Source organism: Sapajus apella, unplaced genomic scaffold (genome assembly GCF_009761245.1).
Source record: "Sapajus apella isolate SASKATOON/1434 unplaced genomic scaffold, GSC_monkey_1.0 scaffold17, whole genome shotgun sequence".
Classification (NCBI taxonomy): Eukaryota; Metazoa; Chordata; class Mammalia; order Primates; family Cebidae; genus Sapajus; species Sapajus apella.
Window position 1 is genome coordinate 9,077,822 of NW_022436957.1, and position 72,089 is coordinate 9,149,910.

Here is a 72,089-nt window from a genome sequence, read left to right on the forward strand (position 1 = left end):
AACTGTAATCCTCTGTATTTACACATCTCTACAGTTTTTGGGGTGGCAGTTTGCCTTGTGACCTCAATTCTCTGGTAGATCTAAGAAAAGTTGTTAATTGTTAGCTTGGTCAGCATTTTTCTTGTTGTGAGAACAGGATAGTTGACTTCTAAGCTCTTTGAATATTAGAGCTAATCAGTAAGCATGACCTACTACAACTAGAGGAAGGGTGCTAAAATCTAAGTATAATTAGCCTATGGTTCATGGTAATCATGCATATTGATTATGGCCAGATGCCACTGATTCTTTCATCAAACCAACTTTTCTTCTAGAATTGCATTCTACAAATATAATATTTTGTTGCATAGTCAAATTAAATGCAGTTTTCAAAAGATGAATCTTTTAGGGAGAAATGCCCTTATGGTTTGAATCAGATTTCACTTCCACTGTGTCAAATCCCAGTGCCCTTCTCAGTTGCAGAATGGGTTTCTCACAAATTCTCTGTGTTGCAGTTGTTAATTCTTAAGTAAAGTTACTCTGGAATGTGCTTTCTTTGGCTTATAAGCAGACCTTTCCATCTTAGGAGTTTCCAACTCTTTGCCCTTGAATCAGACACATGTTGGTAGATTGTAGCCTAAGGCCTACTACTTACTACTACTTGGCAAAATCTCCCTAGGATGCATGGGCAGTGGACTAAAGACAAGAATTACAACTTTTTATCAAAGTGACTGAATCCATAACTATGTCTTTCTAAATTAAGCCTGTTTTGTTATGAACTGTCTCTAGATTGCCATTTTGGTCAGAGGATTTGGAGAAAATAAAAGAACATCATGATTTTTATTTTTCTTCTTTTTATAATCCAGTAATTTTCAACTAGAGGCAGTTTTATTCCTGCAGGGACATTTGGCAATGTCTGGAGACATGTCTAATTGTCACACCTAGAGAAGGGATTGCTATTGGTGTCTTGTGGGTAGAGGCCAGGGATGCTGCTAAACATCCTACAACAAACAGGACAGTTGCCACAACAAAGAATTATCCACAGAGAGTTACCTGGCCCAAATTGTTAATAGGACTGAGGTAAAGAAGCCCTGCTAGAATCTGAGAAATTAGCCACCATGGCCTCTTTGTCTATACTAGGATCCTAATGATCTCATTATTTTTATCTCTTTATTAATTTTTATATTACAAAGATAATGTTTTTCTCTGGACTATTTTCTCATTTGAGCAAAGAAGTTAGTCTTGAAATCCTGCCCTACAAAGCTTACAGGTCAATAATTCATAGTAAAATCTCCTTACTGAAGTGGAGTCCTATGGGTGCTGGAGTCCTAAGAGTTCAGTAATTCACAGTATAATCTCCTTACTGGAGTGTAGGCCTATGGGTGCTGGAGTCCTAAGAGTTAAACACCCTTGCACAATTATAGTGTGTTTAGTGTGTAGCTTATACAAACAAAACATTATCTGTACCTTTATAGTTTTCTTATGTTATAGTAATAATAGAGAACAAATCTTCTGTTATAGTAATAATACAAGGAAACTACAAGTTAAAGGTACAGATAAAATTTCAAAAATAGCCTTAGTGGACAAATGAGAACCAACCTCTTTTGACCTACTGAGCTTCACGTATGGTTTACAGATGTTCTCCCATTTTGTCCTCATAACAGCCTCACCAGACAACCTTGTTCTTGTCAAATAAAGAGTCAAGAAGAGAATAGAATGATACTTTGAAGATAGTTTTATCCTGGTCCTGTTAATAAGTCAAATATGTGCCTTGTATAAATTTACAACCTATACAGTGTCTACAGAGAAATATAAAAATCATTCGTTATACTCTCAGAGATAACTGTTTAGTGTATTTCTTTGCTACTTATTTTTTTGCATGTAAATACATTTTAAATGTAATTGAATTTCTTCTGTGTATGTCACTTTTATCTTTTTCTCTCCCCACAATATCATTTCATGGTCATTTTAGCAGGTCAGTTGGTATTTTCTTTTTTTTTTTTTTTCCTTTTTCAGGTTTGATAAACCAAGTTTATTTTTTATTTCAATAGATTTTTGGGGAATAGGTAGTGTTTGGTTACATGAGTAAGTTCTTAGTGGTGATTTCTGAGATTTTGGTGCACCTGTTACCCAAGCTGCATACCCTTGAATTGATATTTGATATTTTCTAAAGTATGATTTTTAATGATTTTTATATACTTCATCATATGACTACTTCATATGTTTAATCATTCCCCTTGATAAGTGGCAATATTTTTCTGTATGAAAGAAACAAACCAAAAAAACCAGAGAAGAAAAGTGCCTGCCTGAAGCACACTGGTATTTTGAAACAGCAAAATTCGACAACAAAAACAAAAAATACCACCAGCTATATGAAAAACAAACAACAAATCTTTGATTCTTATCATACCTAACAATACTCGGCTTTGTAAATATCTGTTAAACAACATACAAATTCGTGTATGCAGATACTGATATTTTTCACTGTGCCCAGAAAATTTGATTATTGTAATGTCTGCTTCTAAAAACGGGTACAATATAATAGTGTTTCATATTTAAGATAAATAGTATAGCTTAGAAGTGGCAGCCTGTTTTGGGGGGGGTGGTTGATTTTTTTTAAGTACAAAGATAGTAATTTTAGTATCAATCTCAGGAGTTCTAAGCTTATATAAAATAAAATAATTGTTAATATCTATACTGTTATATATAGGATATATATTATATAATACAGTTGACCCTTGAACAACCTGAGTGTTAGGAACACCAGCCCCCACAGAGCTGAAAATCTGTGTAACTTTTGACTTCCCCCAAATTTACCTACTAATAGCCTGCTGTTGATCAGAAGCCTAACTGGCAACATAAACAGTTGGTTAACACATATTTTGCATGTTATATGTATTACACACTGTATTCTTACAATAAAGTAACCTAGAGAAAAGAAAATGTTATTAACCATAAGGAAGAAAAAATATATTTACCATTCATTAAGTGGAAGTGGCTCATCATAAAGGTCTTTATCCTCACTGTCTTTGTGTTAAGTAGGCAAAGGAGGAGGAGGAAAAGGATAGGTTGATCTTGCTGTCTCAAGGGTGGCAGAGGCAGAAAGAAGTCTGCATAAAAGTGGACCTTCATAGCAGCCCATGTTGTTCAAGGGTCCACTGTATATATCATATATAAAAATAAAAAGTTATATGGTCTGGATATAATTGTATAATAGGTAAGTCATGAGACTTATAGAATTAATTTTGGAAGTCACGTAAATCATGCTCTCAGGGAAGGTACAAGGCTACTAAAGGCAAAGGGCCTTGCTAAGTCAAGGTGTGGCATAGCTGGAACCCCAAATGCCAGACCTTGTCCTCTGCTTAGCCTAAACCAGAGATCAGATGTCTCGTCACCAGATGTTGATAAACACAGAGAGGCAAGCTCTTCAGTTACCCTATCACCATCTTACTAATACATATGACTGCAAAACATTGTCTTCATTTAAGTCAGAATATAAAGGAAAAGCCCCTAATGAATATGACTTCATGAGCTTTGGATGTAAAAATTCACTTGGTAGCACATTATAATTTTAAATCACATTTAATTCCCTGCCAGCTGGGAAATAATTCCATGGAAATTCAATCAATGAAAGTTAATAAGATCATTACTAGCAAAAAAGGTAATATTTTTCATTTTGGAAAAGTAAAGGGTTGGGTTGGATGAGAAGTAGGCATAAGAGACAGAGCAGCATTCTCAGGTGTTGTTCATGCTCCTGCCATTGTTTTCATTGTGGCTGCAATATTGTTTGCCATGGCTGGTGGTTGACTTTGGTGAGTAGAAGTTGGGAGTAGCTAAGATCAATCTTGAAAAACTAGAACATTTGCCTTAAGAAGGAAAAATTGCCTAATGGCATATCAGTTTTATAGTTACAATCACCATAGTCCATTTAGTTTATTGGTATTCTATTATCAGGAAAGGTTGGGAAAAAGTGGAGTTGCAAAGACAAAGTAGTATTAATTGGAAACCACCTCACACATGAAAAAAATAGCCTTTATTTATTTCATTCTGCATCTGCTAGTCTCTGGGCAATCTAAGGAAGCAGTCATCAGAATTATGGCCACATGGTGATTTTTTTTCCCCTCCAGAATTACAATAAAATTGGCTCCCACACTGTGAAACTAAAAAGAGGGGCTATAGGGTGCTGCTTCTCTCTCTTGACATTTACTTGGTTTTCAAAGGAATTCGTGACTAAGAATCTCATGAAATCTAAATACGGTCACTGATGGAAATTTAGGTTTTCAGAAAGAGCACAGAAAGAAATTTACATGGCAAAGAAACAGTATTTTCTCTGGCAAAAAAAGTAAGGATGTGTGTGTATGTGGTGTATATATGTACACATCACATACATATATCAGTGAGTATATATATCTCTATTTTCTTTTGCTAGGTCTAGTAATACATTTAATTTTTTAAATATTAGTTTTTTCCCAGAAATTATATACAAATAATTATTGTCTTTCTTTTTCAGCAAGTTTATGAATTTTGGACATACTGAGATTATGTAAGTCCTTGGTCAGCATTAATATTGTATTATCTAATTTGTAATAAAAGTGTTTACCCATTTTATTCATTAAGTATAAAAATTTGGAAAGATGATAGATTTTTAGGCATGTATGGAGTGAACTGACACATTCATCCACAAAAGTCACATCAAATTAATGAAAAAATCGAAGATTGAGGTGTTACTATTTAGTAGTACTTCTTTTTATTACTTTATTCATCAGCACATCTGGGAGAGCTTCATAACTGGCCCTCCTAAAATAAAAACCCTAGTTGCTACTCCCATTGTGGTCAGTTTTAAGGCCAAGAAACACTAAATTACAAGGAAATGATAATAATCAATTATCTTTAGATGGTAAGGACTGGTGTGAGCACTGTGCTACAGCTAACCAGGAGAAAAAGGAATGTAATGTAAGTTAAACTGCTTAGAATGCAAGTTAAACTGCTTTGAATGTTGATGTAATATAGGAGGAGGAGTCAGAGCAAGCACTGAGGCTGGTGAGCTAGGAAGAAGTCACAGTGGGAGGAGCCTTGAGATCTCTCCAAGAGATTCACAGACCATAGGATTTGGTAGTGATTCAGGTATGAGATGATCATGGCCCTCATCATTGTAATGACCATGGTATTTTGAAGCCATCCAAGAAACAGATGATGGGCCTGTCCCTAACCCATAGGATTTTGTAGCTGTAGAGTGAAAAGATGACAGTGGTCATATCCAGGGTAATGTCCATGGGATTTTGTAAATATCCAGGTAAGAAATGAGTGTTTCTACTTAGGAAGTGAACATGGGATACTGAAGTTATAAAGGTAAAAAATGATGATAAACCTAACAGTGGGGTAAGCATGGTATTTTCTAGATATCCAGATAAGAGAGGATAATGGCCCTAACTCTAGTACCAAAATTTGGTTTCCTCAGGTAAGGACATAGGAGCTGAAGATGTTTCTTACCATGTTAGTGAACATGGCATTTTATGGTATTCCAAACATGATGGCGAAGCTAACCACAAAATGACCATGAGATTTGTCAGGGGTCTAGTAAAGAGATAATGGTGTTTTAACTGTGAAGGTTATGATGAAGTTGTGTTGGTCAGTAATTAAGAGATGATGGTGATCCTAAGCACAGTAATGAACGGGGGACTTTGCAAATAACCAGGTAAGAGATGATGGTGTCTCTAAAAATGTGGTGACCATAGGATTTTGCAGATATCCAATCAAGGAATAATGTGTTACTTGAAATGGTAGTAACAAGGTATATATCAGTTACCCTGGAAAGAAATGATGTGTCCTTAGCAATGGCATTTAATCTGGGTAATTTGTAGGTCACCATGTATGATAGGTTTCTCTAAATCTGATAGATCTCATGGGCTTCTGTAGGTATCCCCATGAGAGATGCTGTGACACAAATTGTAACCAATTGCCACCATTGTAACCAAAGTATCTTATAAGTATCCAGCTAAAAGCTCTAGCTTTATTTATTTATTGTTTGTAAGGCTTTCATGTTTTTCTATTGTTTTCTTTTTTTGAGACAGAGTCTGGCTGGGGTAAGTGCTGATGTAGGCCTAAACCACACCCCGCAGTGTGGGACTGTCAGAAAGATCCAGTTCAGTAATGATGTGTCCCTCCATGCCTTCCTGCCATGATTTCCTCCGCAGGTAGTCAGGTGAGAAATGATATAGGCCTTACCATTCCCAGATAGTCTGGATTTTCACACTTTCTGTTTCAACAAAAGTATATGCTGAACCCCGTGAGTGTTGAGTGATTAAAGGGAGTCAGGTATTTATCACCGTATTCCCCACCCCTGTGCTGCCACTGGGATTTCTACAGGTGTGCAGTCAAGAAATGATGTCTGTCTGCTATCAGGGTCTACCTAGGATTACTGCAAGTATCTGGGTCGAGTGAGTCTGTCCTGTAAAGATGGAAATAATCAAGTTTCTTTGCAGGAGTCCCGGTGGAAAACCCTGTGTCCTTCTATATATACATCTTGGTACCTCTTTCAGATTTCTACCATGACATCACAATTAATCCAACACGGATGCTTAATGGGAAGCATGGCTGCTCTTCAGAGGTCAGCGTTGAGGAGGACCAAAAGCAACACACGGGCCATGTGAGGTTCAGCTTTCTAGGTAAGTGATGATGGTGTCCGGCCTCCCTGTTGTTCCTGTGATTTTGCTTCAGGTGTCCCGGTCGGAAATAAGAGTCCGTGGCATACTAGAAACCATGAGTTTTCCCTTGGCATTTCAGAAAACCACCAACCCCATGACCCAGGTAGGACTGCAAGTACCAGGTAATGGTCTAGCATTCCCAGCTGTAGCAATGACCATTGACATTTTGCAGGTGTCTGTAGAGAGAAATGCTGTCTTTTGGGACCATGGTCTTAAGCTTGTGGGGGCCCCCAGTGTCCAGGTAAGAGTCGTTGAATGATGGATGTAACCCTTGTGATTTGCAAGTGTCCTGGTAGAATAAGCTTGTGCGTTTCTTTTCTTTCTTTCCTTTTTTTTTTTTTTTAGTGTTTGAGATGGAGCTCTGTTATTGTTGCCCAGGCTAGAGTGCAATGGCGTGATCTCAGCTCACTCCAACTTCTGTCTTCTGTGTTCAAGCAATTCTCCTGGCTCAGCCTCCTGAGTTGCTGGGATTACAGGCAAGTGCCACTACCCCCAGCTAATTTTTGTATTACTAGTAGAGACAGAGTTTCATCACGTTGGGCAGACTGGTCTTGAACTTCTGACCTCAGGTGATCTGCCTGCCTTGGCCTCCCAAAATGTTGGGTTACAAGTGTGAGCCACCATGCCTGACCCCTCATGTGTTTGTGTAGCATGTATCTCATGTAGGTTTTCCAGGTTTTCGCAAGGAAATCCTGACAAACAGGAGTCACGATCAGGGAACATGTCTGGTATCTGGGTAAGTGATGATGTGCATGGTAAACTCACCACAGACCAGGTGATCTTCACATATCTAGGTAAGTGAGATTCCTTTGTCTGAACGGTTTACCTTGTGATGGTTTAACAGCTATTTTGGAAAGAAAGGGGAGCGGCTCCCTATTCTCCTTGCCATGTGACCCTGTTCATTTCTGTCCTAGGGAGGAAATATGATGTATATGCTCTGTCAGTGCTGATCGTTTGAAATATACCCAGGGAACTCACGTGGCACTCTGCATCACAGGAGTAACTGTGGTGGATTTGCAGGGAAACTGGCCAGGGAAAATGGCCTAGAACTTGGAGGGCCTGTGAGCATCCAGGTACATTTTTGGCTCCCATAATAATGATAGCAAGCAGGCGGTTTGTAGGGTCCTGGTGGAAAAGCTGTGTCCTTAGTCACATTTGTCACACATGTGGTTTCAGGTTTAAGCAGGCAGAAATCAGAGAATGAGGGCAGCCTTGAGGTCTCTCCAGGAGATTCAGGGTCCATAGGATTTGGTAGGGATTCAGGTATGAGATGATCGTGGCTGTCATCATTGTAGTGACCGTAGTATTTTGAAGGAATTCAAGAAACAGATGATGGACATGTCCGTAACCATGGTAGTGCCCGTGGGATTTTGTAATTATAGAATAAAAATGACAGTGGCCATATACATGGTAATGCCCGTGGGATTTTGTAAATATCCAGGTATGAAATGAGTATTTCTACTTAGGAACTGGATATGGGATGCTGAAGTTATAAAGGTAAGAAATGATGATAAACCTAACCATGGGATGACCATGGTATTTTCTTGATATCCAGGTAAGAGAAGATGGTAGCTCTAACTCGAGTACCAAAATTGGGTTTCGTGAGGTGGGCACATAGGAGCTGATGATGTCTCTTTCCATGTTAGTGAACTTGGCGTTTTGTGGTATTCCAGATATGATGGTGAACCTAACCACAAAAGTGACGGTGAGATTTGTCAGGGGTCTGGTAAAGAGATGATGGTCCCCTTAACCATGAAGGTTATGATGAAATTTTTTCTGTCAATAATGAAGAGATGACGGTGATCCTAACCACTGTAGTAAATAAGGGATTTGTTCAGTACAAAGAAAAGAAATGATGTGTCCCTAGCAATGACATTTAATCTGTGTAATGGCATTTAATCTGTGTGATTTGTAGGTCTCTATGTATGGTATTTCTAAATCTAGTAGCTCTCATGGGCTTCTATAGGCATCTACAGAGATGATGTGTCACAGATTTTAAGCAACTGCCACTCCTGTATCCAAGGTATTGTATAAGTATCCAGCTAAGAGCTCTGGCTTTTTATGTATTGGTTGGATGTAAGACTTTCATGTTATCTCTTTCTTTCTTTTTTTAAGACAGAGTCTGGCTGAGGTAAGTGCTGAAGGGGGCTGAAACCACAGCCTGCAGCGTCAGACTGTCACAGAGACCCAGCTCAGTGACAATGTGTCCCTGCATACCTTCCCACCGTATTCAGGTGGAAAATGGTTGAGTCCTTACCAGTCACAGATAGGTCGGGTTTTCCTATTTTCTGTTTCATTGAAAATGTATGCTGAACCCTGGGAGTGTTGAGGGATTGCAGGGAGTCAGGTGTTTATCACTTTAGTCTCCTGACCTGTGCTGCCCCTTTAATGTCTACAGGTGTCCAGTTGAGAAATGGTGGTTTTCTTCTATCAGGGTCGACCTGGAATTACTGCAAGTATAAAGGTTGGGTGCGTGTGTCCCCTAAAGATGGAAATAAGCAAGGTTCTTTACAGGATTCCTGACCAAAACCCTGTGTCCTTCTATACATGTGTGCAGGTGCCTCTTTCAGATTCCTACCGTGACATCACAATTCAACACGGGACCTTAATGGGAAGCTCATCGTTTCCAACCACAGCAGTGACCATGAACGTTTTGATAGTGTCCTATAGAGAGAAATGCTGTTTTCTGGGACCACAGCCCTGAGTTTGGGGGTCCCTGCCACCATCCAGGTAAGAGTCGTTGAATAATGGATGTGAGCATCCTGATTTGCAGGTGTCCTGGTAGAACACCTTATGTGTTTCTTTGTCTTTTCTCTCTCTCTCTTTTTTTTTTTTTTTTTTTTTTTTTTTTTTTGAGATAGAGTTAAGCTCTTGTTGCCCAGGCTGGAGTGCAGTGGCGCAGCATCACCTCACTCCAACCTTGGTCTCCTGTGTTCAAGCCTGCCTCACCTTCCCAAGTTGCTGGAATTACATGTGTGTGCCACTAACCCTGGCTACTTTTTGTATTACTACTAGAGATGGAATTTCACCATTTTGGGCAGACTGGTCTCAAACTCCAGACTTCAGGTGATCCACCTTTCTCAGCCCCCAAAGTACTGGGATCACAAATATGAGCCACCCTGTGTGTTTCAGAGGCATATGTCTCAGTGTAGGTTTTCTAGGTTTTCATGAGGAAATCCAGATAAACAGGAGCCACAATGCAGGAACGGGTCTGCTATCTGGGTAAGTGATGGTATGCTTGGTAAACTCACCACAGACCAGGTGATCTCCACGTATCTAGGTAAGTGAGGTTCCTCAGCTTGAACAGTTTACCATGTGATGGGTTAACAGCTAATTTGGAAAGAAAGAGGAGCAGCTCCCCATTCTACTTGCCATGCAATCCTATTCATTTGTGTCCTGGAGAGAAAGTATATGCTCTGTCAGTGCTGATTGATTGGAACATATCCAGGGAACTCACTTGGCACTGTGCATCACAGGAGTAACTGCAGTGGATTTGCAGGGAAGCTGGCCAGGGAAAATGGTGTATCTTACAATGGCCTAGGCCCTGGAGGGCCCGCAGGCATCTAGGTACGTTTTTGGCTCCCACAATGATGATAGCAAGCAGGTGGTATGCAGGGCCCTAGTGGAAAAGCTGTGTCCATAGACACGTTTGTCACACATGTGGTTTCAGGTTCAGGAAGGGAGAAGTCAGAGCATGAGAACAGCCTTGAAATCTCTGTAGGAGACACTCAGACCACAGGATTTGGTAGGGATTTAGGTACGAGATGATGATGGCTGTCATCATTGTAGTGAACATGGTATTTTGAAGGAATCCAAGAAACAGATGATGGACATGTCTCTAACCCTGGTAGGACCCATAGGATTTTGTAGCTATAGACTGAAAAGATGATAGTGGCCCTATCTATGGTAATGTCCATGGAATTTTGTAAAAAATGAGGGTTTCTACTTAGGAAGTGAAGATGGGATCCTGAAGTTATAGAGGTAAAAAAATGATGATAATCCTAACCATTGGGGTGACTGTGGGATTTTCTAGATACCCAGACAAGTGAGAATGGTGGCTCTAACTCAAGTATTAACATTGAGTTTCCTCAGGTACGCATGTAGGAGCTGATGATGTCACTTCCCACATTAGTGCACATGGTTTCTTGTGGTATTCCAGATATGATGGCGAACCTAACCACAAAATGACCATGATTTTTGTCAGGGATCTAGTAAAGAGATGATGGTCCCTGTAACCATGAAGGTTGTGATGAAATTTTGTCCATCAGTAATTAAGAGATGATGGTCACCCATAGTATGGCAGTGAGAAGGGATTTTGCAAGTCACAAGTTAAGAGATGACGCTGTCTCCAAAAATGTGGTGACTGTGGGATTATACAGATATACAATCAAGGAATAATGTGTTTCTAGAAATGGTAGTACCAAGGTATTCAACAGTTACCCAGGAAAGAAATGATGTGCCCAAGTAATGGCGTTAAATCTGAGGAATTTGTAGGTCTCTATGTATGGTATTTCTAAATCTGGTAGATTTCATAGACTTCTGTAGGTATCCACATGAGAGATAATGTGTCACAAATTTTAAGCAACTGAGAGTACTGTAGCCAAGGTATTTCATAAGTATCCACTAAGAGCTCTGGCTTTGTATATTTGTTGGATGTTAAACTATCATGTTATCTATTTCTTTTTTCTTTTTTTGAGACAGAGTCTGGCTGAGGTAAGTGCTGATGGGGGCCTAAAACACAGCCTGCAGTGTCTGACTGTCACAGAGACCCAGATCAGTGATGATGTGTTCCTACATGCCTTCCCACGATGATTTCTTTCACAGGTACTCAGGTGACAAAAATTTGCGTACTTTCCAATCACAGATTGGCCAGGTTTGTTCATTTTCTGTTTCAACAAAAGTGTATGCTGAACCCTGTGAGTGTTGAGGGATTGCAGGGAGCCAGGCATTTATCACTGTATTCCCCACCCCTGTGCTTACCCTAGGATTTCTACAATTGCCCTGTAGAAAAACCATGATTTTCTTCTATCAGGGCTGACCTGGGATTACTGCAGGTATGCGGGTCGAGTGGATATGTCTGCTAAAGATGGAAATAATCAAAATTCTCTGTGGGAGTACTGGCGGAACACCCCCCCCCGTACTGTGTCCTCCTACACATATATCTTCTACACATCTGATTTTGCAAGTCGCCAGGGAAGATATGATGGTGTCTCTAAAAATGTGGTGACCATGGAATTTTGCAGATAATCCAATTAAGGAATAAGGTAAATATCCAGGTAAAAAATGAAGGTTTCTACTTAGGAAATGAACATGGGTGCTGAAGTTACAAAGGTAAAAAATGATGATAATCCTAACCATCAGAGTGACCATGGGATGGAATGGTAGTACCATGATATTTAACAGTTACCCCGGAAAGAAATGATATGACCCTAGCAATGGCATTTAATTTGCGTAATTTGTAGGTCTCCATGTATTGTAGGTTTCTCTAACTCTGGCAGATCTCATGGGATCCTGTAGGTATCCACATGAGAGATGATGTGTCATAAATTATAAGTAACTGCTGCTATTGTAACCACAGTATTTTATACGTATCCAGCTGAGAGCTCCTGCTTTATGTATTGGTTGGAGGTAGATATTCATGTTATCTATTCTTTTCCTTTATTGAGACAGAGTCTGGCTCAGATAGGTGCTGCTGCGGACATAAATCACAGCCCATACTGAGGGACTGTCACCGAGATCTAATTCAGTCATGCTGTGTCCCTACACACCTTCCTGCCCTGAATTCTTTCAGAGGTATTCATGTAAGAAATGACTGAGTCCTTACAAATCCCAGATAGGATGGGTATTAACATTTTCTGTTTCACGGAAAGGGTACGCTGAACTCTTTGAATGTTAAGGGATTGCAGGGAGCCAGGTATTTATCACTGTGTTCCCTGTTACCATGCTGCCCCTAGGATGTCTACAGGTCTCCAGAGGAGAAATGGTGGTTTTCAGCTCTCAGGGTTGACCTGGGATGACTGCAGGTATCCAGGTTGTATGGGTGTGTCCCTGGAAAGGTAGAAATGATGACATTTCTTTGCAAGAGTGCTGGCAGACAACGCAGTGTCTTTCTACACATATATCTTTGTGCCTCTTTCAAACAACTACGGTGACATTACAATGAATCCTACACGGGACCTTAATGGATATCTTGGGTACTCTGCAGATGTCACTGCTGATGAGCACCGAAAGCAAGGCACAGGGCCATGTGAGACTCAGCTGTCTAGGTAAGTGATGATGGTATCTGTCTGTCCTTTCTGTTGTTCCAGTGATTTCATTTCAAATATCCTGGTGGAAAATACTAAGTGTACCTGGCATACCAGAAACCATGATATTTCCCTCTGCATGTTTGAGAGACAACGCCTAACCCTGTGAGCACAGTCAGACTGCAAATAACAGGTAATGATTTGGCGTTCCCAGCCACAGCAGTGACCGTGGACATTTTGCCTGTGTTCTCTAGAGAGAGATGGTGTCTTCTGGGACAACAGCCCTGAACTTGGTGAGCCCCGCCAGCATCGAGGAAAGTGTCTTTCAGTGATATATGTGAGCATCGTGATTTGTAGATGTCCTGGTAGAACACCTTGTGTGTTTCTGAGGCATAGGTGTCACTGTGTTTTCAAGGTTCCTGGAAGGAAATCCCGACAAATAGGAGGCATGATCAGGAGACATGTCTGGTGTCTGGATAAGTGATGGTGTAAGGCGATCTCCACATGTCTAGGTTAGTGAGATTCCTTTGCCTGAATGGTTTACTATGTGATGTAAGAAAGGATAGTGGCTCTTTGTTCTCTTCTCCATGTGATCTTATTGATTTCTATCCTGGAGAGAATTCATGATGTATGTGCTCTGTGAGGGCTGATTAATTGGCACATACCCAGGGAACTCACCTGGCATCACAGGAGTAACTGCAGTGGTACAAGGAAGCCAGCGAGAGAGAATGGTGCATCCTCCAATGACCTAGACCGTGGAGGGCCTGCAAGCATCCAGGTACATTTTTGGCTTCCATAATGATGATAGTGAGCAGCCGGTTTGTAGGGTCCTGGTGGAAAAGCTATGTCTCTGGACACATTTGTCACACATGTGCTTTCAGGTTCAGGCGGGGAGAAGTCAGAGCATGAGGACAGCCTTGAGGTCTCTCCAGGAGAGTCACGGACCATAGGATTTATTAGGGATTCAGGTATGAGATGATCATGGCTCTCATCATTGTACTGACCATGGTATTTTGAAGGAATCCAAGACATAGATGATGAGCCTGTCCCTAACCATGGTAGGGCCCTCGGGATTTTGTAGCTATAGAGTGAAAAGATGACAGTGGTCACATCCCTGGTAATTTCAGTGGGATTTCGTAAATATCCAGGTAAGAAATGAGTGTTTTTGCTTAGGAAGGGAACATGGGATGCTGAAGTTATAAAGGTAGGAAATGATGATAAACCTAATTGTGTGGGTGACCATGCTATTTTCTAGATAACCAGATAAGAGAGGATGGTTGCCCTAACTCGAGTATCAAAATTGGATTTCCTCAGGGTAGGCACATAGGAGCTGATGATGTTTCTTCCCATATTAGTGAACATGACATTTTGTGGTATTCCAAATGTGATGGCAAAACCAAACCACAAAATGACCATGAGATTTGTCAGGAGTCTTGTAAACAGATGGTGGTACCCTTAACCGTGAAGGTTATGATGAAATTTTGTAGGTCAGTAATTAAGAGAGGATGGTGATCCTAACCACGGTAGTGAATGAGGGATTTTGTGAGTCCCCAAGTAAGAGATGATGGTGTCTGTAAAAATGTGGTGACCATGTGATTCTGCAGATATCTAATTAAGGAATAATGTGTTACTAGAAATGGTAGTACCTAGGTGTTTTAAAGTTACCCAGGAAAGAAATAATTTGTCCCTAGCAATGCCATTTATTCTGCATAATTTTAGGTCACCACGTATAGTAGGTTTATCTAAATCTGGTAGATCTCACGGGTTTCTGTAGGTATCCACATGAGAGATGATGATTCACGAATGGTAAACAATTGCCACTGTTGTTACCAAGGTATTTTGTAAGTATCCAGCTAAGAGCTCTGGCTTTATATATTTGTTGGATATAAGACTATTTTGTTTTGTATTTTTATAATATCTGATTTTTCTTTTTTTGAGATAGAATCTGGCTGAGGTAAATGCTGATGTGGACATAAACCACAGCCCATACTGTGGGACTGTCAGAGAGACCCATTTCAGTGATGACGTGTCCCTACACACCTTCCCACTGTGACTTCTTTCACAGGTACTCGAGTGAGAAATGATTGAGTCCTCACCATTCCTAGATTGGCTCGGATTTCTCATTTTCTCTTTCAGCGAAAGTGTATGCTGGACCCTGTGAGTGTTGAGGGACTGCAGGGAGCCAGGTATTTATCACCATATTCCCCACCCCCATGCTATCCCTAGGATGTCTATAGGTGTTGAGAAACAGTGTTTCTGTGCTATCAGGGTCAACCTGGGATGACTGCAAGTATCCAGGTCGAGTGGGTGTTGCCCGTAAAGGTGCAAATAAGGTTATTTGCAGGAGTGCTGGCGGCAAACCCTACGTCCCTATACACATATGTCTTCGTGCGTCTTTCAGATTCCTACCGTGACATCACAATTAATCTGACATGGAACCTTAATGGGAAGCTTGGCTGCTTTGCAGGTCAACACTGCTGAGGACCGAAAGCATCACATGGGCCACATGAGGTTCAGCTGTCTAGGTAAGTGATGCTGGTGCCAGGCCCCCTGTTCCCGTGATTTCACCTCAGGTGTCCTGATGGGGATTGATAAGGGTCCCTGGCATACCAGAAACCATGAATTTTTCCTCTGCATATTTCAGAAGCAATGCCTAACCCTGTGAGTGGGGTGGGACTACAAATAGCAGGTAATGATCCGGGGTTCCCAGCCACAGCAGTGACTGTGTACATTATACAGGTGTCCTGTAGAAAGAAATGCTGTCTTCTGGAACCATGGCCTTCAGCTGGACGGGCCCCTCCAGATCCTAGTAAGTGTCTTTAAATGATGGATGTGAGCATCGTGATTGATTTGCAGGTGTCCTGGTAGAAAGGTATATGTCATAATTTCTGTTTTTCAGATTCCCAGGAGGCAATCTTGACAGAAAAGGATCGCCAGGGGACATGTCTGCTGTCTGTCTAAGTGATGGTGTATGCGGCAAACTCACCACAGACCAGATGATCTCCACTTATCTAGGTAAGTGAGGTTTCTTTGCCTGAATGGTTTACCATGTGATGGGTTAACAGCTGTTTTGGAAATAAGGGAAGTGGCTCTCTGTTCTCCCTGCTATGCGATCCTATTGATTTCTGTCCTAAAGAGAATGTATGATGTGTGCGCTCTGAGTGTGGATTCACTTGAATGTACCCAGGGAATTCAGGTGGCACTGTGCATCACCGGAGTAACTGCAATGGATTTCCAGGGAAGCCAGCCAGGGAAAATGGCGTGCTCTACGATGGCCTAGACCGTGGAGGGCCCGTGAGCATCCAGGTACATTTTTGTCTCCCACCATGATGATAGTGTGCAGGCAGTTAACACTGGTATCAAAGCAGTGTCTGTAGACACATTGGTCGCATATTTGGTTTCAGGTTCAGGCAGACAGAAGTCAGAGCGGAAGGTGCCTTGAGGTCTCTGCAGGAGATTCACGGACCATAGGATTTGGTAGGGATTCAGATATGAGATGATCATGGCCCTCATCACGTTAGTGATCATGGTATTTTGAAACAACCCAAGAAACATGATGGCCATGCCCCTATGGTAGTGCCCATGGGATTTTGTAGCTATAGGGTGAAAAGGTGACAGTTGTCATATCCATGGTAATGTCTGTGGGATGTTGTAAATATCCAGGTAAGAAATGGGTGTTTCTACTTAGGTGGTAAACATGGGATACTGAAGTCATAAAGGTAAGGAGTGATGACAAACCTAATCATGCAGGTGACCATGGCATTTTCTAGCTATCCAGATAAGAGTGGATGGTAGCCCTAACTCAAGTATTAACATTGGGTTTCCTCAGGTACGCATGTAGGAGCTGATGATGTCCCTTCTCATGTTAGTGAACATGGCCTTTTGTGGTATTCCAGATATGATGGTGAACCTAACCCCAAGATGACCATGAGGTGTGTCAGGTGCCTAGTAAAGAGAAGCTGCTCCCTTTAACCGTGAAGGTTATGATGAAATTTTGTCAGTCAGGAATTAAGAGATGACGGTGAACCTACAACGGTAGTGAACAAGGGATTTTGCAAGTCACCAGGTAAGAGACAATGGTGTCTCTAAAAATGTGACCATGTGATTTTGCAGGTATGCAATGAAGGAATAATGTGTTACTGGAAATGGTAGTACCAAGGTATTTATTGTTACCCAGGAGAGAAATCATGTGTCCTTATGGCATTTTATTTGGGCAATTTGTGGGTCTCCAGGTCTGGTAGGTATTTCTATATCTGATCGATCTCATGGGCTTCTGTAGGTATCCACATGAGAGATGATGTATCACAAGTTGTAACCAAGTGCCAAGGTATTTCACAGGTATCTCACTTAGACCCCTGGTGAATATGAGTTTTTGAAGATATCCAGCAGGGAATGATGTTGGCCTAAACCATGATAATGCCCACAAGTTGTGCCCATATCTTGGTAAGAGGTGGTGTGTGTGTAATTATAGTCATCACCATGGCTTTTTTGCAGATTCCAACAAATAATGAAGATAAGCTTAACCACTATTATGAATATAAGATCTGGAAGGAATTAAGGAAAGAAATAATGTGGGCTTTAACCAAGTGGACATGATTAGATTTTGGGGATTTCTAAATAAGTGATTATGGTGTCCCTAACTATGGAATTTTGCAGGTTGTAGTCAATAGGTGATGAGGAATTTAATAGTAGGTGCAAACATGGGATTTACTGATAACCAGGTAAGGCATGATGTGGTCCTTAAACATATTACAGACCATATGATTTTATGGATATCTACATAAGCAATAATATGTCGTGAAATCTTGATATAGCCACTTTGTTTTCACATTTAAAAAGTTGCTCAATCTCAAATACTTGGCACAGAGCTGATTTTCAAGTTGAGGAATGCACCAGCAGCCAGGTGCGGTGGCTCATGCCTTAATCCCTAACTTTGGGAGGCCAAGGCGGGCAGATCACTTGAGTTGAGTTCAAGACCAGCCTGACCAACACAGTGAAAACCCGTCTCTACTAAAAATACAAAATGAAGCCGAGCGTCCTGGCACGTGCCTGTAGTACCAAGGTATTTATCAGTTACCCAGATACTTGGGAGGCTGAGAGGTGCAAGAATCACTTCAACCCAGAAGGTGGATATTGCAGTGAGTTGAGGTTGGACCACTGCACTCCAGACTGGGTGACAGAGCGAGACTTTGCCTCAAAAAAAACAACAACAACAAAAGTAATGCACCAGAGTCATGAAATAATGATCTTATCACAGAGGGCTTAGAAAGCAAAACCTTAGAAAATATTACCATTTCTCAAAATACTTGTGGAAAATAATTAAGAACCAGATAACAGAAATTGTGATCAGAGGAAATACCATCAGAATATACTTAAGTGCACAATACATAGTTGGAGGGTGAACTGTTTACCCTTCTAAAACCATCACTATGATCAACACAGACAACAGATACTTTCCTCAAAGATTAAATTGGTTCATGAGAAATAAAAGCAACCAAAATGAGCCACATTATCTGCAGTAGAAGAGACTATATAGAAAAAGTTCTATGGCAAGAGCTAATTAGTTGGTCTACAAACAGATAAATGCCCCAATTTTAGACACGTTAGATATTGCATACTCAAAAAAAAAAAAAAAAAAGAAGAAGGAACATTTTGAAAGCTGTTGTAAATTTAATTAATTGCTGGGTGTCTCTTTGGCTAGTAGTTGAACGATCATTATTTAGTCCTACAGTGCTGTCCCTTTTGTTTGCAAACCACCTAAAAGTCTTATTTCCTCATCTCTTTGACAGATTACCAAGATGGATCCTACAATATAATCACACAGGATAATGTTGGAAAGTATGACTATCTAAATCATTTCTAAAGGTCTTACTTATCTTCACTGATTTTCAAACTATTTCTAACAGCATCTAAAACTATGTCGACAGCGGCCTGGAGCATGTCTTCATTGCTGTCATCACTGAGATCACTGTCAGTTCCTCTCAGACTTGTTGTTGGCATTTCGGATGGACATGAACTGTGACCTGGTGGATCTGACTTTTGTTTCCTCTGCTGTTGTTCTTGCTCATCCTTTTCAAAATAGTCTTTTGTTTTCTTCAGCTCTTCCAAAGCAGGAGTTACACACGATGTCTGCGGAAGATCTTGCGATGTGTTTCTGGAAGTACCTTGCATGCTTAACTCAATAGCTCTGTGGAGATCTGCATCTCCTCTCTTGGTTACTTGATGACTCAGTGCTAGGGCCCTCTGAAAATCCTCCTCATCTTCGTCTGATACGTCAGATTCATCAGTTTCTTCTGACACTTTTTCAAGGACTGTTTTATGGTCTCTTTGTTGTTTTTCTAGTGGTAGTTTTCTTTCAGTAAGTTTTGGTCGATCTCTTTGTTTGACCCTGATGGTCTGCAGGAGTTGGTCAGCTTCACAGTCTGGCAGATCACCCTTAACAACAAATACAGAATAGCCTTCTTTTTGCAGTTTACTGAGAAATAGTGCCAGGTATGTATCTGATATTAATTCTGGACCCTCCAAGAGAGAATCCAAGTTAAACCAGAGTTTTCCAAATTTTCTAATAGTAAACCAGTGTTGTTCATAATTACATATAAAAGATCTTTCATTTATAGGATTAATCCCAAGCTTTTGATAGGCAGGGCTATTTAAAAGGATCACGTCTAAACCCCAGAACTTCAAAGCATTGGTTATAACTTGAATAGAAAAGAAACCTGTGTCATCCATGTTTCCTGAAGGCTGCTGTAAAAATGCGCGATAGTCTTCACTGGTGACTCCTCCTTCTGCCATTCTCATCCTCTCTTCTTCATCAAGCTGATGTGCAATTGAGGCTAATTCCACAGGGCTAAAATATTCTCCTTGAAGTAGATTATTTAGGCAGTGCTGCGCACAGAGGGATCCTTCTTGTTTCTCGTGGAAGATGAACTCCATGTTGATTGGAACCAGGTGTTTTTGTAGGTTTGCGGGGAGATGTTGTATGCCCAGCTTTGGTACCTATCTGGACAGTATGGAGATGTCCATGTAATAGGTGTACAGTTTTCAAAGCTTATGAAAACCATGGGATTCTGTAGGTGTTCAGGTCAGAGATGATGTCACAAAGCACTATGGTGACCAAGGTGGCTTTGCCAGTATCCAGTCAAGAGCTGATGGGAAACCTAAAGTGAATATGGGATTTTGGGGTTATCCTTTAGGTGATAATGATGACTTGAACCATAGTAGTGCCCCTGGGATTTTCAGATGTCCTATAAAAGGAAATACCTCTCTAATGGTAGTTGTCAGCATGGTTTTAGTAAGTAAATAAAGATGAAATTTACCACAGCACTAAACATAAGATTGGGTCGGTAACTGGGAAAGAAATAACATGGGCTTTAACTGAATGGACACCATGGGGTTTTGCAATTGTCTAGGTCAGTTATCGTGATGTCACCACAGTAATAGCCATGGAATTTTGCAGGTTTCAGTAAGATGACAATAAAACTCACAGTGGCAAGGAAGATGGGACTCTGCCGGTATCCTGAGATGATGTGGGCCTTAAAAACATTAGTGACCAAATGATCTCCAAACATCTAGAAAACTGATGATGATGTCTTGAACTCTTTTCGTAGCCATGTGTTTTTACAGGTGTTCAGGTAAGAAACGTGTGTACCTAACACAAGCAGGAACCATTAGATTTTATTGTTTCCTAGTTCTGAGAAAATTTGCCTCAAAACTTAGTAGGGACAAAGATATTAGCAGGTATCCAGGTAGGATGTCACAGAGTCTCACCACAGTAGGAAATGTGGGATTTTTGCAGGCGTCCAGTGAATAGACAGTGTGTAGAACTACTGTGTTGACCTTGGACTTCTCTAAGTGTCCGTGTACAGTTAGTGGTTGCCCTAATGATTGTAGTGAGTGTATGGATGGAATTAGCAGGGGTCCAGATGGAAGGACATGTATGCTGACCACAGTTGCCACCATGTGTTTCTTCAGCTGGTAGTCAAGAGATGATGGAGTCTCTAACTACGACATAGGCCTTAAAACCTTAGGATTCAGGTAGAGTTCATGGTTCCCCTAACAGTACTAGTCACCATGGGATTTTTTGAGGTCCATGTAGATGATGTATCCCTAACCACTATTGCTGCCATATGGTTTTGTAGGCTCCCGTCAAGAGATAATGGTGAAACTCATATTGGTTGTTTTTGTAGGAATTTCATGGAATCCATGTAAGTGATTATGTGGACCTTAAACATAGTAGAGACCATCTGATCTTCAAAAATCTAGGTAAGTGATAATGATGTCCTCAACATCTGTTGGTATCACGTGTTTTGCAGGTATTCAGGTAAGAAAATGATACTGGGTCTACCAGTAAGTATTGGTAGCCATGACATCTAGCTTAACCACTTTTCTCATTTAGTGATAATGTGTGTTTAACCTTAGGAGTGAATGAGGGCTTTTCAGGTATCTAGGCAAGTGATCATAACTTTCTTCACCACCGTAATGACCATGAGATGTTTATAGATGCCCAGACAATAGATGATGGTGCCTGTAACAATGTGTTGACCTTCAGGTTCTGCCAATATGCAGGTAGCATTAATGGGTTTGTAAAGATGGAAGTGACACAAGTTATCTGCAGATGTTCTGCTAGAAAAATTTGCATTCTTAAACACATCTGTCACAATGTGATTTTTCAGGTTTCTGTCTAAAGGTCAAGGTAACCCTAACAATGGGGATTAACATGGAGCTTTGTTGGTATCCAGGCAAGTGATGATGTGGGACTTACCACACAACAGACCTTCTGACCTTCAGAAATTTACATAAGTGATGTTGGTACCTCTGTCTAACATTTGTGTTACCATGTTTTTTGTTGCAGATATTCAGGTAAGAAGTGATAGTGTTCCCATAATTCCTATTTAAGAATGTACCATTACTGCTTACTAGTTCAGAGATAATGTTTTGAAACCTGGTTAAGACTGAGTAATTTGTAAGTTTCCAAGTAAATTTTCATAGTGTTTCTCATCTCAGTATTGACGACGGTATATTTACAGGTACTCAATCAAGAGATTATGACATGTCCATGGTTTTGACCTTGATATTTTCTAAGAATCAGGGTAAAGTTGATGGTTCTCCTAATGCTAGTAGTTCTCATGAGCTGTTGCATGGTTTAGGTAGAAAAAGATGTATCTCTAACCATGGCTGCCTTCATGGGTTTTTTAGGTTCTACTCAGTGGACGATAGTGAAACTAGCAGTGATAGTGAAAGTGGACTTAGCTAGAAGACAGGAAAGAGATGGTGTGAGCCTTTACACATTAGAGAGCTTCAGATTTCAGTTACCTAGGTAAGAGTTGATGGGGCCTATAATACTGTGGTTACAGGACTGTTGTTTTTTTAAACAGGTATTCAGGTAAGGACTGTGCTGATGTAAAGGTGAGAAATGAGGGCATTTACACATTAGAGAGCTGAGTTTCAGATATCTAGGAAATTGATGATGGTGATCATAACTGTCATAGTCACCTGATTTGGTACAGGTTTGCAGGGAAGAGTAGGCATGAGATTGTTTGTATTCTTGTTTAGTGATAATTTGTACTTAACCCTAGTAGCAAGTGAGAAATCTGCAGGTATCCAGGTAAGTTACCACATTGTCTATCACCACACTAGTGAACGTGGGATTTTTGCAGATACCTCTTCAAAAGAGAGAGGTATCTTTATTAGAGAGGTGTCTCATACCTCTGGAGCTATCCAGGTATCGTTGACGAGTCACAAAAAGAAGTGATCGAGGGTATTTGCAGTTGTCCAGGTATTATAAGAGGTGTACTAAACACGTTTTTCACAATATGCTTTTCAGGTTCCTTTCAAGAGATCCTAGTGACCTTAACAATGGCCATTAATGATGGACATTGTGAGTATCTGGTAAGTGATGAGGTGTGCTTAATCCACAGCTAAAAACATTTGACCTTCATGTAAGAAAGTAATTGATGACAGTGCCCCTAACAGTTGTTAACATGTTTGCTTGCTTATTTGTTATGAAGATACTGAGGTAAGAAACCATAGTCCTTACCAGTGTTAGGAACTCCATGAGTTCTTAGCTTTACATATTTTAGAAAATTTATCTTTAACCCTGTGGATGCTGAGTCATTGCCATATCCAGATAATTTTCATGGTGTTCCTCACCACAGTATTAAACATGGGATTTTTGCAGATATCCAGTCAAGAAACAATGGTTTTGTCTGGCAGTGTTGTTGACCTTGAGTACTGCAAATGTCCAGATAGAGTGTATATGTGCCATAATGATGGAGGTCACAAAAGTGATTTTCAGGCATCATGGTAAAAAAAAAGTGTGTTTTAACACATACTTCAAAATATGTTTTTCAAATTCCTGTTAAAAGATTGTGGTGAACCTAACAATGGTTACTAACATGGTAATTATTGATGTGGGTCTTTCACACTACAGAATGTCTAATCTTCACATGTCTAGGTCAGTGATGGTGGTGTCCCTAGTACTCGTATTAGCATATTTTTATTTTCAGCTATTAGGAAAGGTCTTTAATAGTATAGAGGTAAGAATTAATATGACTTTTATACAGCAGAGACCTTTCTATTTTCAGATACCTAGGTAATTAATGATGATGTTGAGAATTCTGATACTAATCTTGGTGTTTGGCTGGTTTGCGTAGAGTAAATTAATTTTGTGTAACAGTACAAATAAGCATGAGCTTTTACTGTATTCTTATTTAGAGGTAATATGTATTAAATAATCATGGTGATAGATGGACATGTAGGTAACCAGCTAATTTATCATATTGTTTACCACATAATGACCATGGGATTTCTGCAGGTATCCATTTAAGAGAGGAAAGCGTCTCTTCCTAGATACTGACATTGGAGTTCTGGAAGTGTTCAGACAATGTTGATGGATCCCAAAATGACAGAAATGGTGAGGGGAATCTGCAGGTGCGCAGGTATGATCAGATATATATCAAATATACCATCATTCATAATGTGCTTTTCAGGATTCTATCAAGAGGTTATGGTGAGCCTAACAATGGTAGTTGATCTGGGACATTGCTGGAATATAGGTAACTGATGTGGAAGCTTATACCACAGCAAAACTACTTGATTTTCCTCTATCTAGGTAAGTAGTAAATGATGTCCGAAATACTCATTACTGTGTTTGTTCCTTTTTTCTTTATGTATTCAGCGATGAAAGAGTTCTTACTAGTAATAGAAACCATGAGTTATTTCTTTTCCCATTTTTTTCTGGAGGCAGGACGGAGTCTCACCCTGTCACCCAGCCTGGAGTGCCATGGCGCGATCTCGGCTCACTGCAACCTCCGCCTTTCGGGTTCAGACGATTCTCCTGCCTCAGCCTCCTGAGTAGCTGGGATTACAGGTTCCAGCTAGCACGCCCAGCTAATTTTTGTATTTTTAGTAGAGATGGCGTTTCACCATGTTGGCCAAGCTGGTCACAAACTCCTGACCTCGTAATCCACCCTCCTCAGCCTCCCAAAGTGCTGGGATTATAAGGGTGAGCCACTGCGCCCAGCCCTTTTTACATTTTAGGGAAAGTTTGTTTGACTTTGTGAATATTGAGGGATTTTCACATCCAGTAATTATTGTGTTTCCCACTGCAGTCATAATCATGGGATCTTTGCAGTTATTTAGTCAAGAAATTATGATCTCATCTGACATGGTGTTTGCCTTGGTGTACTACAAATATTCAAGCAGAGTTGATATGTCCAGTAATATTGCAAGTAACTAAGGTTATTTGGCAGCATCCTCATAGAAAAAGAATGTGCCCTTTAACATGTATTCTCTAACTTGTTTTTCAGGTTCCTGTCAAGAGAGCACGTGATTAACATGGGACTTTGCTGGTATCCAGGTAGCTGATGTGGGCCATGGTGATGTCGTATGGCCTCTACTTATTGTTGTCCATTTTCTGTTATTTGAAAGTATTCAGGTATGAAATTATAATCTCCTTATTTCTATTAATCATGTTGAGTTTGTTTTATATAGTAATGTAAACTTACGTTTAGCCTAGTGAGCGTTGGATCTGCAGATATCCAAGTAATTCTTATGATATTCTGCTTCTCCGATGTAACCACAGGGCTTCTGGAAGTGTGCAGTCAACAGAAAGTATTTTCCCTAACAGTAGGGCAGACCGTAGAATGCTACAAGTAATCAGGTAGAGTTGATGGGTCCTGCAGTGGAGAAAGCCACCAACTTTGTCCGTAGATGTTTAGGAGGAAAGAAGTGTGTGCATAGGAACCTTGTAACAATTTGTTCTTCAGGTTTCAGTCCAGAGACCATGATGAACTTCAAAATGGTCATTCACAGGGATTCACCTGGTGCCCAGGTAAGTGTTGATGTGGGCCTAAACCACAGCACAGGCCATCCGATCTTCATGTGTATAGGTGATGATAGTGTCACATTTTTGTGACTATGTGTTTATTGCAACTATTCAGCTAAGCATGACATAGGCCTTAACAATGTGAGGAACCATGAATTTTCACTTTTTTATTCTGTAGAGAATTTATGTTCAACGCTTTTAGTGTTAATAAGTGCACATATCTAGATAACGATCATGGTGTTCCTCTCCTAGTAGTATTCATGGGAATATTGAGAGTGCAGTCAGGAAATGATGTTCTTATCTGACAACAACAACACTTCCTTGGAGTACTTCAGGTATTCAGGTAGAGTTGATGGGTTCTGCATGATGGCAGTGATCAAGGTTACTTTCAGGTGTCCTGAAAGAAAAGTTGTGTTCTTTAGCACATATCTCAAATTCTGCTTTTCAGATGTCTGTCAAGAGATCACAATGGACCTAAATATGTTTCTTAACAGGAAACATTGCTGGTGTCCGGGTAAGTGATGATATGACATTGACTCATTAGAGACCTTCTTATTTACAGATATCTGAGTAGTTAATGATATCCTCAAAACACATACATTAACATTGTTTTTGGCATGTGTGCAGTTAGAGAATCCGTCCCTAACAATACTAGGAAATGTGAGATTTTACTGTATTCTTATTTAGAGATAATGTGTATTTATCACTCACAGCAACAGATGAATATGCCAGTATCCAGGTAACTTAGAGTCTTACCTATCACCAGGTTATTGGTCATTTTGCAGGCATGACTTCAAGAGAGGAAGGAGTTTCTTACCGTAGTTTGAACTTGGAATCGAGCAGGCATCCAGGTAGCATCGATGGGTCCTGAAAAGATACAAGTGACCGAAGGAGTTTGCAGGTGTTCAGGTATCCGAAGACATTTACCAAACACATTTTCTACAATACCAAATGCACTTTCCACAATGTGTTTTTCAGACCCAAGTTTAAGACATCGTGTGAGTCTAAGAAAGGTAATTAAGTGGGACATGGCTGGTATCAAGGCAAGACATTATGTGGGACAAAAATACGACACAACACATCCCCTCTGATCATCATGTACATAGGTAAGTGATGACAGTGCCCCAGGCACTTGTTTTTTGCCTTTTCCATGATTGTTTTGCAAGGATTCAGGAAATAAATCATAGAACCCATATCAATTCTAGAAACTAAGAGAAAATGTATAGCAAACCTGAGTTTGAGGAATTGTATGCATCCAGGCAGAAATCCATTGTGATCCTCACTACAGTGTGGATCCTCACTACAGCCTCAAACCATCATTCCTTGACCAGATACCTATAAAATCACAGAAACCATGTGATTTTATAGGTATCTGGTCAAGGAGTGATGGTTGGAGGCTGGGAGCAGTGGCTCACACCTGTAATGCCAGCACTTTGGGAGGCCAAGGTGGGCGGATCACGAGGTCAGGAGATCGAGACCATCCTGGCCAATATGGTGAAACATCGTCTCTACTAAAATACTAAAAAAATTAGCCGGGTGTGGTGGCATGCTCCTGTAGTCCCAGCTACTCAGGAAGCTGAGGCAGGAGAATCGCTTGACCCTGAGAGGTGGAGGTTGCAGTGAGCCGAGATCGCGCCCCTGCACTCAAGCCTGGTGACAGGGCAAGACGCTGTCTCAAAACAAACAAACAAAAGAAATGATGGTTTGGTATGACAACAGTGTTGACCTTGGAATACTGAAAATGTCCAGGTACAGTTGATTTGTCTCATAGGGACAGAACTCTCCCAGGTTATGTGCAGGTGTCCTCCTGGAAAACATTGTGTCCTTTAACACATAATTCACATTGCATTTCAGGTTCCTGTGAAGTTATTGTTATGAAACTAAAAGTGGATGCTAATAAAGACATTTCTGGTCTAAGTAAGTGATGATGCACACCCTAACCAATCATAAATCGTTGGATTTTTTATACTAGTAAGTTTTACCATATACTTTTTGGCACGTGTTCAGACAAAACGTGATCGTATCTTACTAATACTAGCAGGCATGTTATTGCATAGTTCATATTTCACAGAAAATTTACATTTAACCATGTGAGTGATCATTGATTTCCATGTATCCATGAAAATATCTTGGGGCTCCCCACCACAGTAGCAACCATGGGATATTATCAGCTGTGCAGTTATCACCACCCATGATGGTGTCTCTAACAAAGATGTGTTTGCAGTTATCACCACCCATGATAGTGTCTCTAACAAAGATGTGTTGACCTTGAATGAAAGCTAGTGTCTTGGTGGAGTTGATGTGTATTCCAAAATAATGGAAGCATGCAAGATTGTAGACAAGCACCCTGGGAGAACAAGTTGTAACCTTAAACACAGTCGCTGTATATGATTTTTCAGGTTCTTGTCAAAACTATGAGGTGAACCACCTAATGCTCAATAATGAAGCATTGCTTGCAAACAGGTAACGATGACTGCTTCCTGTAGTAAGGGGTAATTACACAATGCAGAGCATTGGATTTTCTAGGTATGTAAAATGGGGTCCCTTATATTTAAGCTAGTGTGTATTTTGTAGGTAATCCTTTAAGGCTTTGGGGCCAGTATGCAGATACCAGATAAGATCCTATTAACTTGTATAATACCTTGGTATGTTCAGATATCAGCTTTATTAACGTTTTTACACAATATCAACTTAAACTTGTTTTTCATATGCAGTCAAAAAATACATATGCCTCCAGTAATATGATTAATGCAGAGAATTTATTGCATGTGTTGACAGATGAGTATTGAACACTTTCCGGGCTACGCAAATCCACAGGCATCTAGGTAATTGACTGTATTGTAGAATACCATGAAATTAACAACAGGAATTTTGCGGGGATTTAATCAAGAAAGCACAAGATTCTTAAAAGGTGTTTTCCTCAAATGTCTACAAGTATCGAGGTACATTTGATGAATACAAAATAATAAAAGTGCCCAGAAAAAATTGGAGGTATATAGGTAGAATGATACATCTACCAGTCACACTATTCACAATTTATATTACAGATTTACGTTAGCATATTGCAGCAAGCCTATCAAAGCTGAGTAATATGGGACATTGTGGCGGAGGTACGTGCTGATATGGGCCTAAACTACAGGCCACAGAGTGGGACTGTCACAGAGACTAGTTCAATGATGACGTGTCCCTACACGTCTTCCTGCTGTGATTTTTTTCCCCAGGTATTCAGGTGAGAAAAGATTGAGTCCTGACCAATCTCCTATAGGCCGGGGTTTCCAATTTTCTGTTTCACCAAAAGTATATGCTGAACCCTGTGAGTGTTGAGGGATTGCAGGTAGCCAGGTATTTATCACTGTATTCCCCACCCCTGTACTGTCCCTAGGATTTATAGTGTGTCCAATCGTGAAACAGTGGTTTTGTGCTATCAGGATCAACTAGGATTACTGCAAGTACCTAGGTGGAGTGGTGTGTCCCATGAAGCTGGAAATACTCAAGGTTCTTTGCAGGAGTCCTGGTGGAAACACCATGTCCTTCTACCTATGTGTCTTGGTGCCTATTTCAGACTCCTACCGTGACATCACAGTGAATATGATACAGGTCTGCAGGTCAGCACTGATAAGGACTGAAAGCAATGCACAGGCCACAGGAGGTTCAGCTGTCTAGGAAAGTGATGATAGTGTCCATCCTTCCTGTTGTTCCCATGATTTCGCTTCAGGTGTCCCAGGAAAAAAGATAAGACTCCCTGGCATACTGGAAACCCTGAGTTTTCCCTCTGCATATTTCAGAGACAATGCTTAACCCTGTGAGTGCAGTGGGACTATAAATACCAGGTGATGATCCGGCGTTCCTTCCCCTCCACAGCCACGACTGTGGACATTTTGCAGGTATCCTGTAGAAAGAAATACTGTCTTCTGGGACCATGGCCCTGAGCTTGGGGGCCCTGCCAGCATCCAGGTAAGTCAGTGATAGATTTGAGTATCATGATTTGCAGGTGCCCTGGTAGAAAACCTTGTGTGTTTCTGAGGCATATATCTCAGTGTATGTTTTCCAGGTTCCTGGGAGGAAATCCCAGCTAACCAGAGACATGATTAGGGGATGTGTCTGCTCTCAGGGTAAGTGATGATGTGTGCCATAAACTTACCATAGTTACGTGATCTGCACGTATCTAGGTCAGTGAGGTTCCTTTTCCTGAATGGTTTACTGTGTGATGGGTTTATGGGTATTCCAGTAAGAAAGGGTAGTGGCTCCTTGTTCTCCTTGCCAGGTGGTCCTGTTGTTTTCAGTCTGGGAGAGAGCGTATGAGGTATGTACCCTGTGAGTGTTGATTGATTGGCACGTACCCAGGGAACTCACGTGACACTGTGCATCATAGGAGTAACTGCGGTGGATTTGCAGAGAAGCCGGCCAGAGAAAATGCCATGTCCTACAAGGAGGGCCTGCAAACATCCAGGTACAATTCTGGCTACCACAATGATGATCATGAGCAGGCAGTTTGCAGGGTCCTGGTAGAAATGCTGTGTCCATAGAAACATTGGTCACATATATGGTTTCAAGTTCCCATGGAGAGGTTACAGGAAACCTCTTTGTGCTTGAGCAGAGGACTGTGCCTGAATTTAGGGCGGTGATGGTGTGGGCCTAAGCAGGCCACGGAGTATCTGATCTTCCCATACTCAGGTAAATGCGGATGGCTTTCTGGCTCTTGTCCCTGTCCTGACATGGGTTCCTTATCTCATTTTCTGTTCTTTATTTTATGCAGTTATTCAGTTAAGAAACAATGCTTTGCCAACCAAGGCTAGTAAGCATTAGTCCTTGCTATGTTCAACTTTGGGAAAATGTGCCTTGAACATGAGTCCGTGTTGGCTGAGGAAGATGTGGGTGTCCAGGTAAATTCTCCTACTCCACCAGACGACAGGATGGAATGATAATTCTGACCCATCCTCAGTCCGGAGCCAGTAATGGTGCCAGCAGTGAGGTGAAGTTGGAGTTTTGCCAGGATCTAGGTAAGGTTGATGGTTCCCAGAAGTACAGCAGTGACCAGGCCATGTGGTATGTGTCCTTTTTGTCTTTCAGGTGTGCCAAGTGGCATCCCGGAAAACACCTGTCAAATGCATTTCTTCTGCTGCTGTTAGTCACATGATCAAGGCCAGTCTGAGAATGGCCATTTGGGGGCCCTGGATAGTAACCAGGTAATTGATCACATGAATCCTATACCAATAGAGACCACCTGAGCTTCAGATTTCCTGAAGAAAGAGGGCACTCTCCTTGACACAGTGATTTTTCCATGGTTTCCTGCAGGTGTAGAGGTAGATGTTGTGATAGTATCTCATGAAAGACATTCTGCTTTCCTGCATAGGTAATTAATGATGGTTCTGAGTCTCCTAGAGTAACCTTGTGTTTCACATATGTGTCGTTGGGAAAAAATAGTGATTCCCAAAGCCAGTAAGCGTGAGATTTTACTGTTTGCTTATTCAGAGGTAAGGGGTTTTTTGTTTGTTTTATAAATTTCACACTCCGTGCAATAGATATGCCGGTGCACGGGTAGTTGATCACATTGTCTGTCACCCTGATGTGGACCATGGGGTTTCTGCAGGTATCCCTTATAGGCTGTGGCCTCAGAGTTCTTCAGTTATCCAGGTATCCTCGATGAGTTGTGAAATGATGCCAGTGAAAAAAGAGTATTTGTGATTGTCCTTGTAGCATAGGTTGTGGACGAAGCAGTTTCCCCAATATGTCTTTCAGATGAGTGTCAGCATCACAGCATGCCTTTTAATCCTGGGTAGCGGTCATTGCTGGCTGAAGCAAGTGCTGATGCAGGCCTACACCACAGCCTGCAGTGTGGGAATATCACAGAGGCTTAGTTCGGTGATGGTGTGTCCCTACACATCTTCCCGTCATGATTTCTTTCCCCGGTATTTGGTAGAGAAATGATTGAGTCCTTACCAATTGCAGATAGGCCAAGTTTTCCCATTTTCTGTTTCACCAAAAGTATATGCTAAACCCTGTGAGTGTTGAGGGATTGTCTAAGCTACAGCCTTTTTCAGGCTTCCCAAAAGTTGTTTGGTAGTATACAGGCATCAGATCATGTGACTCTTAACTCATTAGATGCCTTCTTATTTTCAGTTATGTAAGTAATGAATGGTGTTTTCATGACTGTTATATAAACCTTGTTTATGGCATTATGCAGTTTAAAAATTAAATTATCCCTAATAATAGTAAGCATGAGTTTTTAATGTATTATTCTTTTGAGATAATGTATATTTAACACTTGTACTGATAGACATATACACAGGTATCTTGGTATTTTATCATATTGCTCATCACCACATTATTAGCCGTGGATTTTTGGAGGTATCTGTCAAAGACTAGAGGGTGCTTTTCCCTGTAGTTTGACTTTGTAGTTCCGTTCTTATCTAGCATTTATGGGCCCCAAAAGATTCAAGAGACCAAGGGAATTTGTAATTGTACAGGTAGAATTAGACTACTACCAAACCCATTTCCCACAATGTGTTTTCCAGGGCTTGTCAGGAGATCATGGTGAGCCTATCTGTGGTAATTAGTATGTGATATTGCTGGTTTTGAGGTAACTGATGATGGAGAGACCTAAACCACAGCACAGATTATCTGATCTTCATATAGATATAAGTGATGGTTGTGTCCCTAACACTTGGTGTTACCATGATTTCTTTTTAAATATTTGGACAGGAAATGATAGCGTCTTTATAAATTCTCAAAACTATGAATTTTCCCTTTTTACATTTTAAGAAAACGTTTATTTAACCTTTTGAGTGTTAAGGAATTGCACATACCAGATAATTATCATGATACTCCTAGCTACAATAGTAACAATGGGATTTTTACAGGTGCCCTAAAAACAAATGTCTTATCTAACAGTGGTCTTGGCCTTGTATTACTACAAGTATACAGGTAGAGTTGATGTTTTCATAATGATCAAAGTTATTTACAAGCATCCTAGTAAATAGAACACATTGTATCCTTTTATACATATATATATCTCAATCAAAATGTGTTTTTCAGGTTCCTGTCAAGAGATTATAACAAACCTAACAATGATCATTATCAGGGACTATTTCTGGTATCCAGGTAAGTGATGATGTGCATTTTAATGACATCACAGACCATCTGGTCTTTACATATCTAGGTAAGTGATGTTTGTTTGCCTAAACTTGTTTACCATGTGATTTTTTTAAAAAAACAATTCTAGTAACCGTGTTACCCTATTGTTCTGTGTTTTCAAGAAAATATATTTTTTACGCTGTGAGTGACTCACATCCAGGTAATTTTCAATATGTTCTGCATCACAGTATTATCCATAGTATTTTTACAGGTGTGCCATCAGAAAACAATGGTGTCTTTAACCATGGTATAGACCTTGTGTTGATGCAGGTTTCCAGGTAGAGATGTTTCCTGCATTAATGGAAGTGAATAAGGTTATTTGCAATTGTCCAAGTTGAAAAGGTGTCTGTATTCACATTTGTCATAATATGTTTTCAAGTTCCAGCAAAAAGATCATGTTGAACTTCATAATGATGATTAATGGGGATTTTGCATGTAGACAAGTGATTATGTGGGCCTTAAGCATCCTACAGATCACGTGATCTTCAGATATCTAGGTAAGTATACATGAGGTCCCTAACATTTGTGTTATCAGAGGTTTTTTGTGAGTATTCATGTAAGAAATGATAGTCTCCTAATAAATACTTGGAAGCAATAACCCTTTCTGTTTGAGTTTAGGTATATGTTTAACCTTAGTAGCATCTAAAATATATTTAGGTATCCAAGTAAGTTATAATTTTGCCCAATACCTATATATTGACCATGACATTTTTTTTCTTTTTTGCAGTTATCTTGTCAAGACAACAACGTGTCTCTAACTAGGTTGTCGACTTTGAACATCTGAATGTCTCCAGGTAGATTTGAAGGGCCCCGTAATTTTCAAGTAACCATGGAATTTTGCGGGTGTTCATATAATACATGCATTCCTAACACAATTTTGACATGATTTTTTTTAAGATCCAGTTAAGAGATTATGGCGCCTTCTCTACTATTGTTAAGGCCCATATCATCTCCTAACTGATACCAGCAAAATCCCAAATTAAATACTATTGTTAGGTGAACCATCATCATCTCTTGATTGCTCTTTTTGCAGATGTCCACTCAACAGTTGATGGTGTCTTGGGCCAGGAGTGGTGGCTCCTGCCTGTAATCCCAGCACTTTGGGGGGCTGAGGCGGGTGGATCACGAGGTCAGGAGTTCGAGACCAGCCTGACCAACATGGTGAAACCCTGTCTCTACTAAAAATACAAAAACCAGCCAGGCATGGTGGCGTGTGCCTGTAGTCCTAGCTAGTCAAGAAGCTGAGGCAGGAGAATCGCTTGAATCTGAGAGGTGGAGGTTGCAATGAGCCATGATCGCGCCACTGCACTCCAGCCTGGGTGACAGAGTGAGACTCTGTCTCAAAAAAAAAACCAAAAAAACAAAGAGCCAATGGTGTCTCTAACTACAAAACTGCAATGTTGATCCTAGATACTTGCTGGTATCTAGGTAAATTTTATGATTCTTTTTTAAGGTTATAGTACCCATAGAATTTTCAGGTGTCAAGGTTATAGATTTCTCCTTAAGCACTGTTGCCTTTTTGGGTTTTTGTAGATTCCAATTAAAAGATTATTGAAAACCTCCCTATGGTACTGAAGGCAAGATTTTTCCTGCATCCAAGTACAAGATGATGTTGGTACCAAAGGAGATATCCAGGTAAGCAATAATGGTGTTCTTAAGCCAACATAGTGACCAAGTTTGTTTGCAGGCATTCTTGTAAGTTATGTTGACTAACCACCATAGTGACCAGGGGAATTTTGCAGATATCCTATTAAGCTATGAAGATGTCTGTAACTAAGGTGTTTTCCTTGGAAATGTGCAGGCATCCAGATAAGAGTTGATGGTGACCCTAATCAAGATCACGACCATGGGATTTTGCAGTTAGGCAAGGAATGATGTGCCCTTACTGCGATATTTATCTTGGCCTTTTTAGGTGTTCAGGTTAGAGATGGTGTTTGTCTAATACATTAGTGGCCATGGGGTTTTTTCAAGTATCTAGTTAGAAGATGATAGTGTCTGTATGTATAGTGCTAACCTCTGAATTTTGCATGTATCCAGGTCAAAGTTGTTCTGTCCCTTACCATGTTAGTGGTCTTAGGATATTTTAGATGTCCAGATAAAGGGTGATATGTCCTTAACCACATTAGTTACCAAGCAATACTGCATGTGTCCAGTTAAGAGATGATAGTGGCCCCAACCATGGTATTGACCATGAATTTTTGCAATTTTCCAGGATACAGATGGTGTTTCACTACCTTCAGTATTGACCATGTGGTTTTACAGGCATCCTAGCAAGAAATTATGTATCCACAATTCTGTTTTTTATCCTCAGATTTATTTAGGTATTATGGAAAGAGATAATGGTGTTCCTAACATTTACTGACCATAGGCTTTGAAGATACCCAGCCAAGAGATGATGGAGTCTCTATCAATGTTGGTGTCCACGGGAATGAAAGAAAAATGGAATTTTTTTGTCAACTATGTATTTTATTAAAGTAATTCTAGCCGGGCGCGGTGGCTCACGCCTGTAATCCCGGCACTTTGGGAGGCCGAGGCGGGTGGATCACGAGGTCAAGAGATCGAGACCATCCTGGTCAACATGGTGAAACCCCGTCTCTACTAAAAATGGAAAAAATCAGCTGGGCCTAGTGGCACGTGCCTGTAATCCCAGCTACTCAGGAGGCTGAGGCAGGAGAATTGCCTGAACCCAGGAGGCGGAGGTTGCGGTGAGCCGAGATCACGCCATTGCACTCCAGCCTGGGTAACAAGACCAAAACTCCGTTTCAAAAAAAAAAAAAAAAGTAATTCTAACATTCAGTGTTAAACATTATATATTTTTCAGTCCTTTTTTTTTTTTTTTTTCCTTTTTTTGGATACAGGGTCTCGCACTGTCACCCAGGCTGGAATTCAGTGGCTCAGTCATGTCTCACTGCAGCTTCAACCTCCTAGGCTCAAGAAGTCAACTCATTTCAACTTCCCGAGTAAGTGGGACCACAGGTATACGCCACTATGCTCAACTAATTTTTGTATTTTTTGTAGAGACAAGGTTTCATCATGTTGCCCAGGCTGATCTTGAACTCCTAGGCTCAAGTGATTGATCGTCCTCGGCAACCCAGAGTGCTGGGATTACAGGTATGAGCCACTGTGCCTGGTCCACAGTCATGTTTTATTATATCCATTTCTTTCTGTTCAGTTTCTACACAATGACATTTTCACCTGGAGTCTTAAGCTGTTTATTAAATAGTTTAACATCTAAGAGTTAGCAATATAGACAGGCATTATATAAAATGTGGTTGTTCATAAGGAAAAGTAGGCTATAGATACAGTCATTAGAAGGTTAAAGGAGCCAAGGAAGAGAAATACTGGTGTACACGCTATGGATAAAAACATTTGTACTCTTACCTTTCTGATATAAATAGATATTAGATGATATGTTAGAAAAAATATGTGAAACACAATGAAGATTAATGGGGGACTCGAATAGTTCTTATTCAATTATTAATTTGGTTATTAACTTGTTATTTAAATTATGCCATTGAAATATAGTAAATAAGAGCTGGGTAAGAATTTGGTGATCAGCTAGTGCAACACCACCATGAATGAGAGCCTGCATGCAGAGAGGATAATCAAGGTCACAAAATTGCTAGTTGCAGTGGCAAGTGTTCTTTCCACTATCCTACTTTTGTTGTTGTTGTTGAGACGGAGTCTTGCTCTGTTGCCAGGCTGGAGTACAGTGGCACGATCTTTGCTCACTGCAACCTTCGTCTCCTGGGTTCAGCCGATTCCCCTGCCTCAGTCTCCCTAGTAGCTGGGACTACAGGCACGCACCACCATGCCCAGCTAATTTTTTGTATGTTAGTAGAGACAGGGTTTCACCATGTTGGCCAGGATGATCTCAATCTCCTGACCTCATGATCCATCCACCTCGGCCTCCCAAAGTGCTGGGATTATAGGCGTGAGCCACCGTACCTTGCCTCCTATTTTCTTTATCGAAAGCCTGAGACCAATTGAAAAACAATAAAACAAGTGTTCAAGAGCTTCTTTAAATCAGTATATCTCAGGAAATACATATGCAATTGGTCAGACTTTCCATCATGCGCTTTGCTTTTTTTGTTGAAATTGAAAATAAAACTTTTCTTAAGGAAGCCTAGGTCTTAGTCTCAGATTCCCAGCTATAAATGTCTCTAACAAAGGAGAAGGGAAGCAACCTAGTCTGAATTTTAATTCAGCCAAGTAGGAAACCCGTGACCTTCCATTCTCTGCTGATATTACCTTTGTTCTAGGATTCATTTCACAACTATTGTTCATCCGAATATGGAGTCACTTCTTTGTATTTCAATACCATTGAAAATATATCAGACCAAGACCATATAGTATAATTCTGCTAGAAAAGAGAAGTTAAAGGGGTTAACCTGTAATAGTAGATTCAGATAATGATGGAAAAAGAAGATTAAAGAAATGAGAATTTTAAAAGCTTTCAACAAGATGCTGTCCCCTGTGGGCCATTCACATAGTAGGCACTCAATATGTGTTGAAGTAAATGAATACTTCTTTATGGACTGGCTCATACAACAGTGATTCTTTCTTCCAGTGTGTGATGGAAAGAAAGCTATAAACTTCATTCCTCAGAATTCTTGCAACACAGGTGTGTGAGGATGTTTTAGGTTCCACCATCAGATGTTCACACGTAACCTCTATTGGAACTGAGCCATGGGTAGAAAGGCAGGGAGTGGACATCTGTTTTACTGCCATGGATTGTGGGAGGGCACCATGGTTCTGGCTAGATATGTTTGAGGATCTTGGAATTCATAAAACAGAGAGGCAAACCAGAGCTAGAGATGTAGCTTAGGGTCAGATACGTTAAAGAAAACATTCTTTCATTTTCTCAGTTTTGCCTTTTAGTTTTTGAAAATTTTGCAGATAGTGTCACAGGGATAAAATAAATTGAAAAAGAAAAAACCAACCATTATACCATCATGAAAATATATAAACACTTTATTTTTCTCTGTTATCAGTCATCCACATTTATACATACCATATAGGGAACATGAGGTTTGTATAATTTTCTGATTTCTTTCTCTTAAAATGACATTGTAAATATATACACTCATATATTTAATATATGGAAAAATGTAAAAATGACAAGGAAAATTTAAATGTGTAAATCTGTGCACATACAAGTCATGTGTAGTAGGTATAGTTCCCTGCTTTGATGATCAACAGTGAAGAAGCCACACAAAGTTCATGCCCTAAGGAAGATTACATTCTCTAATGGGTTCAACATCAATGATCCATACATTCTTGTGTCCCTGGAAGAGTCTCACCTTATTTCATTGTCTCATTACAATTATGAATAGCTCTCACTTTCAAGGGTGTCTCAGTTTGGATAATACATTACATAGTCACCCTGGACATAATAGAGAATATAGGGGTGAGGACATATATTAACTGCAGGGTAATAAGTGCTAATATATATATATAGATATCTATATAGATATATAGATATAGATAGATATAGATATCTCCAGCGGGACACTGGAGATTAAAAAAATAGAAATTTAAATTTTTTAAAATTAAAAATATCCTAAAGTAAGGTGACTAATTGGGGAAAAGGACTTCTTTCATTTGGGTGGTCAGGGCAGCTCTCTCTGAGGGGAGCAAAGACTGAATGACAAGAAGGAGCCAGTCAGGTGAAGAGTGAAACTGTAACATTGTAAGAACAGCAAGGGGAAGCAGACATGTCCAGAGGACAGAGGGAGGCAGTGAGGATGAAGGGCAGTGTGCAAGAATGGGAGTGGTCCAGAGGGAGGCAGTGAGGATGAAGGGCAGTGTGCAAGGATGGGAGTGGTCCAAGGGGAGACAAGGGCTAGGTTTTTAAGGCCCTGCCTGTCATGAGGAGGAGCTTGGGTTTCCTTTGAAATGCAAGGCACAGTCTTTAAAACAGAGCAGAGTAACCTTACTTACATGTCTGTGTCAAATGTATTCAAACCCGTAGGCCAGCAAATCACTCTCTGATAAAGCTCTCATATTTAAAAATACTACTCCTCTAATAAAGCCACAGACACCAGGACTCTATGGAAAAATAGGTTTTTTACCAACACTGGAATGAATGGTAAATTATTACATGACTTCAAGCTTAACGTGAAGCTTAAAGTTCTCAGAAGCAGACATATTTATAAATTTTTCCCTTAAAGTATTGAAAGATAAAGTGCTGAATTTTAGTACTTTATAACAGAGTCACAAATAAATGCAAGGCTTTATGGGTTTTATCAAGGTCTCCTCTTGTCATCAGTGACATTAGTGAAGGATTATACAGTGTGAAGGTAGTTGGGACTAGTCTCCAGACAAGGGAGTGGCAATTTGGGACTAACTAACTGAAAAGGGAGGGAAGGGCAAGATGCCAGAAATCTGGTGGAGGACCTTGGTAGTAGGTATTCCAGCAGCTTCCAGATTCTTTCTGAGGCAATTTCAAGAGATGCAGCTCAGAGTTGCAACTCCCTCCTGCTAGGCTTGGTCTTCTAAGGCCCAGCACTTGGCCACACAGGTTATGCACAACACCAGGATACCAGACTGCAGAAAGTGTATCAAGGGCCAAATTCCAGGTAACATCCTGCTCACCAAACCATGCCAGCTCAAAGGAAGGGACACCTCAATTCAGCTCTGGTTTACCTCTCTGCTTATGAATTCCAAGCTCCTGATACACATCTGGCCAGAACCATGGTACCCCTCCATAATCCTCACCAGGAAAATGGATGTCTAGTCCCTGCCTTTCTTCCCACTGTTTCAGGACTTTTCCTTAGTTCAGCTAAAGATGAGGTCCTTGTAACACAGCGACAAAAATTTAGGCGTGCAGATGATTTGAAGGGTGAGTAGGGCAGGATTTTATTGGGTAGAAAAGAAGAAAAGGAGAAATAGAGACACCTAGCAAAGCAAGAGAATATGCTTCCTGCCCATGGGCTTCCCAGGTACACTGAGGAAGAGGAGGGGCAAGGCTTCTCTCTGCAAAAGTTCATACTTCTGTGGCTCCACCCCAGTGTGGGCTCCTTCCAGTGTGCAGGTCAGTTGGAGGCTCTGCCAGGGAGCTCTTCCCACCTGGCTGTCTCACCAGGGCTCTGGGAAGGGGCCATGCCCAGAGGGGATTATTTTCCATATGACTCAAAATCTTTGTCTGTGCTCAGCAGCCCTGTGTTTAGGACATTCCCTGGGCCTTATGGCCTCTGATTAGTCATCCTTTACTGTCTAAATCTCTTAGCAGATGCACTCTCACCAGCTAGCTAATTCTGTCTCCTGGTTCTCACCCTGGTTATGAGATGGTGCTGATTTCTTGTTTCAGCAACATCCCGGGCATAAAACAGCATTTTTCATTATTTACCCACATAAATGATCAGTTGCTAGAGGCTGCTCTGGAAAGCAGTGCACATACAGCACACATAGGAATGAATCCATCCAGCACTGCTCTTCCCTGGAGACAGGAGTCCTGTTAGGGCCTCCATCTCCTCTGTCACCATTTGGTACTTCTGGTTCTTTCTGTCTCCCTCAAGACTAGTTAAGACAGCTAATGTGTGGATGTGGTTTCGAAAACAATACTTTTCATAGTAGTGGTTTGGGCTAATGGTGTTTTTCATCTCAAAAATGTTTTACAAACATTAATTAGGCTTATATAGCTCCCTGGTGGGCTTAGGCAGAGAGAATGCCCAGAGAGAGAGTTTCTGCTTTTCCTCCAAGCCACAGACAGTCCTCACAAAAACAGAAGGCCTGCGGCTTCAGCCCAACAATCCTTTGCTTGAAGAGGATTTACCATACCTTTAGAACTTTCCTGGTGCTCAGAAAATGAGGTCTTTTGTGATGCTTCATAAAATGAAATCCCTTGGAATGCTTTGGTTTTTTGTTTTGTTTTGTTTTGGAGACAGTCTCATTCTGTTACGCCCAGGCTGGAGTGCAGTGGCACGACTCACTGCAACCTCTGCCTCCTGAATTCAAGTGATTCTCCTACCTCAGCCTCCCAAGTAGCTGGGATTACAGGCACCCGCCACCACGCCCATCTAATTTTTTGTATTTTTAGTAGAGACGAGGTTTCCTCATGTTGGTCAGGCTGGTCTCAAACTCCTGACCTCAGGTGATCCACTCACCTCAGCCTCCCAAAGTGCTGGGATTACAGGCGTGAGCCACCGCGCCTGGCCCCCTTGGAATACTTTGTAAAATGAAGTCCAGCTTAGTATAAATCACCTGTCAAAAAGTGTTTTTGTTTATTGTTGTGGCAAAGTATATATCTATTGATATATACTTAGTGAAACAGGAAAACAGAAACTACAAACCTAAACCAATTCAGTAAAACATTACTTATTTCTCAATAGGAAGAGGAAGAAAAAAAAGCTAGCAAGCATGAGTAAGAAGAAGGAAGGATATGAGAGAATAGGAGATTCTTAAAGGCATTATTTTCATTTCCTCCTTTTGATGCAGAAATCCAAACAGAAAAGCTTTAGAAGAAACACCTGGAAAAATAGTATCTCTACTTTCAAAATACAGAAATACAGGCATAATACAATGGTGAAATTTATTCATGGCCATTCTCATCTAAATCAATGGTTCTCAACCAGGTGCTATTTTGCGCCCCCAGGAGACATCATTTTACAATGTCTAGACATTTTTGGTTGTCACCACTTGGGGAAGCAGTGTAAGGGTGAGCAAGTGGAGTGATACCGGCATCTAGTGGGTAGAGGATAAGGATGCTGCTATAAACATTGTACAATGCACAGGATAGCTCCCATCACAAAGAATGCTCTGGTGTTAGTGCCAAGGTTGAGGAACCCTATTCTAAATCATTACCTTGCGAGAAACGTGTCTCCAAGTCAAGTTGGAGTTTGTGTTGTGCCATCCACACAGTTGTCTCCAACCCACCCAACTCCAAGCAGGCTCAACATGGCAAGGTTTCTCACTACTTGCTCAAGGATACCTTCATTAGGCCTGGAGACCCAACCTGTGCACAGAATCTAAATTCAAACATGTACCTAGCTGCATTCTTGATTTTCTCAGTCATGGCCGTGCTTACCAGGATCCTTTTACTTTTTCTTCTAGTTCATGGAAATGTAGCTGACAAACAAAAATCATATATATTCTAGATGTACAATGTATGATTTGATATACACATACACTGTGAAGTGATTATCACAATCAAATTAACATATCCATCACCATATCTAATTATCGTGTGTGTGTGTGGCGGGGGGGGTGAGGGCACTTAAGAAGGTATTATTAACTATGATCACCATGCTGTATGTTAGATCACCAGAACTTACTCATTTTATAACTGAAAGTTTGTACCCTTTGACCAACATCTTCCCATTTTCCACCTGCTCCCAGTCCCTGGCAACCACCATACTACTCTCTGCTCCTATGAGCTCGAGTTTTTTTAGATTCCACATATAAGTGAGATTGTAGGAAAGTTTAAATTTTTCCCCTGAAGTTTTAATCATTTGGGTTTATAAAGCAAACTGATAATAGATTATCAGGAAAAACAGGCATACAAATTTTATTATGTGCACATGTGTATGGAAGTCATGCAAATTATAAAAACTCAAATGGCCAGAGGGTTGACACTTTTATACCATCTTGAGGTTACATCAAGAATGAGGGCTCGGATTATAGCAAAACAAGTTATGGTGGCTAGACAGATTATAGGACAGAGAGAAGAGGAGACCTGGCTAGTAAAGGTGGTATTGTTATGCAGATGAAATCTCACAGGTAGTGTCCCTCAGAGAGAAGATAAATGGGAGCCTGTGATCAATGTTTCCGCAGGGCCTTTAAAGTGTCAGACTTGCCGGTAATCCTTCCTAGATCCAGAGGCAGAGAGTGGGGTGGTGTTTCAAAGGATACTTGATAGCATCTGTTATTTACTTCCTTTATTCCTTTTACAGTTGTAAATCTGCTTCACACAAGATAGCTTTGCAGGGCCACTTCTGTCAGCAGGCCCTCTGAACAGCCATATCAAAATATGTCAAAGTATGTGTATTTAAATTTTTTTTTTATTCCAGTACCTTTAGGGGTACAAGTGGTTTTCAGCTAAATGGATGAATTGCATGGTGGTAGTCTGAGATTTTGGTGTACACATCACTTGAGTAGTGTACATTGTATTCAATATGTCGTCTTTCATTCCTCATCCTCCTCCACCCTCCTCCCGTCTGAGTCTCCAGTCCAGTGTCTTTTATACTACTCTGTATGCCTTTGCATACTCACAGCTTAGCTTCCACATATAAATGAGAAAATACGGAATTTGGTTTTCCATACCATAGTTAATCTCTCTTAGAAGAATGGTCTCCACTTCTATCCAAGTTGCTGCAAAAGATATTTCATTCTTTTTTATGGCTGAGTAGTATTCCATGATGTATATATAAGTATATATCTCACATATTCTTTCTCCACTCATTGGTTGATAGGCACTTAGGCTTATTCTGTTCCTTTGCGATTGTGAATTGTGCTGTGATAAACATGTGTGCAGGTGTCTTTTTTATATAGTGACTTTTTTTTACTTTGGAAAGATACTCAGTAGTGGGATTGCTGCATTGAATGGTAGGTCTTCCAGTTCTTTTAGAAATCTCCATACTGTTTTCCGTAGAGGTTGTCCTAATTTACATTCCAACCAGCAGTGTATAACTATTCCCTTTCCACACATCCATGCCAACATTTATAGTTTTTTGAGTTTTTAATAATGTCCATTCTGGTTGGGGTAAAGTGGTATCTCACTGTGGTTTCGACTTGTGTTTCCTTGATGATTACTGATGTTGACCATTTTTTTCCATGTTTGTTGGTCATTTGTATATCGTCTTTTGAGAAATGTCTATTTGTGTCGTTTGCCCACTTTTTAATGGTTTATTTGTTTTTTCTTGCTGATTTGTTTGAGTTCCTTGTAGATTCTGGATATCAGTCCTTTGCAGAATGCATAATTTGCAGATATTTTCTCCCATTCTGTAGCTTGTCTGTTTAATCTGATGAATATTTCTTTTGCTGTGCAGAAGCTTTTTCATTTAATTAGGTCCTATTTATTTATTTTTATTTTTGTTGCATTTCCTTTTGGGGTCTTAATCATAAATTCTTTGCCTCAGCCAGTATCCAGAAGAATTTTGCCTAAGTTTTCTTCTAGAAGTTGTATGGTTTCAGGTCTTAGATTTAAGCTTTTAATCCATCTTTGTTTGTTTGTTTGTTGTTTTTGACACAGGGTTTCATTCTGTTGCCCAGGCTGGAATGCAGTGGCGCAAACACACTCACGGCAGCCTAAACCTTCCCAGGCGCAAGTGATAGTAGAGACAGGGTTTTGCCATGTTTCTCAGGCTAGTCTTGAACTGCTGGGCTCAAGCGAACCATCCACCTCGGTCTCCCAAAGTGCTAGGATTACAGGCATGAGCCACCGCACTGGGTAAAGTTATTAATCCATCTTGAGTTAATTTTCGTATATGGTGAGCAATAGGGATGCATAATACTTTGAGGTGAAATATGTTGGTTTCTTTCAGATCATACAGTATTTGTATGTGTCTAGTTCATTTCACTTATCATAATGTTTTCCATATGAATGGCAGGATTTTATTATTTTTTATGATCAAATAGTATTTCATTGTATTTATTTATTTTTGAGACAGAGTCTCATTCTGTTACCCAGGCTGGAGTGCGATGGTGCGATCTCCACTCACTTCAATCTCCACCTCCCAGGTTCAAGCAATTCTTGTGCCTCAGCCTCTTGAGTAGCTGGGATTACAGGCGTGTGCCACCACACCGTCTTAATTTTTGTATTTTTAGAAGAGACAGGATTTTGCCATGTTGGCCAGGCTGGTCTTGAACTCCTGGCCTCAAGTGCTCTGCTTGCCTGGCCTCCCAAAGTGTTGGGATTACAGGAATGAGCCACCACACCTGGCCTCATTGTATGTACATACTACATTTTCTTTATTCATTCATCCACTGACAGACACTTAACTTGTGTCCATATCTTGGCTATTTTGAATAATGCTGCAGTGAACATGGAAGGTCAGGTATCTCTTGGAGATGATTTCTTTTTTTTTTTGTAATAGCAGACTCATAGATCAATGGAACAAAATAAAGAGCCCAGAAACCCACACATGTACAGTCAACTAGTCTTTGATAAGGGTGCCAAGAATACATGATGGGGAAAGGAGAGTCTCTTCAATAAATAGTTTTGGGAAAACTAGATACCTTTCAAGAATGAAACTGGGCTTTTATCTCACATTATATGCAAAAATTAACTCAAAATGGATTAAAGACTTAAATGTAAGACCTAAAACTGTAATACTCCTAGAAGAAAACGTAGCTAAAACCTTCCTTGACATTGGCAGCGATATTTCTAGATATGACCCCAAAATCACAAGCAACAAAAGCAATGAACAAGTGAGGCCACATCAAACTAAAAAGCTTCTGCACAATAAAGGAAACAATCAACAAGGTGAAATGGCAACCTCCAGGCTCCTTTTATTCGGAAACGCATACACATTTCTGCTCAAATATTTTGCCAGTTCATTTTGTATGAGCAGAAACAAAATCAAATGCCAGATAAAGGAAAGCCCCCTCTAATTAACCCTCTGAAGCACATCATGTTAACTTTCCTGTGCTAACACTAATGTTGAGGAGGAGGAGGCTTTGCATGTTTTCCTTTGTCACCTTGTCACAAAATCATCTGTTGACTTACAACTGGTGATCTGCTTAAATGATCATGTGCAGTGATCTATAGAAAATGCAGTAAAGAAGAGAAAGGGGTAGCAAGGGGGAAAAGATAGATATAACTTAAAATGAATGCATATAACGCCGCCTTTTTTCTTTACAAGTTTTACTATGAAGCAAAAATATTGAGAGATGGCAACTTCATTCAAAATTACAATCAAGTTAAAAGATCTGGGAACCATCCCTGTTTGTATTTTTCATTTCCTTTCAATTAGGTTTTAGTACACAAGCTAAAATACAAAGACAACTAGGACAAAATTCCTTGCCTTTCAGTTCAGTTAACCAAATATCGCATAATTATTTGTAATAAATACATAATTATTTGTAATAAATATGAAATAAGTAATAAAACAACTGAGACAGGAAGTATAATGAAGGTTACCAGGGACTGGAAGAGGGGGGAAGAGTTATTTCTTAGTATTAGAGTATTTAGGGTGATGAAAAAGCTTTGGAAACAGATCTTGGTAATGGTTTTACAACTTTGTGAATGTAACTAATGCTACTGAGTTGTACACTTAAAAAAGGTTAAAATCACAAATTTTATGTTACACATACTTTATCACAATTTCTAAAATCAGAAATCCCTCAACTATCTGTGAAGTGTGACAACAGCTATAGATGGGATACACATTAAAGATCTTGAATACACAACAAGAGAAATAATCTTTTAAAAGCAAAATGTATTGAGTTGCTACATTTTCTTAGGCACTCTACTAGGCACTTAATATTCAGTATCTCATTCTGGCTCCTCCAAGAAGCAGACACCAAGATGAAATTACAAATTGAACGTGTGGCCGGGCTCGGTGGCTCACACCTGTAATCCCAGCATTTTGGGAGGCCAAGGTGGGAGGATCACATGAGCCCAGGAGTTTAAGACTAGCCCGGGCAACATAGCAAAACTGTCTCTATTAAACACACACACGCACACACACACACACTAACCGAGTGTGGTGGTGCATGCCTGTCATTCCAGCTACTCAGGAGGCTGAGGTTGGAGGATCGCTTCAGCCCAGAGATCAAGGCCACAGTGAGCCATGATTACACCACTGTACTCCAGCCTGGGTGACAGAGTGAGACTGTGTCTCAAAAAAAGAAAAAAGGGAAAGAAATTGAACATGCTAGAGATGTATTGCAAGAAACGCTCGTGCAGGATAAAGGGGAGGAAGCAGGGGTGTGCAGGGAGAGTCTTGCAACTGCAATGCAGGCCTGACACTAGCTTAGAGGATCAAAGGAAAGGAGGAGGAAGATTGGATATAGAGCCTCAGACTGCAGTGCTGGTCTAAGAATGTTTGAGCCAGATCAGTGGGAAGCCTTCAAGCCCATGTCTCCTATTAGAGGAGTCTCATCCTCCAGCAGTGGGCCCGATTTAGTTTCTCTGCTGGGCTTCATTAGTGGCCAGGTGCAGTCTGAGGGAAGCATGGCCTCAGGGCAAGCCTGGCGGAGGATCCAGGGGCACAGCACCCAGTGCTGGGATACTTATTTGCCAGCCACACATTCTCTAGAAGGAGCTCTGACTGGTGTACTTCTGTGGTCACCACACATCTAACTTCGAAAGCTCACAACCCCTCTTCCAGGCATTTTATTACAAATTAACAAAAAGGGGTAACAATAAATTGCCCTAAAGTACACAGCTCTTAAGCGGTCGAGCTAGCTTTCAAAGCCAAGTTTGAAAGACTCCAAAACCAGTGTTTTGTCTCCTATAATGTGGTAGATCAAATTATTGTTCAACAAGTATTTCCTTTACCACACCTACTGATCTCCATGGAAGGATCATTCTCTGCACCACTGGCATGGGGTTGGCTGTGTGTTGTGTTTTAGCCATAAAATATGGGTGTAAAGGACTATGGGCCAGTTCTGAGCCTTGGCTTTGAGAGGCATCGTGTGTTTACACTCATCTCTTGCAGAAAGCTGTCAGAAGGTCATAGGCATAGAATCAGAGTAGCCTAGCTGACCCTCATCCTAAAGCAAAGCACCATGCCTCTCACCTAGCCAACCTGCAGACTCAGGAGAAAGAAGGAAAGGTTTTTAATGGTAAGCTGCTGAGATTGGTAGGGATTTTGTATGCAGCATTACTTCGGCAAGAGCTGACTGACGCATACCATGTTGCCTTTACAGAAGGAGCCAGGAACCATTGATTCTGCCTTGGGGAGAGGTCAAAAGCTTCATGAAAGAAGTAACATTTGAGCAGATTATTCTTTTTTATTTTTTTTGAGACAGGGTCTTGCACTGTTGCCCAGGCCAGAGGTGGTGTAGTGATCACAGCTCACTGCAGCCAGGACCTTCTGGGCTCAATTAATCCTCCCACCTCAGCCAGCCAAGTAGCTAGGACTGCAGGCATGCAACACCACACCTGGATAGTTTTGGGGTTTTATTTGGAGAGACAGGGTTTCACCGTGTTGCCTAGGCTGGTCTTGAACTCCTGGGCTCAAACAGTCCTCCCACTTTGGCCTCCCAAATTGCTGGCATTACAGGCAATATAGGCTTGAGTCACTGTGCCTGGCCAGATTATTCTCAGAAATAGAATTACATTTTTGAAAAAAAAGAAGTTTAATTTCCTTTCATTGTCAAAAATTTGGAAGCTATGGGAAGTAGTAAAAATAAAGTCAAAGAGATTACATATGTTGATTTTATATATACATGTGTATATATATATATATATGTATTAGACTACTCCATGCATTCTAGGCCTTTATATGCTCTGGGGTTTTGCCTTTTTTGCCTGCATATTATCAGCAACAATTTCTGTTCTTACATATGATCCAATATTCTTTGAAGGCATGGTTTGTAATGGTTGCATATTATTCATAGCAACAGTATTTTAAGTTTTAAGGGCAAGGTGAAGCACACCAGAAAGAACTCTTTCATTCACTTATTTAAAATTAATATTTATTGAGTACTTGCTACATGTCAGGCACTATTTGAAGCACTAGGAAAACAACTGTAACAAAATAGATAAGGGTCCCAGTATCTATCAACAGGTAATTGAATAATCAAATTGTGTATATCCATACAATGGAATTCTACTCAGCAATAAAAAAGAGCTAATTACTGATACATAGTACAACATGGATGAAAGTCAAAAACATTATGCTAACTGAAAGGAGTGACACTAAAGACTACATATTGTATGATTGCATTTATATAAAAATTCAGATGATTCAAAGAAGTCTATAGTGACAGAAAGCAGATCAGTGGTTGCCTTGTGGGATGGCACAGAGAGGGAGAAAAGAAGCATAAGGGACATGAGAAACCTTTGTGAGTGAGTGATGTGTTTGTGAATGTGTACATATGTCAAAACTTTAAATATGTGCAGTTTACTGCATGTCAACGGTACCTCCATAAAGCTGTTTAAAAAGTGATGGGAGTACAGTGAGGGCTAAACAAGTGGCAGATAAGCATTCTGAGCAGAAGGGAAAGCACATACAAAGAAATAGAGGCACTGTGTTTAATAAGCCCATAGGACTTACCATCTACAAGGCAGTGTTCCAAGCGTTGTATAAATATTAAGTCATTTTATCCTAACAACATCCCTATGAGATAAGTACTATTAATGCCATCCTTATTTTGCAGATAAAGAAATCAAGACACAGAAATACTAAGTAACTTGCCCAAAGGAGCACAGTAATTGTCAAAACTGGGCTTTGAATCCAAGAGCCTAGGTGTAGAGTTCATAGTCTTAAATATTACAACATGCTGCCTCTACGTATCTGGGAACATATTTAGTAATATCTGTGTGTATATTTGAAAAGTCATGTGACTGTAGCCAAACGTGAAGAGGGAAGGGAAGACCTTGGAAATGTAGGCTGAGATAAGTTCATTTAAGTATGAGAAGTCCAGGCCATATGCTGAGAAAATATATTGGAACCCTCCTGAGTGATATCTTTATTTTGAGTGGATTTTTCTATTCATTATCAAAAGCTAATTATATCCTCAATGGAACACATCTGAAAGCAAGTTTTCTACCAACCTTATAAAGGACTTAATCCTAAATGCACAAATTGATCAGATAGTGTATTATGCTCCCCACGTAGCTTAAGAATCATTATTCACAAAAAGATACATGTTCTCCATGTTCTCTTTCAAAGCATGCATTCACAGGCTTTTTTTTTTTTTTGAGACGGAGTCACACTCTGTCACCAGGCTGGAGTGCAGTGGCGCAATTCCTGCTTGCTGCAGCCTCCGCCTCTAGGATTCAAGTTATTCTCCTGCCTCAGCCTCCCAAGTAGCTGGGACTACAGGTTTGTGCCACCACACCCAGCTACTTTTTGTATTTTTAATAGAGACAGGGTTTCACCATGTTAGGATGGTCTTGATCTCCCGACCTCGTGATCCGCCTGCCTCAGCCTCCCAAAGTGCTGGGATTACAGGCATGAGCCATCGTGCCCATCCAGGCTTACTAGTTTAGGGAGATACAAATGGAAGGAGAAAGGCAGAAGCACAAAGCCTCCCCATCAACAATTACAGAACTGCTGCTGCTTTTCTCTCTGGGTTTAACAGAGATCACCTAAAAAATCTTGGCTTGTCTGAAACTCTGGAAAGGATATGAAAGGAAGTTGGGTTATCACAGGCTATTAACCAAAAAGGCAGACTTCCAAGGTTCTTAAAGTTTTTTGTGAACTACAAAATAGACCTTTAGCTGCAGGTATGTTAGGGATAAGAGCCTTAATCTCACATGTGTCCTTGAATTTAGGAGCTCATTGCTGCTCATCTTGACCAGCCTGTGTCACTCATTTGGGATCCCAGCCTTTAAATAGAAGACACCTCCCTGTTCTTTTTCCTCAACTTTCATTTCTTTCTCAAATATATCTTCAGAATACTGAAGAGTTCAATGTAGCATTAGTATGGTTGCTTTGTTGAGCTCAGCAACTCATCCCTCACAGAGGCCAAGATGTTTGACAAAGATTTTTGTCTTAGTCTGCTCTTAGGCTGCCATAACAAGATACCGTAGACTTGGGGGCTTAAACAACAGAAATTTATTTTCTCACAGTTCTGGAGGTTAGAAGTCTGAAATCATGGCACCAGTATGGCTGGTCTCTGGTTAGGGCTCTTTTCCTGGCTTGCAGACGGCATCCTCAGTATGTGCTTGTATGGCCCTTCCTCAGTGCATGTGCATGGAGAAAGAGAGAAATCTTTCTCTCTTCTTTGTTTTATAAGGTCACCAATCCGATTGGATTAGGACCCTACCTTTATTACCTCATTTAACCTTAATTACCTTCTAAAAGCCCTATCTCTAAAATAGTAACATAGGTGGTTAGGCTTCAACGTACGAATTTTGGAGGGACACAGTTTATTCTGCAGCACTACTCCTGTTCTAGATTCTGTGCTGCATCCATTGTACAGAAAGTTACAGCATCTATGCCTCTCCCTGTATGAAAGTCCCCCCAAAACCCCACCATCCATGCATTTCAGAATGCAAACTTGAGACACATGGGCTAGATTCAGCTTTCACAAATATTCTGTTTAGCACCCAGGTTTCAAAAACAAATTTGAATTAGTTGTCAACATTTAAAACTTGGAGTATAGAAAATCAGCAATGGCATTCCCAGCTTTTCTTGCAGAAAGCCTCTAAAGAATTGTGTTTCATTCTTTGTAGTGGCCTTGAGAGCTCAGAGTCAAGCTGGTGTTCAATGGCTAACAAAGCCAATGTGGGACGTGATAAAATCTATTGGGGTGGATGGACTGCTTCTGGAACTATTTCATTTCTTCCACCATTAGTTAAGTTTTTCTGCCCCTTCTATCAAATGATATTTTTTAATCTCAATACTCCTCATGAATATTTATAATCCACTTCAAATTTAGGGGGGTAATAAGTTATACAGATTTTTAAAATCAATTCTCTATATATGTTTGCTGAGAGGATGAATGAATTTCTTAGTCAGTTTGTACTGCTATAGCAGAATACTTGAGACTGGGTAATTTATAAAGAACAGAAATTTATTTTCTAACAGTTCTGGAGGCTGGGAAGTACAAGATCAAGGCATCAGCAGGTTTGGTTGTCTGGTGAGGGCTGCATCTTTTTAAAAGGAGAAATGCTTGTCCTTCCATGTCAGAAGATGGAAAGAGCAAGCTAGCCAGCTAGCCAAAAGCTACCTGAAGCTTCTTTTACAAGGGCCTTACTCCTGTTTGCAGGGAGGAGCCCTCAGGACATAATCACCTCTTAAGGGCCCTACCTCTTAATACTATCATGTTGGCAACACCTGAATTTTAGAGGGGGCACATTCAAGCCTTAGTGATGAATGAATGAAGATGCACATGTGAGCATCCATGTGTATTCTCAAAATATCCAAAGAGAATTCTGCACTGAATTCAGAAATAAATTTGAAAGGCAATTTGCTATTTAACAAAATCTTGAAAAAATAGATAATAAGGGGGGCACATATAATTCATAAATTAATGAATTTGTATAGCATTTGAGTTTACAAAGCACTTTCCCATATATTACTTCACATAGTTTTGCCTCACCCACATCACTTTTCTATGATATAGTCATTACTTTATTAGGAAGAAGCTCAAGCTTAGGGGACTTAAGTGACATGCTCAAGACTACAAAGCTGGCTGCCAAAAATCCAGGGCTTGCAGCTAAATCTCTAAGGTCATGGATTGTTTTATTGTGTACCCAATACCAGTCAGAACTCACTGATGTGCAGAGAGAGCTCACATCTTACTATTTCACAAACTTCGTCAACAGCACACCTATCTCCCCAGGGCTCTGCACATTGCCAGAGAATTCCCTCACCCTGAATTATTTCCTTTCTCTCTCCTTCCTCCTTCCTTCTTCATCCTAGACCCTCTAACCGCGAGGTAGACTCCAGTAGACTCTTAAGCAAGCCCCACCCCCAAATAACTGGTTTCCAAAGATACCTTGGAGACAGTATTCCCAGATCCACAGTAGATTACAGTTTTTTGTTTAGTTTTATGTTTCTCGGCAAAATAACATATAGGTCACTTCTCCTTCTGGAAGATTCCTGATCCACTACAAGTATATTCTATCAATCTTTCAGAAGTAGGAAATCTTATTACAAGCTATCCTCATGCACTGTGAACAGGGAAAGGAAGTGGGCTAGAAGACGAAGGCTGCTGTAAAGGAGAAATCCAGGCTGCTAATTCTACCACATCACCAAATTTCTGTGGACTCACAGAAAAATGCCCCCAAGTCTTAGTGCTTTACAAAAGCAAAGGGCTATTTCTAATCATGGGTTGACAACAGCTCTCCATGTTTTCCTCACTCCAGGCCCCAGGCTGATGAGGCTATTTCTGTTTGAACCATGGTTGGTCATGATGGCAGAGAGAAATGCACATGGCATTGAACCATGGTTCAAATAGAAATAGCTTCATCAGCTTGGGGCCTGGAGTGAGGAAAACATGGAGGAGAGCTGTTGTCAACCCATGATCAGAAATAGCCCTTTGCTGTTGTAAATCACTAAGATTTCAGGGCATTTTTTTACCAAAGGATAACCTGTCCCAGCCTGACCATTAAAATTTCCAAAATATTTATCATCTCATAATTAAGTATTGATATGATATTTCTACAGAAAACATCTATTCATAATACAGAGTATTTGAAAAGTAAGCAGAACTCAGTAGAAAATTCAGTGGTCCTAAATTTATTATACCTGTTTCTAACCTGCTTGCCTTTAATAATGTCTGTGAGCTTCCATTTTTTAAAAAAACACCAAAACAGCTCAGCTCACATGGTTGATGAGACAATTAAATGGGAAATATATATATAAAACTGTAAAGTGTTAAACAAATGTAAGATATATAATCAGTGTGCTGTCCTGGCTGGGCTGGATTTCAGAGCTCCTGCCTTGTCAACACAAACAGTGTTACCTCCAAGTGGGGAAACAGGAAGTCAAATGCTCTTGATTCATGTCTGTGGTTCCTTTTCATCATATTCCATAAAATTTATAGAAGGAGACCTCCAAATTAACAAATATTAAAGTTTCTCCATCTATCAAGATACTTTGGCCTCTAAGTAAAAGAAAGCCTGGCTCACCTGGGCATGGTGGCTCACGCCTGTAATTCCAACACTTTGAGAAACAAAGGAGGGCGGATCACCTGAGGTCAGGGGTTTGAGACCAGCCTGGCCAACATGGCGAAACCCCATCTCTACTAAAAATACAACAATTAGCCAGGCATGGTGGCAAGCACCTGTAATCCCAGCTACTTGGAAGGCTGACACAGGAGAATTGCCTGAACCTGGGAGGTGGAAGTTGCAGTGAGCTGAGATCACGCCACTGCATTCCAGCCTGGGCGACAGAGCAAGAGTCCATCTCAAAAAAATAACAGAAACCCTGGCTCACACAGACTTGAGCAATAAAGATGTATTTCCTCTACTAAAACATCATGTTCGGCAGTCGGGTAGTCTGTAGACCATCAACAGCTCACTAATGGCAAAGCTCAGACTTTCTCAGACCCTCCTTTCTACCTTCCTCAGCATCAGCTTCTCCCTAAAGCAGTTTTCATCACAGTCTCTAAATGGCTGCTGGAAGAAATCAGATCTAGAGGCTACAGACAAGAGAGAAAGGGGATACAAACATTTCACCCACACAGAAGTTGTAAGTCCTTCCTCAGTTTGCAAAAAAACATGGGCCAGGGGCTTGATGGACTAATGGTGGGGAAGTCACTTCAGAAGCTCTGATGAGGATATCAGAACAAAATCAAGGTTTGTTAGTAAGGAGGAAAAGAGAAACAGGCAAGAAAGTAATACTCTGAAAAGCAGCTCAACAAAAGAAAATCTAGCACCTCATGCATTTCCATAGATCCAGGAACTGTTTCAGGTTCAGATTTGCAAACCTGATAACTGGGCATAAGTAATATCTCCTAACACTTAGCTCTACCATCTGTTGCTGACATAACAATTTTACACAATACCGAAAATGCCAGATGGAAGCTACACATTAGCCATGTCCAAGATGTTTCATGCTCACAACATATATGGAATAGAAGAAATAGCTTTGTTCCATACACTTCTGAGTTCGTAGTTCTCCACTTATAATTCTGACCATTGATGGAGCAGAACAACTCCAAAGCTTCCCAATCACATTCCTCCTTGATGTTTGGAAAGCTGTGTGCACTGCTGGCCTCAGAATTTCTATCCAGGACAGACTTAGAAGTTACAATATATTTGGAGTTAGGGGGTGTGGAAGGGCACACATATTTGAAACTGTGTTTGCACAGCAAATACACAGTTTTTAGTTTAGAATTTATATTATGGTAAATAAGAATAGATTTTCTTATTTTCTAAAGATTTTTTAAAAATTTTACGGTATGTAAGATTGAGAAAATGCCAGTTGTCCTTATTATAGACAAAGAAGTCAGGGAATAGCTATTGCTATGGAGCAAAGGTAATGGAAGATGTACTAAAGGAAATAAGATTCCTACATAAACCTCCCATCAGCTTAAAGAAGTTTATAGAGGCTCAGCGCAGTGTCTCATGCCTGTAATCCCAGCATTTTGGGAGGCCAAGTTAGGTGGATCGCTTGAGCTCACGAGTTCCAGACCAACCTGGGTAATGTGGTGAAACCTCATCTCTCTAAAAAATACAAAAATTAGCCACGTGTGGTGACGTGCTACTGTGGTCCCAGCTACTCGGGAGGCAGTAACAAGAGGATCACCTGGGACCAAGGAGGTCTAAAATGCAGTGAGCCATGTTCATGCCACTACACTCCAGCCTGGGTGACAAAGCAAAACCCCTGTCTCTAAAACAATAAAATAAAATTTATAAAGTACAATCAACAATTTCTCCATTTTTATTGTAAGTTTTTTTTTTTTTTTTTTTTTTTTTGAGACAGAGTCTCACTCTTGCCTAGGCTGGAGTACAATGCACAATCTCGGCTCACTGCAACCTCTGCCTCCCGGGTTCAAGTGATTCTCCTGCCTCAGCCTCCCAAGTAAGTGGGATTACAGGCACCCACCACCACGTCCAGCTAATTTTTATATTTTTAGTAGAGATGGGGTTTCACCAGGTTGGCCAGGTTGACCTCGAACTCCTGACCTCAAGTGATCCACCCATCTCGTCCTCCCGAAGTGCTGGGATTACATGCGTCAGTCACCATGCCTGGCCTGCAAGATGTTTTAAACATGTATTAATATACAGAGTGATATAACAGATACCCATGTGCTCAACACTCAGATGTATCAGATGTTAACATTTTGACATTCCCCAGGCACTCTTCTTGGTTATCCTACCTCTTGCCGTAGAGATGACCCCTATCTGGATCAATCTTCCCTATGTTTTAGACTATTACCATAAATGCATGTATCCACAGTAAGAATCTAGTTTTGAAAATGACATCATATCAAGCATTATGAGGAGCTTGCCTTATCATTGTTTTGATGAGTCTTACCTACGTTGCTCTAGTTGCCTCTTTTGATTTGCTCGGTAATAGTCCATCACTGAATATAGTACAATCGATGTATCTATTGTTCGGTTGATGAACATTTAAGTTACTTCCATTTTTCACTATTACAAACATGCTGCAGAAACCAATCTGGTGTGTGATTCCCTGTGCCCATGTCAGATAACCTCTCTAGGTTACAGATTCACAAAGGCAGAATAAGAAATTTCATTCCAGCATGATTTATCAACTTATACCACCAATGTATGAAAGTTTCTTTTCCTTCATTTTGCAAATCTGTTGGCTGTGAAATGACATATTCTTGTTTAGTTTGCATTTCCTAAAAACTAGAGAAATAAAGGAACTTTCCATTTATTTGGCATTCAAGTTTCCTCTTCTGTGAATTTGCTATTTCATATATTCTGCCCATTTGGGACATTTGTCTTTTTCTTGCTGAATTGTAAACATTTTTTACATGTTTTAGATACTAACATTTGTTGATTATATGCATTGCAAATATCTTCTTCCTGTCTATAATTTCTTTTAATTTTAAGGTGCTTTTTTCTTGTATTTAAGTTTATAATTTTAGTGTAGTTATAGACAAATATAACTATATTTGTCTGTCTTTTCCTTAATTGTTTTGTTTTCTTGTGTTTGTCTGTGGAAGATTTAAGATTATAAAGATACTCTCTTTTATTTTCTTCCAGAAGTTTACATGGTTTATTTGGACATTTAAATCTTTAGTCTGTCTGGAATTTATCTTTGTGTGGCATAAGATAGTGACTTAATTTTCTTTTCAGAAGGATAACTAATTTCCCAGACTCGTTTGTTGAATAGTTATACTTTCCTCACTGATTTGTAAGATCTTCTCTGTCACGCATCAAATCTCTATATATGCCTGGATCTGTTTTGTCCAACTCTGCACAAATAGCACGCTATCTAAATTACTATATTTTAAAAAATAAGTCTTGATACTTGGTAGGGAAAATTTCATGTGTCTTAGCTATTATAGTCTCTTTCTCATCTCTGTGAATGTTAAGGTCAGCTCATCAGTTTCCTCAGAAAATGCTGTCTAGATTTTGAATTGAATTACATTACATTTCTAGATTAGTTTGAGAAGTGTCATCTTCCCCATCTTGTCTTTCCTTTCACGAACGTGCTATATTTCTGCATATATTTAGGCCATCTGACACATCCTTCAGTACTGTTTTGTCATTTTCTCCATGAAAGGTTTTGTATACCTCATGTAAATTTATTCTTAGGCATCTTATAGGTCATATAACTATGGTAAATGAGAACTTTATTCTAAAACGTTTTCTATGCCTATCAACATTTTCTCCACTATTTTTTGCTTTTATGTTTCATACCTAATTCTTAAAAGTATTTGCATTTTATTCTTTGCATGATGTGAGATCTGAATGTAACACTTGCCACCAGAGTCAATTATTTTCAACTCTGACAAATAATCTCTTGACCTATTGGTTTGTGAGTCTTCCCTTATATTTTATCTTCTCATATATCAAGACTTTTTCTACAATCACTTTGTTTTCATGGATGATATATATCCATTTCCATGCCAGTATATTACAGCATCTCATTTCCGTAGTTTTTACTGTGTCTGTGTTTGTGTGTGTATACATAAACACAAAAAGTTGAACAATGAAACAGTGTGTCTCTTCTAAAAGTATTGAGAGGCAGGAAGATTGCTTGAGCCCAGGAGTTTGAAACTGCAGTGTGCTACTATGATTGCACCTGTGAATAGCTGCTATACTCCAAAATGAGCAACACAGTGAGGTCCCATCTCTTTTTGTGTTATGACTGACTCTCGTTCTGTTGCCCAGGCTGGAGTGCAGTGGCGTGATCTCTGCTCACTGCAACCTCCACCTCCTGGGTTCAAGCAATTCTCCCGTCTCACCCTCCTGAGTAGCTGAGATTACAGGCGCACCACCATGCCCAGCTAATTTTTATATTTTCAGTAGAGACAGGGTTTCACCATGTTGGCCAGGCTGCTTTCTAACTCCTGACCCTAAGTTATCCGCCTGCCTTGCCTCCCAACGTGCTGGGATTACAGGCGTGAGCCACTGCACCCAGCCTGAGATCCCATCTCTAAAAAAATAAAAAGTATTAAACCAGGATCCACTCACATAAATTTTTTAAATTTGTATTACGCTTTAATATCTAGCAGAGCAGCTCAATTAATTACTCTTGGAGTGTGTTAAATCAGTATGCTAATTTGGGAAAAATTTACCTCGATAATATTCAGTCTTCTTATTCTATGTTCATTAAGTCATCTTATTCTGTATTCATTTATTCACATTTTCTTTTAACTCTCTCAGTAGCAGTTTGTAATTTTCCTCACATAGAGTCAGTTTTAAAATTAACATTATGTCTAGACATTTTAGGGTAGAGTGTTGTTTCCCCAACACCTCATATACCGTGGTTAGTTACTTCAGGGAGAGCAGGAGAGCTGGTTACTTTTGTCCACTTATCTTTAACCAGCCATTTTACTAAACTCTCATAAAACTAGCCACTTTTTAGTTATCTTGGGGTTTCTCAATAGGCAATTATATCATCTCTAATAATACTTTTTGTGTTATCATTTCCAATAGCAATGTACCTATATCTGTGTTAGAATTGTATTAACTAATACGATGGCAGTATCTTTGTTTTGTGCCTAATTTTATGGGATTTGTCCTATTTCGGACAAATTTCGGTTCTTTGTCCTGTAGTATGGGTGCTCATTAAAGGACTTCCTTTGTGTTTTGTCTGGATCATTCAGCAGGCAGCTGGTAAGCTCCTTGTGAAGACAGCTCATCCTGTTCTAACACGTCTGATACTCTGTCTGGTCTCTGCAGTTCCTGGCACACAGCAGGGAACTTGATCAGGGCCTGAAAGAATGTGTCTTAATGCTGGATTCTGGGGAGGCCCTAAAAAATCTGTACTGCTTCTTTCTGGATGTGCCCATGTGTTTAGAAACATCTGCTCTCCTTTAAGTCTGGGGTTTCTATTCCTTGCTTTGAGTAGACACTTGGGTTTCTCTCACAGCCTACTGTCTGTTGTTGACCACATACTCAGGAACAAATGAAAATTGTAGCAGTTGTGTCAGCAGGTTCCTATACTGACAAACTGAGAGAGATTCTAAACAGAAATACTTACTTGTTATAAAATAGCACATGCAAATTTCCCACCAATCCCATCACCAGAGGTAAACACCACTAACAATTTAGGGTTTGTGTTTATGCACACTTGTACACATAAATACATGCATTTCTATATGTGTGTTCTGTGCTTTTCCAAACGTATGCATGTTTGAATAATGTGAGCCCATTTTTGTAACTTCTTTCCAATTTTATGTAAATATTGTTTATTCGTTTTAACAGCTATACATGCCACCATATGGCTGTACTATAATCATCCTTTCTCCTATTAATAGATATTTCTAGTTTGTTTCCTTGTGTCTTAAACCAACCTATGTTTAGTATACATTTCTAGAAGTAGGTTGTCGAAGTATAAGGTAATTTTTTTTTTTAATTTAGCTTAAATTTTAATGTACTTTCAACTCATTCTTTGACCGTAAAAATTTAAGAGTCTGGTCCATGAACCATGACTTATTGGTCTGTGATAAGTACAGATATTAAGAGTGTTTAGAAGCATTTATCATAATTCGATATTTCTATGATATGCAAACGTGATTTTTATATTTTACAAAAGCATCGGACTAAAAAACCTGATTATTTTTAAATGACAACAATAGCAATGCTAAAACAAATTGTGGAAAGGGCCCATTTGGACAATATGGATTAAGTGAGACCAAAAGCTTTTCACTGTGAAAATCAACATATTTTAGGAATAGTGTCTTAGAAGACATATGATAGATAAATGAGAAAAAAAATGTCAATTTTAAAATATGATGTTGAAAAAAAAATCTGCTGTATTTAGAGCAGGATATGGGGAATGACCAATTATATAATAATTTCTTATTAGGAAAAATAATAAAAGAACCTGAATCTGCATCATGAATAATTTGGGAAGCACTGCTTCCGTGAGCAGTCAGTGTGAGTGCCCGTTTTCTTTTCTAAATCCTCACCTCTAATTCACATTGTCAAAAATTAAAATGTTTGTTTTATAATCTGTTTGTTATAAACACTCTCACTGTTGTTTTGATGTGAATTTCTGTGATTACTAATGATGTCCATATCTTTACTGCTTATTTGGGTTTCTTCTTGTTATTTATGTCCTTTGTGCTGTTTTTTATTGGCTTGGAGATTTTTCTTTCTTTCTGGTATCTGTGGATTTCACATTCTTATATTTGAGCTCCTCTATTATTTCAGCAGTAATTTTGTTATAGTTTACCCAATAAATTCTGTGTGTTTAGAGCATGAAGAATTGGCCTGTCCTCTAGGCTCCATTATATTTTCTTATTGGGCACTGCTGGTTTAATGATACAGCTATGGATTTTTGTATAGTTTTCTTTCTTCTATACTCTCTTATTGCTAATAGTAATTTTTTAGGGAAGACAATTTTCTCTTTCTCTATAGCTTTTTTTTTCTATTCTCTCCTCACAGCAGTACCATATTTACTGGACATATACCTTTATCAACAATTTCAGTTCTGTCAATAACACACATCATGGTCCATACTCCATTGACCTGCCATCATAGTCTGTATAATGGTAAAAAAACAAAATGAAACAAAGAAAAACACAGTTTAAAATGGAAAAATTGCTGTTCATTAAGCAGAGGTTATTTAGAAAAGGAAATGTATGGGATTCCCATAGGGTCAGTCTCTGATATCAGGACTGTCGATTCTCCCAAACAATAATGCTGTCCAGTCTCTTTAGAGGCTTTCTCATTTGCCCCTGTTCCTATCCTTTGTCTATGACCTTTCTCCAAAGCCAAATGGCAAGTCAAGTGAAGCCCTGAAATACAGCCATCTGTGGGTGTGGAAGGGGGGATGATAGTGGTCAGCCCTGGGAAGCTAGGCATGCATGTTACAGATTTAAAAACTACTGCTGGCTGGCAAGCTGATGAAGGGCAAAATGTGTACATGGAAGCAAATGAACAGCTTCAAGTGATCAAATGTCAGTGCAGACAGCAGGTGATGAGGGTGGCTCACACCACCTGCTGGAGCACAGCTGTCAGAAAGGGGATAGCCACGTGTGGGGCCACAGGCAGTGCCAACCCAGCAGGTGAAAGCCCAGGACAGAGAAGAGCCCTGAAGCCCCGAGGCAGACATTTGGGTCACAGCCTGTGATGCACAGTCATGCCTTCTGCCGAAAATGAAATCCCACCAAGTAATCCTCTCTGTCTATTCTCAAAAGATCTCTTCCTCGTGTGTCTTAATTAGTTAAGATTTGGGATCTTGGGGCAGCCTCTTGAGTCCCATCAGACATAATAAGGTCTATAGCCAGGGTCATTGGCCTGACTTCTGGGATTATGAAGTGTCAAAAAGTCCCATATGTCTTAACTACGTGGCAGGCTGCAGTGAAGCCAAGCTGTTAGGTAAGACACAAGATTTGTGCAGAAACATAAAAGACAGAAGTCAGTTGTAAGGGCAATCATGGGCCTAGCATCAAACCAGCAAGGCACAGGTTAAGTGATGCACTGAGCAGGCCCCAGTTCTGTTCAGCAGCAGAGCAGAAATCACCTGAGGAATCCAGAAGTCACATCAGAAGGGGTTAACTGGGAAAGACAGCTCAGGAACTAGGGTGTTGCATAGTCTGTCCATAGGCTATTTTTACAGGCCCAAAGTCCCATCACCATGGGCAAATTTTGATGTTTGCTTTAATTATGCTCATTTGTGAATCCAGCGTCTGATGAACAAGGTGTGGTCTCTTGATACATGGGGCCTGTAATTATGTGGAATATAAAATAGTGAACCATTTTGACCATTAGCAAAGTTTCTCCTTGTTCATTTAATGAAAATGCTCAGTGTTGGCAGAGGAGCAGAGAAACAGGTGTCCTCATCTACAACCTCTGAGAGGTAAACTGAGGCCTTTCCAAGCAGTAATGTAGTGATTAGAGTCAAAACCCTTTTCAATGCTCATACCTTTTAATCTAGCAACTCACTCCACTTCTATGAACATAACATAACAAATACGTAATAGTTTAAGTGCAAGCCGAACGCGGTAGCTCATGCCTGTAATCCCAACACTTTGGGAGGCTGAGGAGGAGGATTGCTTAAGCTCAGGAGTTTGAGACCAGCCTAGGCAACAAAGTGAGACCACCTCTCTGCAAAACAAATGGAAAAAAAAATTAGCCAGGCATGGTAGCATACACCTGTATTCCCAGCTATTCAGCAGGCTAAGGCAGAAGGAGTGCTTGAGCTTGTGAGGTCAAGACTGCAGTGAGCTGTGATTGCTGCACTGCGTTTCAGCCTGGGAGACAGAGTGAGACCTTGCCACAAAAAAAAAAAAAAAAAAAAAAGTAGTCTAAGTGCAAAGATGTTTGATGCTCAGTTGTAAATAATAGCAAAATAAGACACCACTGAAGCAAGATATAGTCTTCACACAACTGCCCTCAACCCCTTGCTCTTAGTACACCTGTGGTGAACACTTTCATGCATGGTTCCAGCCTTTCACTGTGGGCTTACCTTGCTGGCTCTTAGTTTTTCTACTTCCGTTTTCTTGGATGCCATAGAAGGCCATTCTGCCTGTATCGGATGTGGCAGAGGATGTGGGGTAGTTAATATTCCCAGGAGACCACAGTCCACAAATGAGAGAAGGAAATGGAGAATGAGTGCCCCAACCTCTCCATCCAGAGACCATTTTGAGGACTATTCTACTTGATTCCTCTGAGGGACCCCATGGGATTGAGTTTCAGTTGCCCATGGCGATCAGCAGCCCATTAACGCACCTTTGTGGCTTTGCTCCTTTCCTTGATTTATTCTCTACTGCTTCTTTCATATAAATTACTTACAAATCCTTGTCTCAGATCTCAGACTTTACTTTCAAGGGAACCTAAATCATGAGTCAATCTAAACATCAGAAATAAGTGTTGGATTGTCAAGGGTATATTCATACAATGGAATATAATGCAGCCATTAAAATTACCTCAGATCCAAGGAAAAAGAAAGCATATGATCTCACAAACGTGTACATAAATGTTAAAAAGAAGATGTATTTCTAATAGCCCAAAACTGGAAACAATACAAATGTCCACATTGGCATGTGAGTGGTTCAATTGTGGTATAACCATACAATGGAATATTCTTCAGTGATAAAAGGGATTAAACTATTGATATGGGCAACAATATGAACCTCAAAATAAGTATGCTGAGTAAAAGAATACAGACACAAAGAGTATATAGTATAATATTCCATTTATATAATTTTTTTTTCCTTTTTTTGATGGAGTCTTGCTCTGTCGCCCAGGCTGGAGTGCAGTGGCACAATCTCGGCTCACTGCAACCCCCACCTCCTGGGTTCAAGAAATTCTCCTGCCTCAGCCTCCCAAGTAGTTGGGATTACAGGTGTGTGCCACCATGCCCAGCTAATTTTTGTATTTATAGTAGAGACAGGGTTTTGCCATGTTGGCCAGGCTAGTCTCAAACTCCTCGTCTCAGGTGATCCACCTGCCTCAGCCTCCCAAAGTACTGGGATTATAGACGTGAGCCATCATGCCTGGCCCATTTATATAAAATTCTAATGCAAACTAATCCATACTGACAGAGAGCATTTCAGTGGTTACCTGGGGTAGGGGTTGTGGTGGGTGGGGACAGAAAGAAGAAGAAAGTGGGATTACAAAGAGACACAAGAAAACTTTTAGGGGAAACGGACATGTTCATTATCTTTATTACAGTGTTGGTTTCATGGGTATATACATAGGTTAAAACTTACCAAAATATACTTTTAACTGTGTGTGGCTTACTTTATGCCAATTATGCCTCAGTAAGGTTGTTAAAGATGAAAAATTACCTTAGACAAAACTAATGAATGACACTAAAATTATTCATCTTAAAATATTAGGTTGAAATAAAAGCCTAGCTTTAAATCAATATTTATGAGCATAAATATCCATAAAAATTCATAGATTAATGATCAAAATGGAAAAGTCCAAAATGTTACTAGTGTTCATCACAGAGTCTGGGATAACAAGCATTTTTATTTTTTTCTTTTCATATACCTGTATCTTCCAAATATTGATAAATATATATTACTTTTGTACAATAGAAAATCAATAGATACAACACAAGGTATCTTATGCTGCATGCTAGGAAATGGTGGAGGCCAGTTATTGTTCAAATTTGTTGTTTTAGAGCCCTGAGAGTTTCATGAAAGTACCTCAGGGATTAGCCCAGGAGGAAAATTAGGATACATAGGCCAGTGTCTTCATTGTGCCTCTAAATAGAGCAGCTGTTTTCATTTAAGGAACAAATGTGAAGATCTGAAGAAGGCTAATTACTGGGGCCTGGGCAGTTACGGAATGCTTTGAGGTGAAGACAGAAGCAAGTAGATGGGCCTTGACTAAGCAACGAACAGAAAGTGAGTCTTCTAAAAAGTTTGAGCAAAATCACTAATGGCACCTGTTATCCTCTGTAGCATATTTTCTTCTACATCCATTACTGTTCAACCCAAATGAGAACTTGCCACTGCAAAACATCTGGGCAAATTCTAGGCCTACTCAAAATCACTTGGGTTAGGAATCCAAAAGACTCAATAGTACTGCCAAGGGTGCCGGTGGGAATGCTGAAAAGGAGTGGACTTTATCTAAACCCTTCCCCATTTTTTATGTGTACCACTAATATTTTCTCAAGGTAATATGAATTTCTTTGCCAACATAACCATGAGGCCCTGCCAGCCTTTCAAATAGGTCTCTGTTCTCCCAGAGCTGCCATGGAAAGAACTGAAAATCTGGAAGGGACCACCTTGAGTCATTGTCCTCATGTGAAGTTCTCCAGAGTCTTTGAAGACACCAAAAAGACCTTCTACTGGTGTTCTTTTCTCCCTTTAGCAGCCCTTGAGCCTGCCGTAATAAACTCATAACTTTTTTGGAATCAACCAAATGAGGCATAGGGAGGGCATGTGACATAAGCTCCTGCCAAGGTACCCGTAAGACAATGAGCTGGCCTTGCAAAGACTCGTTCCAAAGTCCATGAGCCAGCATGTGCTCCTTGGACCAAGAGGAGGGAGAATGGGATATGCAGTGGGGCTTACTGCCTCCTCCATCCTCATAATTCTAGGTCAATACTAGACAGTGTCTTTGCTAGTGCTGAAATCTGAGTATCTTGTTAGGTCAGTGTTTCAAAGATAATTGAAAGTACGTGACAGGCCAAGTCTTGCCAAGGAGTAGAAAAGCAGTGGATTTCTTTCGTGGCCGATGGCCAGCTGCAAGGCTTTCTTAAATGACAGCCAAGAAGCAGTAAATCAGGCACAATGGAGTCCTATCCATGGAGAAATTGTCTCTACAAAGTGTTATACTTCAAGTTTAATGGTCATAGACAATTCGGCTTCAGAATAACTTAAAACAGCATTTCTATCTGCTTGAACCCAGGTTCCAATTAAAACAGAAATGTATTAGTCTAACCCAGTCCTCCACTGTTAAAAACTAAGACATGCTCCGGAAGATTTAAAAACATAGCCGCAAACTGAGGAATGGGTTTCTGATTTACTTACAGAAAATACAGTTTATTTTCATCTCCCTAGAGAGAGACAATCCTGTTAAAATCACAGTTTTAAATGTAGCCTATAGGACCAAGAAAAAGTAGCAGTTGAATGTATTAATATTTCTCAGTTCAGATGATAGTGAATAGTTAAATTTAGCTTTATCAAAGAAACAACTATTCCATGTATCACTATCCAAGGAATTTCAATAACTTTAGTTATTGAGACGGGGTCTCTCTCTGTCACCCAGGCTGGAGTGCAGTGGCACAATCATGGCTCACTGTGCAGTCTCGAACTCTTGGGCTCAAGTGAACATCTCGCCTCAGCCTCCCAAGTAGCTGGGACTACAGGCACGTGCCACCACACCTGGCTAACTGGTGGTACATGCCTGTAGTATGCTGAAGTGCCAGTAACTTTAGCATAGTGTTTGCATTTGTGGCTGCTTATTTCCTAAGTCGTTGCTTCTCAGCCTTTCATGTACATATGGAAAATGACCACATTTTTAGGATGCAATAGGGTAAAGGAATAGGGCTGCTCACAGGAGGCCCCACCTGGCCACTCAAGGGATTGAGAGGTCAGTATCTCACCAGGCTGAGATTAGGCCCCGTAAGTTTCCAGGTGGCTGGTTCCTGAGTTTTAGAGCAGGCAAAACCTTGGCTGCGCATTAGGCTCACCTGAGGAACTTTAAAATGTGCATGATTGGGTCCCACCCCAGAGGTCCTAATTTAATTGGTCTAGGGTATGGCCTAAGCATCAGGATTTGAAAAAGCTCTCCAGGTAGCACTAATGGCCAGCCAAGACTGAGAAAGCACTGTTTTGGAGCAGGGGTCACCAGCCTGCTTTTGCAAATAAGGTTGTATTGGAACACAGCCACCATGTTATTAAATACTGCCTATGGTGGCTGTGTTCCAATACAACCTCTCTCATGCTACCACGTAAGAGTTCAGTAGTTACAATGGAGATCTTATTTATTTATTTAGAGATGGAGTCTTTTTTTTTTTTTTTTTGAAGAGAGAGAGAAAGAATTAAAAAAAAAAAAAGAGTGAAGGAGAGGAAGAAAGAGGAAGAGGGAGAGAGAACAGGGGTGTTGCTTTATTGCCTGGGCTAGAATGCAGTCTAAAAATGGGTATGCCTGTAATTGTGTTTAATAATAGAGACATAAAAAAAATGAGGGAAGAAAATAATTAACAAGCAGCCAACCAATATTTCATTTAAACCTATAAATGGGTGTGATGTGGTACTGATAAGAGTGTATATTTTGTGTATTTAAAGTGGGGAGTTCTATAAATGTTAATTAAGTCTACTTATTCTGGATTTGAGTTCAAGTCCTGGATATCGATGTTAACTTTCTGTCTCATTGATCTGTCTAATATTGATGTTGAAGTCTCCCACTATTATTGTGTGGGAGTCCAAGTCTCTTTATAAGTCTTATATATCTGGGTATTCCTGTATTGGGTGCATATATATTTAGGATCTTTAGCTCTTCTTGTTACATTGATCCTTTTATCATTGTGTAATATCCTTCTTTGCTTCTTTTGATCTTTGTTGCTTTAAAGTCTATTTTATCAGAGGCAAAAATTGCAACTCCTGCTTTCTATTTATTTATTTTTGCTCTCCACTTGGTTGGTAAATTTTTCTCCATCCCTTTGTTTCGAGTCTTTGTGTATCCTTGCATATGAGATGGATCTGGATGTAGCATACCAATGGGTCTTGGCCTTTTTTGCCTGTCTGTGTCTTTGGATTGGGGGATTTAGTCGATTTAAATTTAGAATTAATAACAATATATGTGAGTTTAATACTGCCATTTAATGTTAGCTGGCTGTTTTGCCCATTAGTTGATGCAAGTTCTTAATTATGTTGATGTTCTTTATTTTTTGGTATTTTTTAGAAAGGCTGATACTGGTTGTTCCTTTCTATTTGTAGTGGTTCTTCCAGAAGCTCTTGTAAAGCAGGCCTGGTGCTGATGAAATCTCTGAGTGCTTGCTTGTTCACAAAAGATTTTATTTTTCCTTCGCTTATGAAGCTTAGTTTGGCTGGATGTAAAATTCTGGGTAGAAAGTTCTTTTCTTTAAGGATGTTGAATATTGGCCCCCACTCTCTTCTGTCTTGTAGGGTTTCTGCTGAGAGATCTGCTGTGAGTCTGATGGGCTTCCCTTTGTGGGTAACCCGACCTTTCTCTCTGGCTGCCCTCAGTATTTTCTCTTTCATTTCAACCCTGGTGAATCTGGCGATTATGTGCCTTGAGGTTGGTCTTCTTGAGGAATATCTTTGTGGTGTTCTCTGTATTACCTGGAGTTGAATATTTTCCTGCCTTGCTAGGTTGGGAAAGTTTTCCTGAATAATATCCTGAAGCGTATTTTCCAGCTTGGATTGATTCTCTTTGTCACATTCAGGTACACCTATCAAGCGTAGATTAGGTCTTTTCACATAGTCCCATATTTCTTGGAGACTTTGCTCGTTCTTTTTTATCCTTTTTTCTCTAATCTTGTCTTTTTGTTTTATTTCATTAACTTGGTCTTCGACCTCTGATATCTTCTGCTTGATCAATTCGGCTGTTAAAACTTGTGCATAGTTCGCGAAGTTCTCGTGTTGTATTTTTCAGCTCCATTAATTCACTTATATTCCTCTCTAAATTGTGTGTTATTGTTAACATTTCGTCAAACCTTTTTTCAAAGTTCTTAGTTTCTTTGCATTGGGTTAGAACAAGTTCTTTTAATTCCCAGAAGTTTCTTATCATCCACTTTTTAAAGTCTGCTTCTGCTAATGGAGCACAGTCTTTCTCCATCAGGCCTTGTTCCATTGCTGATGAGGAACTGTGATCCCCTATAGAGGAAGAGGCGTTCTGATTTTGGGTATTCTCAGCCTTTTTAGGCTAGTTTCTTCCCTTTGTTATAAATTTATCCATCTGTGGTCTTTATAATTACCATCTTTATAGTTGAGTTTCTGAATGGACGTCCAACTTGTTGATTCCCGAGAAAATCTGAGCAACCCACTGCGCCGGCCAAAACAGCGGCTTTAAGATTGATGGTATTTTTCTGACTCTGCACCGAGAACCGCCGCACCAAGGCAGCGGCAAAACTGCCTCACCGTCCTCAAGAGTCGCGCCGGCAACCCGTGGGGTTCCTCCTCTGGGAATCTCCTGGTGCATGAGCAACAAAAATTGATCTGAAAGTGTGGCGTCCTCTCGTTCTCTGCGCTTTCAGTGGGAGCTACAATCCCGAGCTGGTAGTGATCAGCCATCCTGGATCTCTCCCAATGGAGTCTTGCCCTGTCACCCAGGCTGGAGTACAGTGGCACAATCTCAACTCACTGCAACCTCCGCCTCCCGGCTTCAAGCAATTCTCCTGCCTCAGCCTCCTGAGTAGCTGGGATTACAGGCGTGTGCCACCATGGCCAGCTAATTTTTGTACTTGTAGTAGAGACAGGGTTTCACCATATTGGTTAGGCTGGTCTTAAACTCCTGACCTCGTGACCCACCCGCCTTGGCCTCCCAAAGTGCTAGGATTACAGGCCTGAGGCACCGCGCCCGGCCTGCAACAGAGATACTATAACCTGCAAGACAAAAAATATTTACTATCTGGTTCTTTACAGAAAATGATGGCTGAGCCTGTTTTAAAGAGAAGCTTCAGGAGGACTTTCAGTGTCATGTGAAAAATAGTTTTACAAGGATTTTTGCGCAAGGTAGTGGCAAAATTCCCATAAGGGACTCTCACAGGGACAAAATATTCAAAGTACACAAACATTCAGGTACGTGAAGAGCATTCACAGCCTTTTGTTGTTTTTCCCTTGCCTTACAAGGCACATACTGTTTTCAAGTTTTTGTTGAACAAGATGGATGGTAGCAACAGGGAAGTGAGGAGAAAGGGAAGACTAGGCTGGTTTATGTTAGGAAAAGCAGGGAGTTGCTCTTAAGAAGAAGTGATCCCAAAAAGAAAAATCTTCAGGTCAGAGGAGAGGCAGGGAGGAGTGAGCTTCAGGGAAGCTTGGGGAAGTTTCTAGAGATGGGGAGCTAGAAAGCTATCTCCCTATGTTGAGTAGCACTGCAGGGGTGAATGATTCTGGTGATTTTTAGAAATGTGGTGTGTGATATGAGTCATCCTCCCCTTAGTCTAAGAGACTTCTGTACAGTTATATACATTTTCCATATATTTTTAGACATCGGATTAGTCTTTTTGCAATGAAACTCTGTACTATGATTGGCCACAATGGAAGCTGGAAATATTGGGCTACAGGATGAATATGACTTAAAACTACCAATCCTTGACAACATCATAATAGTTGGAATGCAACATCTAAGATTTAGCAGCAGGAAAATAAAAAAGGAATTATATGGGAGTCTGAAAGCTTACTAATGACAGCGTGATATTGCTGGGTCAGTTTTCCCATCTCTAAGCTCTTAAGTATCTGATAGGAACCTGTGGAAGGAGTGTCTGCTCTCCTCCTGGCCGCTGGAGCCCAAGATCACAATGTTCACACCTCCATTTATTGTGAGGAATAGAACACCAGCACTTAAGTGATTGTCCAAGCCAGAATAATCACCAAAGCAATAGCCTTGCATAATACTCTTGTCAATACTCAGATATCAAGGGCCTTTAAAAATGAAGGAAAGTAACTGGAATGAATACAAATGCTTGCACCTAGAGAAGCCTTTCCAGAATTATTAGCTAACACGCCACTCATTCCCTGGCTTGGCAGTTCTCTCAACGGGAGAGGAGGGGCTTAAGTTCCTGCATTCCTCAAGACCCTGTATGGCCTGGTGAACTTGGAGGTGATCTAGGACCAAGGTAAATCATGTCGTTGGGCAGCCTGATAACAAGGATGAAAGCAGAAGTCAGAGGCAGCAAGCAAACCTGGACTGTTTTACAGTATCTCAGCACCCTAGACTGACAACATGAGCTGGTATTTATCTCTCCAGTTCAGAAATCAGTAGCCAGTCATTGTCACAGATTCATCATCATCATCTTCTTCCTGAGAACATCTAACTCACAAGAGCACTGCTGTGAAATATTGTAGGAAATGTGCATGCATTGAGTGTATTTCAAAAGAACAATCCTTCAGTTTCAACTATTTTTATATTTATAGTTACTTATCTCTGTACATGCTTATCATATTGTTATAAATATGGAAAGCCTTCATTACCCAAGTGTAATTTGTTTCTGAAAAAGTCCATTTAAAATTAAACCACCTGTAACATTCCCAGTGGGTCGTCAAAGAAAAACAGTACTACATCACATCGCATAGGACCCAGCAACCAGGAAGAGAAATATCAGTCAGGACAGAATACTCAAGAGTAAAGAAGGCATATGACAACGTGAATGCAACAACCATAAGCACACTTAAGGAAACTCAAGAGTACAAAGAAAAAAGTTTCTGGAGTTAGAAAGAAAAATTAAAGTGAAGAAGAGGCTAACGTTTTTGATATTTGAATTAGAGGCATGGGTGAGCAATGTAAAAAAAAAAAAAATTAATCCACCCAAAATAGAAACTAAATGTCACAGTAGTACTGGAAAAAAGATTAGCCTAGGATTTTATTCTGAAAAGAAAACCAAATTGTTTTAAACCATAGGAAAATACATTTATATTTTCTTGTTTGTGAAAAGTTCAGGATATAATTGCCATATCCTCTTAAAATGAGCAACAATGACATAAGTGTTGATTTGTCTTTTGGCACAGTTATTCTGGCAAAACTGTATAATAGTTTTGTGCAGCCCTGTCTTCACAGTTGACTTTTGTGCACAGTCATAAGTAAGGTCATCTTTACAAAAAACATCAGAGGTTTCATCAGTTTCCCCACAGACCTCTCTAAATCCTTTGATATTCAAATTGTTTTTTGACTCCCATCTTCTGACATCATCCTTGTTAAGTTTCTCTTTTTCCCAAATTAACTCTACCAGATTCTTATTTTGGCTTTGCCAATGACTTGAACCATTCTCTAGCATCATCAGCTTTGTGAACTCCTTCCTGTTAGCAAGTTTTATGGTTTCCATTTAACAACTATTTTCATTGCATCATTAGATTTTACAACAGCCACATTCAATGGCAGTTACTTACAAAGCTCCTTTGCTAGACTATGAACTCTTTAATGGAGAAGCTGTGACTTACCTTCTACCACCAGTGATTGCCATAAAGTAGGTACCAATTAGTATTAGCTGAATTTAATGGCTTTTCATTTTAGGTCTTCAAATATTGAGTAGCATAGATGCTCACACAATATGTGATTGAGGATAAACTTTATTAAGTGGTTAATTCCTTAGCATAGTTTTTAAATGTTATGTTGACTTTTGCTTCCTTATCCAATCTGTAAGTATCTAGATAATAAGTATTTGGACCAATTAAAGAGAACGGAGGAGCTGTGACTTACTCATCTTCCACCTCCGATGACTGCCATCAAGTAGGTATCAATTAACAGTATCACATTGAATGTCTTTTCTTTTACAATCTTCATCTTTCAACATTTCCAGGCCAACCAGAAACATATCATAAGCAGTACATACCTCAGTTAAATCATTGGCAAGTTTAGAAAGACAGTCTAGAAGTAACTTTGGGCACACACAAAGTATTTCATAAATGTTATTTGATTGAAAAATGGATCTTCAAACAAGACAGAAAAGGTTTTATTTTATCTATAATTTTACAAGGAAGTCTTGGGTGACCAGAGTAACTCCCGGTTTCTTTCCTCCTTTCCTTCTTTCCTTCTTTCCTTCTTCCCTTCTTCCCTCCCTTCCTCCCTCCCTCCCTCCCTCCCTTCCTTCCTTCCTTCCTTCCTTCCTTCTCCCTTTCCCCCTTCCCTCTTATTTCCTTCTTTATTTCTTTCACTCTTTCAGCATAAAGAGGTTAGGTGACCATTAGCATCCTGAAGGACCAAGACAGTTGATTGCAAGGGCCAAATATGTCAATGTCCATGAAAATAGAGAGTCAAGATGATCCCCAAAGAAAGGAAATTTGCTAATCTGGGTGTTACTTGCTCACCATCCAATAGAGAGAGTCTTTAATATGCTCATTTATCCCTCCAATCTTCAGGAGTTTTTCCAGCCATCTGGCTTGTTTACTGACCCTTGCCTTGTC

General features: G+C 40.1%; 1 protein-coding gene and 1 long non-coding RNA gene across 2 annotated transcripts; one reads left to right on the top strand and one right to left on the bottom strand.

The window, feature by feature from the left end:
• Nucleotides 1–18,581: 18,581 nt before the first annotated feature.
• Nucleotides 18,582–20,326, bottom strand: ATXN3L (ataxin 3 like). Its single transcript, XM_032285907.1, has one exon. It carries the CDS (start codon nucleotides 19,856–19,858, stop codon nucleotides 18,794–18,796), a length of 1,065 nt encoding a protein of 354 aa, XP_032141798.1. The 5' UTR covers nucleotides 19,859–20,326; the 3' UTR covers nucleotides 18,582–18,793.
• An 8,921-nt stretch (nucleotides 20,327–29,247) lies between these two features.
• On the top strand, nucleotides 29,248–34,808 carry LOC116556662. The gene is made up of 3 exons (XR_004271113.1): nucleotides 29,248–30,436; nucleotides 32,286–33,178; nucleotides 33,918–34,808. It is a non-coding gene; the product is annotated as an uncharacterized LOC116556662 (long non-coding RNA).
• Nucleotides 34,809–72,089: the final 37,281 nt, after the last annotated feature.

Excerpts from the sequence above, each read along its gene's own strand:
- ATXN3L (XM_032285907.1), bottom strand. The coding sequence starts at position 19,858 with ATGGAGTTCATCTTCCACGAGAAACAAGAAGGATCCCTCTGTGCGCAG.